Here is a 68,108-nt window from a genome sequence, read left to right on the forward strand (position 1 = left end):
GAGTGAGACACTGCGAGGGAGAGAGGGAGACAGCGCGAGTGAGAGAGGGAGACAGAGCGAGGGAGAGAGGGAGACATCGCGAGGGAGAGAGGGAGACAGCGCGAGGGAGAGAGGGAGACAGCGCGAGGGAGAGTGGGAGACAGCGTGAGTGAGAGAGGGAGACAGCGCGAGGGAGAGAGGGAGACAGCGCGAGGGTAAGGGGAGACAGCGCGAGGGAGAGAGGGAGACAGCGCGAGGGAGAGAGCGAGACAGCGCGAGGGAGAGAGGGAGTCAGCACGAGGGAGAGATGGAGATAGCGCGAGGGAGAGAGGGAGGCAGTGCGAGGGTGAGAGGGAGACAGCGAGAGGGTGAGAGGGAGACAGCACGATGTACAGTGGGAGACAGCGCGAGGGAAAGTGGGAGACTGTGCGAGGGAGAGTGGGAGAAAGCGCGAGGGAGAGAGGGAGGCAGCGCGAAGGAGAGAGTAAGGAAGCGCGAGCGAGAGATGGAGGCAGCGCGAGGGAGAGAGGGTGGCAGCACGAGGGAGTAAGGGAGACAGTGCGAGGGAGAGAGGGAGGCAGAGCGAGGGAGAGATGGAGACAGTGCGAGGGAGAGAGGGAGACAGCGCGAGGGAGAGAGGGAGATTGCGCGAGCGAGATAGGGAGACAGCGCGAGGGAGAGAGGGAGACAGCGCGAGGGATATAGTGAGACAGCGCGAGGGAGAGAGGGAGACATCGCGAGGGAGAGAGGGAGACAGCACGAGGGAGAGAGGGAGACAGCGCGAGGGAGAGAGGGAGACAGCGCGATGGAGAGAGGGAGACAGCTCGAGGGAGAGAGGGAGACAGCGTGAGGGAGAGAGGGTGACAGCGCACGGGAGAGAGGGAGACAGCGCGAGGGTGAGGGGTAGACAGCGCAAGGGAGAGAGGGAGACAGCGCGAGGGCGAGAGGGAGACAGCGCGAGGGAGAGAGGGAGACAGCGCGAGGAAGAGAGGGAGAGAGCGAGGGAGAGAGGGAGACAGCGCGAGGGAGAGAGGGAGACAGCGCGAGGGAGAGAGGGAGACAGTGCGAGGGAGAGAGGGAGACAGAGCGAGGGAGAGAGGGAGACAGTGCGAGGGAGAGAGGGAGACAGCGCGAGGGAGAGAGGGAGACAGCGCGAGGGATATAGGGAGACAGCATGAGGGAGAGAGGGTGACAGCGCGCGGGAGAGAGGGAGACAGCGCGAGGGAGAGAGGGAGACAGCGCGAGGGATATAGGGACAAATCGCGAGGGAGAGAGGGAGACACTGCGAGGGAGAGAGGGAGACAGCGCGAGTGAGAGAGGGAGACAGAGCGAGGGAGAGAGGGAGACATCGCGAGGGAGAGAGGGAGACAGTGCGAGGGAGAGAGGGAGACAGCACGAGGGAGAGTGGGAGACAGCGTGAGTGAGAGAGGGAGACAGCGCGAGGGAGAGAGGGAGACAGCGCGAGGGTAAGGGGAGACAGCGCGAGGGAGAGAGGGAGACAGCGTGAGGGAGAGAGCGAGACAGCGCGAGGGAGAGAGGGAGTCAGCGCGAGGGAGAGATGGAGATAGCGCGAGGGAGAGAGGGAGGCAGTGCGAGGGTGAGAGGGAGACCGCGAGAGGGTGAGAGGGAGACAGCACCATGTACAGTGGGAGACAGCGCGAGGGAATGTGGGAGACTGTGCGAGGGAGAGTGGGAGAAAGCGCGAGGGAGAGAGGGAGGCAGCGCGAAGGAGAGAGTAAGGAAGCGCGAGCGAGAGATGGAGGCAGCGCGAGGGAGAGAGGGTGGCAGCACGAGGGAGTAAGGGAGACAGTGCGAGGGAGAGGGGGAGGCAGAGCGAGGGAGAGATGGAGACAGTGCGAGGGAGAGAGGGAGACAGCGCGAGGGAGAGAGGGAGATTGCGCGAGGGAGATAGGGAGACAGCGCGAGGGAGAGAGGGAGACAGCGCGAGGGATATAGTGAGACAGCGTGAGGGAGAGAGGGAGACATCGCGAGGGAGAGAGGGAGACAGCACGAGGGAGAGAGGGAGACAGCACGAGGGAGAGAGGGAGACAGCGCGATGGAGAGAGGGAGACAGCGCGAGGGAGAGAGGGAGACAGCGTGAGGGAGAGAGGGTGACAGCGTGCGGGAGAGAGGGAGACAGCGCGAGGGTGAGGGGTAGACAGCGCGAGGGAGAGAGGGAGACAGCGTGAGGGCGAGAGGGAGACAGCGCGAGGGAGAGAGGGAGACAGCGCCAGGAAGAGAGGGAGAGAGCGAGGGAGAGAGGGAGACAGCGCGAGGGAGAGAGGGAGACAGCGCGAGGGAGAGAGGGAGACAGTGCGAGGGAGAGAGGGAGACAGAGCGAGGGAGAGAGGGAGACAGTGCGAGGGAGAGAGGGAGACAGCGCGAGGGAGAGAGGGAGACAGCGCGAGGGAGAGAGGGAGACTGCGCGAGGGAGATAGGGAGACAGCGCGAGGGAGAGAGGGAGACAGCGCGAGGGATATAGGGAGACAGCGCGAGGGAGAGAGGGAGACAGTTCGAGGGAGAGAGGGAGACAGCGCGAGGGAGAGAGGAAGGAAGCGCGAGGGAGAGAGGAAGGCAGCGCGAGGGAGAGAGGGTGGCAGCATGAGGGAATAAGGGAGACAGTGCGAGGGAGAGAGGGAGGCAGAGCGAGGGAGAGAGGGAGACAGTGCGAGATAGAGAGGGAGACAGCGCGAGGGAGAGAGGGAGACAGCGCGAGGGAGAGAGGGAGACTGCGTGTGGGAAATAGGGAGACAGCGCGAGGCAGAGAGGGAGACAGCGCGAGGGATATAGGGAGACAGCGCGAGGGAGAGAGGGAGACAGCGCGAGGGAGCGAGGGAGACAGAGCGAGGGAGAGAGGGAGACAGCGCGAGGGAGAGAGGGAGACAGCGCGAGGGAGAGAGGGAGACAGCGCGAGGGAGAGAGGGAGACATCGCGAGGGAGAGAGGGAGACAGCGCGAGGGAGAGAGGGAGACAGCGCGAGGGAGAGAGGGAGACAGCGCGATGGAGAGAGGGAGACAGCGTGAGGGAGAGAGGGAGACAGCATGAGGAACAATGGGAGACAGCGCGAGGGAAAGTGGGAGACTGTGCGAGGGAGAGTGGGAGAAAGCGCGAGGGAGAGAGGGTGGCAGCGCGAGGGAGAGAGGAAGGAAGCGCGAGGGAGAGAGGAAGGCAGCGCGAGGGAGAGAGGGTGGCAGCACGAGGGAGTAAGGGAGACAGTGCGAGGGAGAGAGGGAGGCAGAGTGAGGGAGAGAGGGAGACAGTGCGAGGGAGAGAGGGAGACAGCGCGAGGGAGAGAGGGAGACAGCGCGAGGGAGAGAGGGAGACAGCGCGAGGGATATAGGGAGACAGCGCGAGGGAGAGAGGGAGACAGTGCGAGGGAGAGAGGGAGACAGCGCGAGGGAGAGAGTAAGGTAGCGCGAGGGAGAGAGGAAGGCAGCGCGAGTCAGTGAGGGTGGCAGCACGAGGGAGTAAGGGAGACAGTGCGAGGGAGAGAGGGAGGCAGAGCGAGGGAGAGAGGGAGACAGTGCGAGGGAGAGAGGGAGAAAGCGCGAGGGAGAGAGGGAGACAGCGTGAGGGAGAGAGGGAGACTGCGCGAGGGAGATAGGGAGACAGCGCGAGGCAGAGAGGGAGACAGCGCGAGGGATATAGGGAGACAGCGCGAGGGAGAGAGGGAGACAGTGCGAGGGAGAGAGGGAGACAGCGCGAGGGAGAGAGGGAGACAGAGCGAGGGAGAGAGGGAGACAGCGCGAGGGAGAGAGGGAGACAGCGCGATGGAGAGAGGGAGACAGCGCAAGGGAGAGAGGGAGACAGCATGAGAGAGAGAGGGAGACAGCGCGCGGGAGAGAGGGAGACACCGCGAGGGAGAGAGGGAGACAGCGCGAGGGAGAGAGGGAGACAGCGCGAGGGCGAGAGGGAGACAGCACCAGAGACAGTGGGAGACAGCGCGAGGGAAAGTGCGAGACTGTGCGAGTGAGAGTGGGAGAAAGCTCGAGGGAGAGAGGGAGGCAGCGCGAAGTAGAGAGGAAGGAAGCGCGAGGGAGAGAGGGAGGCAGCGCGAGGGAGAGAGGGTGGCAGCAAGAGGCAGTAAGGGAGACAGTGCGAGAGAGAGAGGGAGGCAAAGCGAGGGAGAGAGGGAGACAGTGCAAGGGAGAGAGGGAGACAGCGCGAGGGAGAGAGGGAGACAGCGCGAGGGAGAGAGGGAGACAGCGCGAGGGAGAGAGGGAGACACTGCAAGGGAGAGAGGGAGACAGCGTGAGGTAGAGAGGGAGACAGCGCGAGGGAGAGAGGGAGACTGCGCGAGGGAGATAGGGAGACAGCACGAGGGAGAGAGGGAGACATCGCGAGGGAGAGAGGGAGACAGCGCGAGGGAGAGAGGGAGACAGCGCGAGGGAGAGAGGGAGACAGCGCGAAGGAGTGAGTAAGGAAGCGCGAGGGAGAGATGGAGGCAGCGCGAGGGAGAGAGGGTGGCAGCACGAGGGAGTAAGGGAGACAGTGCGAGGGAGAGAGGGAGGCAGAGCGAGGGAGAGATGGAGACAGTGCGAGGGAGAGAGGGAGACAGCGCGAGGGAGAGAGGGAGATTGCGCGATTGAGATAGGGAGACAGCGCGAGGGAGAGAGGGAGACAGCGCGAGGGATATAGGTAGACAGCGCGAGGGAGAGAGGGAGACATCGCGAGGGAGAGAGGGAGACAGCACGAGGGAGAGAGGGAGACAGCGCGAGGGAGAGAGGGAGACAGCGCGATGGAGAGAGGGAGACAGCGCGAGGGAGAGAGGGAGACAGCGTGAGGGAGAGAGGGTGACAGCGCGCGGGAGAGAGGGAGACAGCGCGAGGGAGAGAGGGAGACAGCGCGAGGGATATAGGGACAAATCGCGAGGGAGAGAGGGAGACAGTGCGAGGGAGAGAGGGAGACAGCGCGAGTGAGAGAGGGAGACAGAGCGAGGGAGAGAGGGAGACATCGCGAGGGAGAGAGGGAGACAGCACGAGGGAGAGAGGGAGACAGCGCGAGGGAGAGTGGGAGACAGCGTGAGTGAGAGAGGGAGACAGCGCGAGGGAGAGAGGGAGACAGCGCGAGGCTAAGGGGAGACAGCGCGAGGGAGAGAGGGAGACAGCGCGAGGGAGAGATGGAGATAGCGCGAGGGAGAGAGGGAGGCAGTGCGAGGGTGAGAGGGAGACAGCGTGAGGGTGAGAGGGAGACAGCACGATGTACAGTGGGAGACAGCGCGAGGGAAAGTGGGAGACTGTGCGAGGGAGAGTGGGAGAAAGCGCGAGGGAGAGAGGGAGGCTGCGCGAAGGAGAGAGTAAGGAAGCGCGAGCGAGAGATGGAGGCAGCGCGAGGGAGAGAGGGTGGCAGCACGAGGGAGTAAGGGAGACAGTGCGGGGGAGAGAGGAAGGCAGAGCGAGGGAGAGATGGAGACAGTGCGAGGGAGAGAGGGAGACAGCGCGAGGGAGAGAGGGAGATTGCTTGAGGGAGATAGGGAGACAGCGCGAGGGAGAGAGGGAGACAGCGCGAGGGATATAGTGAGACAGCGCGAGGGAGAGAGGGAGACATCGCGAGGGAGAGAGGGAGACAGCACGAGGGAGAGAGGGAGACAGCGCGAGGGAGCGAGGGAGACAGCGCGATGGAGAGAGGGAGACAGCGCGAGGGAGAGAGGGTGACAGCGTGAGGGAGAGAGGGTGACAGCGCGCGGGAGAGAGGGAGACAGCGCGAGGGTGAGGGGTAGACAGCGCGAGGGAGAGAGGGAGACAGCGCGAGGGCGAGAGGGAGACAGCGCGAGGGAGAGAGGGAGACAGCGCGAGGAAGAGAGGGAGAGAGCGAGGGAGAGAGGGAGACAGCGCGAGGGAGAGAGGGAGACAGCGCGAGGGAGAGAGGGAGACAGTGCGAGGGAGAGAGGGAGACAGAGCGAGGGAGAGAGGGAGACAGTGCGAGGGAGAGAGGGAGACAGCGCGAGGGAGAGAGGGAGACAGCGCGAGGGAGAGAGGGAGACTGCGCGAGGGAGATAGGGAGACAGCGCGAGGGAGAGAGGGAGACAGCGCGAGGGATATAGGGAGACAGCGCGAGTGAGAGAGGGAGACAGTGCGAGGGAGACAGCGCGAAGGAGAGAGGGAGACAGCGCGAGGGAGAGAGGGAGACTGCGTGAGGGAAATAGGGAGACAGCGCGAGGCAGAGAGGGAGACAGCGCGAGGGATATAGGGAGGCAGCGCGAGGGAGAGAGGGAGACATTGCGAGGGAGAGAGGGAGACAGCGCGAGGGAGCGAGGGAGACAGAGCGAGGGAGAGAGGGAGACAGCGCGAGGGAGAGAGGGAGACAGCGCGAGGGAGAGAGGGAGACAGCGCGAGGGAGAGAGGGAGACATCGCGAGGGAGAGAGGGAGACAGCGCGAGGGAGAGAGGGAGACAGCGCGAGGGAGAGAGGGAGACAGCGCGATGGAGAGAGGGAGACAGCGCGAGGGAGAGAGGGAGACAGCATGAGGAAGAGAGGGAGACAGCGCGCGGGAGAGAGGGAGACAGCGCGAGGGAGAGAGGGAGACAGCACGAGGGAGAGAGGGTGACAGCGCGAGGGCGAGAGGGAGACAGCACAAGGGACAGTGGGAGAGAGCGCGAGGGAAAGTGGGAGACTGTGCGAGGGAGAGAGGGAGAAAGCGCGAGGAAGAGAGGGAGGCAGCGCGAAGGAGAGAGGAAGGAAGCACGATTGAGAGAGGGAGGCAGCGCGAGGGAGAGAGGGTGGCAGCACGAGGCTGTAAGGGAGACAGTGCGAGGGAGAGAGGGAGACAGCGCGCGGGAGAGAGGGAGACAGCGCGAGGGAGAGAGGGAGACAGCGCGAGGGAGAGAGGGAGACTGCGCGAGGGAGATAGGGAGACAGCGCGAGAGAGAGAGGGAGACAGCGCGAGGGATATAGGGACAAATCGCGAGGGAGAGAGGGAGACAGTGCGAGGGAGAGAGGGAGACAGCGCGAGTGAGAGAGGGAGACAGAGCGAGGGAGAGAGGGAGACATCGCGAGGGAGAGAGGGAGACAGCACGAGGGAGAGAGGGAGACAGCGCGAGGGAGAGTGGGAGACAGCGTGAGTGAGAGAGGGAGACAGCGCGAGGGAGAGAGGGAGACAGCGCGAGGCTAAGGGGAGACAGCGCGAGGGAGAGAGGGAGACAGCGCGATGGAGAGAGCGAGACAGCGCGAGGGAGAGAGGGAGACAGCGCGAGGGAGAGATGGAGATAGCGCGAGGGAGAGAGGGAGGCAGTGCGAGGGTGAGAGGGAGACAGCGTGAGGGTGAGAGGGAGACAGCACGATGTACAGTGGGAGACAGCGCGAGGGAAAGTGGGAGACTGTGCGAGGAAGAGTGGGAGAAAGCGCGAGGGAGAGAGGGAGGCAGCGCGAAGGAGAGAGTAAGGAAGCGCGAGCGAGAGATGGAGGCAGCGCGAGGGAGAGAGGGTGGCAGCACGAGGGAGTAAGGGAGACAGTGCGGGGGAGAGAGGAAGGCAGAGCGAGGGAGAGATGGAGACAGTGCGAGGGAGAGAGGGAGACAGCGCGCGGGAGAGAGGGAGATTGCTTGAGGGAGATAGGGAGACAGCGCGAGGGAGAGAGGGAGACAGCGCGAGGGATATAGTGAGACAGCGCGAGGGAGAGAGGGAGACATCGCGAGGGAGAGAGGGAGACAGCACGAGGGAGAGAGGGAGACAGCGCGAGGGAGCGAGGGAGACAGCGCGATGGAGAGAGGGAGACAGCGCGAGGGAGAGAGGGTGACAGCGTGAGGGAGAGAGGGTGACAGCGCGCGGGAGAGAGGGAGACAGCGCGAGGGTGAGGGGTAGACAGCGCGAGGGAGAGAGGGAGACAGCGCGAGGGCGAGAGGGAGACAGCGCGAGGGAGAGAGGGAGACAGCGCGAGGAAGAGAGGGAGAGAGCGAGGGAGAGAGGGAGACAGCGCGAGGGAGAGAGGGAGACAGCGCGAGGGAGAGAGGGAGACAGTGCGAGGGAGAGAGGGAGACAGAGCGAGGGAGAGAGGGAGACAGTGCGAGGGAGAGAGGGAGACAGCGCGAGGGAGAGAGGGAGACAGCGCGAGGGAGAGAGGGAGACTGCGCGAGGGAGATAGGGAGACAGCGCGAGGGAGAGAGGGAGACAGCGCGAGGGATATAGGGAGACAGCGCGAGTGAGAGAGGGAGACAGTGCGAGGGAGACAGCGCGAGGGAGAGAGGAAGGAAGCGCGAGGGAGAGAGGAAGGCAGCGCGAGGGAGAGAGGGTGGCAGCACGAGGGAGTAAGGGAGACAGTGCGAGGGAGAGAGGGAGGCAGAGCGAGGGAGAGAGGGAGACAGTGCGAGATAGAGAGGGAGACAGCGCGAAGGAGAGAGGGAGACAGCGCGAGGGAGAGAGGGAGACTGCGTGAGGGAAATAGGGAGACAGCGCGAGGCAGAGAGGGAGACAGCGCGAGGGATATAGGGAGACAGCGCGAGGGAGAGAGGGAGACAGTGCGAGGGAGAGAGGGAGACAGCGCGAGGGAGCGAGGGAGACAGAGCGAGGGAGAGAGGGAGACAGCGCGAGGGAGAGAGGGAGACAGCACGAGGGAGAGAGGGAGACAGCGCGAGGGAGAGAGGGAGACATCGCGAGGGAGAGAGGGAGACAGCGCGAGGGAGAGAGTGAGACAGCGCGAGGGAGAGAGGGAGACAGCGCGATGGAGAGAGGGAGACAGCGCGAGGGAGAGAGGGAGACAGCATGAGGAAGAGAGGGAGACAGCGCGCGGGAGAGAGGGAGACAGCGCGAGGGAGAGAGGGAGACAGCACGAGGGAGAGAGGGTGACAGCGCGAGGGCGAGAGGGAGACAGCACAAGGGACAGTGGGAGACAGCGCGAGGGAAAGTGGGAGACTGTGCGAGGGAGAGAGGGAGAAAGCGCGAGGAAGAGAGGGAGGCAGCGCGAAGGAGAGAGGAAGGAAGCGCGATTGAGAGAGGGAGGCAGCGCGAGGGAGAGAGGGTGGCAGCACGAGGCTGTAAGGGAGACAGTGCGAGAGAGAGAGGAAGACAGCGCGAGGGAGAGAGGGAGACAGCGCGAGGGAGAGAGGGAGACAGCGCGAGGGAGAGAGGGAGACACTGCGAGGGAGAGAGGGAGACAGCGCGAGGGAGAGAGGGAGACAGCGCGAGGGAGAGAGGGAGACTGCGCGAGGGAGATAGGGAGACAGGGCGAGGGAGAGAGGGAGACAGCGCGAGGGATATAGGGACAAATCGCGAGGGAGAGAGGGAGACAGTGCGAGGGAGAGAGGGAGACAGCGCGAGGGAGAGAGGGAGACAGAGCGAGAGAGAGAGGGAGACATCGCGAGGGAGAGAGGGAGACAGCGCGAGGGAGAGAGGGAGACAGCGCGAGGGAGAGTGGGAGACAGAGCGATGGAGAGAGGGAGACAGCACGAGGGAGAGAGGGAGACAGCGCGAGGGAGAGAGGGACACATCGCGAGGGAGAGAGGGAGACAGCGCGAGGGAGAGAGGTAGACAGCGCGAGGGAGAGAGGGAGACAGCGCGATGGAGAGAGGGAGACAGCGCGAGGGAGAGAGGGAGACAGCGTGAGGGCGAGAGGGAGACAGCGCGCGGGAGAGAGGGAGACAGCGTGAGTGAGAGAGGGAGACAGTGCGAGGGAGAGAGGGAGACAGTGCGAGGGTGAGGGGGAGACAGCGCGAGGGAGAGAGGGAGACAGCGCGAGGGAGAGAGGGAGACAGCGCGAGGGAGAGAGGGAGACAGCGCGAGGGAGAGATGGAGTCAGCACGAGGGAGAGAGGGAGACAGCGCGAGGGCGAGAGGGAGACAGCACAAGGGACAGTGGGAGACAGCGCGAGGGAAAGTGGGAGACTGTGCGAGGGAGAGTGGGAGAAAGCACGAGGAAGAGAGGGAGGCAGCGCGAAGGAGAGAGGAAGGAAGCGCGATTGAGAGAGGGAGGCAGCGCGAGGGAGAGAGGGTGGCAGCACGAGGCTGTAAGGGAGACAGTGCGAGAGAGAGAGGAAGACAGCGCGAGGGAGAGAGGGAGACAGCGCGAGGGAGAGAGGGAGACAGCGCGAGGGAGAGAGGGAGACACTGCGAGGGAGAGAGGTAGACAGCGCGAGGGAGAGAGGGAGACAGCACGAGGGAGAGAGGGAGACTGCGCGAGGGAGATAGGGAGACAGCGCGAGGGAGAGAGGGAGACAGCGCGAGGGATATAGGGACAAATCGCGAGGGAGAGAGGGAGACAGTGCGAGGGAGAGAGGGAGACAGCGCGAGGGAGAGAGGGAGACAGAGCGAGAGAGAGAGGGAGACATCGCGAGGGAGAGAGGGAGACAGCGCGAGGGAGAGAGGGAGACAGCGCGAGGGAGAGTGGGAGACAGAGCGATGAAGAGAGGGAGACAGCACGAGGGAGAGAGGGAGACAGCGCGAGGGAGAGAGGGACACATCGTGAGGGAGAGAGGGAGACAGCGCGAGGGAGAGAGGTAGACAGCGCGAGGGAGAGAGGGAGACAGCGCGTTGGAGAGAGGGAGACAGCGCGAGGGAGAGAGGGAGACAGCGTGAGGGCGAGAGGGAGACAGCGCGCGGGAGAGAGGGAGACAGCGTGAGTGAGAGAGGGAGACAGCGCGAGGGAGAGAGGGAGACAGCGCGAGGGTGAGGGGGAGACAGCGCGAGGGAGAGAGGGAGACAGCGCGAGGGAGAGAGGGAGACAGCGCGAGGGAGAGAGGGAGACAGCACGAGGGAGAGATGGAGATAGCGCGAGGGAGAGAGGGAGGTAGCGCAAGGGAGAGAGGGAGACAGCGCGAGGGTGAGAGGGAGACAGCACGATGTACAGTGGGAGACAGCGCGAGGGAAAGTGGGAGACTGTGCGAGGGAGAGTGGGAGAAAGCACGAGGGAGAGAGTGAGGCAGCGCGAGGGAGAGAGTGTGGCAGCACGAGGGAGTAAGGGAGACAGTGTGAGGGAGAGAGGGAGGCAGAGCGAGGGAGAGATGGAGACAGTGCGAGGGAGAGACGGAGATTGCGCGAGGGAGATAGGGAGACAGCGCGAGGGAGAGAGGGAGACAGCGCGAGGGATATATGGAGACAGCGCGAGGGAGAGAGGGAGACATCGCGTGGGAGAGAGGGAGACAGCGCTAGGGAGAGAGGGAGACAGCACGAGGGAGAGAGGGAGACAGCGCGATGGAGAGAGGGAGGCAGCGCGAGGGATAGAGGGAGACAGCGTGAGGGAGACAGGGTGACAGCGCGCGGGAGAGAGGGAGACAGCGCGAGGGTGAGGGGTAGACAGCGCGAGGGAGAGAGAGAGACAGCGCGAGGGCGAGAGGGAGACAGCGCGAGGGAGAGAGGGAGACAGCGCGAGGAAGAGAGGGAGAGAGCGAGGGAGAGAGGGAGACAGCGCGAGGGAGAGAGGGAGACAGTGCGAGGGAGAGAGGGAGACAGCGCGAGGGAGAGATGGAGACAGCGCGAGGGAGAGAGGGAGGCAGCCCGAGGGAGAGAGTGAGCCAGCGGCAGGGAGAGATTGAGGCAGCGCGAGGGAGAGAGGGAGGCAGCACCAGGGAGTGTGGGAGGCTGCACGAGGGAGATAGTGAGGCAGCACGAGGGAGCTAGTGAGGCAGCACGAGGGAGAGAGCCAGACAGCGCAATGGAGAGAGCCAGAAAGCACGAGGGAGGGAGCAAGAAGTGCGAGGGAGAGAGGTAGACAGCGCGAGGGAGAGAGGGAGGAAGCGCGAGGGAGGCAGCGCTAGGGTGAGAGGGAGGCAGCGCGAGGGAGAGAGGAAGGCAGCGCGAGGGAGAGAGGGAGGCAGCGCGAGGATGAGAGGGAGGCAGCGCGAGGGAGATAGGGAGGCAGCGCGAGGGAGAGAGGGAGGCAGAGCGAGGGAGAGAGGGAGACAGTGCGAGGGAGAGGGGGAGACAGCGCGAGGGAGCGAGGGAGACAGCGCGAGAGAGAGAGGGAGACAGCGCGAGGGAGAGAGGGAGACACTGCGAGGGAGAGAGGGAGACAGCGCGAGGGAGAGAGGGAGACAGCACGAGGGGGAGATGGAGACTGCGCGAGGGAGATAGGGAGACAGCACGAGGGAGAGAGGGAGACAGCGCGAGGGATATAGGGAGACAGCGCGAGGGAGAGAGGGAGACAGTGCGAGGGAGAGAGGGAGACAGCGCGAGGGAGAGAGGGAGACAGCGCGATGGAGAGAGGGAGACAGCGCGAGGGAGAGAGGGAGACAGCGTGAGGGCGAGAGGGAGACAGTGCGCGGGAGAGAGGGAGACAGCGTGAGTGAGAGAGGGAGACAGCGCGAGGGAGAGAGGGAGACAGCGCGAGGGTGAGGGGGAGACAGCGCGAGGGAGAGAGGGAGACAGCGCGAGGGAGAGAGGGAGACAGCGCGAGGGAGAGAGGGAGACAGCGCGAGGGAGAGATGGAGATAGCGCGAGGGAGAGAGGGAGGCAGCGCAAGGGTGAGAGGGAGACAGCGCGAGGGTGAGAGGGAGACAGCACGATGTACAGTGGGAGACAGCGCGAGGGAAAGTGGGAGACTGTGCGAGGGAGAGTGGGAGAAAGCACGAGGAGAGAGTGAGGCAGCGCGAAGGAGAGAGGAAGGAAGCGCGAGGGAGAGATGGAGGCAGCGCGAGGGAGAGAGTGTGGCAGCACGAGGGAGTAAGGGAGACAGTGTGAGGGAGAGAGGGAGGCAGAGCGAGGGTGAGATGGAGACAGTGCGAGGGAGAGAGGGAGACAGCGCGAGGGAGAGAGGGAGATTGCGCGAGGGAGATAGGGAGACAGCGCGAGGGAGAGAGGGAGACAGCGCGAGGGATATAGGGAGACAGCGCGAGGGAGAGAGGGAGACATCGCGTGGGAGAGAGGGAGACAGAGCGAGGGAGAGAGGGAGACAGCACGAGGGAGAGAGGGAGACAGCGCGAGGGAGAGAGAGAGACAGCGCGAGGGCGAGAGGGAGACAGCGCGAGGGAGAGAGGGAGACAGCGCGAGGAAGAGAGGGAGAGAGCGAGGGAGAGAGGGAGACAGCGCGAGGGAGAGAGGGAGACAGTGCGAGGGAGAGAGGGAGACAGCGCGAGGGAGAGATGGAGACAGCGCGAGGGAGAGAGGGAGGCAGCCCAAGGGAGAGAGTGAGCCAGCGGCAGGGAGAGATTGAGGCAGCGCGAGGGAGAGAGGGAGGCAGCACGAGGGAGTGTGGGAGGCTGCACGAGGGAGATAGTGAGGCAGCACGAGGGAGCTAGTGAGGCAGCACGAGGGAGAGAGCCAGACAGCGCAATGGAGAGAGCCAGAAAGCACGAGGGAGGGAGCAAGAAGTGCGAGGGAGAGAGGGAGACAGCGCGAGGGAGAGAGGGAGGAAGCGCGAGGGAGGCAGCGCTAGGGTGAGAGGGAGGCAGCGCGAGGGAGAGAGGAAGGCAGCGCGAGGGAGAGAGGGAGGCAGCGCGAGGATGAGAGGGAGGCAGCGCGAGGGAGATAGGGAGGCAGCGCGAGGGAGAGAGGGAGGCAGAGTGAGGGAGAGAGGGAGACAGCGCGAGGGAGAGAGGGAGACAGCGCGAGAGAGAGAGGGAGACAGCGCGAGGGAGAGAGGGAGACACTGCGAGGGAGAGAGGGAGACAGCGCGAGGGAGAGAGGGAGACAGCACGAGGGGGAGATGGAGACTGCGCGAGGGAGATAGGGAGACAGCACGAGGGAGAGAGGGAGACAGCGCGAGGGATATAGGGAGACAGCGCGAGGGAGAGAGGGAGACAGTGCGAGGGAGAGAGGGAGACAGCGCGAGGGAGAGAGGGAGACAGAGCGAGGGAGAGAGGGAGACAGCGCGAGGGAGAGAGGGAGACAGCGCGAGGGTGAGAGGGAGACAGTGCGAGGGAGAGAGCCAGACAGCGCAATGGAGAGAGCCAGAAAGCACGAGGGAGGGAGCAAGACAGCGCGAGGGAGAGAGGGAGACAGCGCGAGGGAGAGAGGGAGGCAGCGTGAGGGAGGCAGCACTAGGGTGAGAGGGAGGCAGCGCGAGGGAGAGAGGAAGGCAGCGCGAGGGAGAGAGGGAGGCAGCGCGAGGATGAGAGGGAGGCAGCGCGAGGGAGATAGAGAGGCAGCTTGAGGCAGAGAGGGAGGCATCACGAGGGAGAGAGCGTGAGGGAGAGAGGGAGACAGCACGAGGGGGTGAGGGTGGCAGCGCAAGGGTGAGATGGTGGCAGCGCGATGGAGAGAGGGAGGCAGCGTGAGGGAGAGAGGGAGGCAGCGCGAGGGTGAGAGGGAGACAGCACGAGGGAGAGTGGGAGACAACGCGAGGGAAAGTGGGAGACTGTGCGATGGAGAATGGGAGAAAGCGCGAGGGAGAGAGGGAGGCAGCGCGAAGGAGAGAGGAAGGAAGCGCGAGGGATAGAGGGAGGCAGCGCGAGGGAGAGAGGGAGACTGCGCGAGGGAGATAGGGAGACAGCGCGAGGGAGAGAGGGAGACAGCGCGAGGGATATAGGGAGACAGCGCGAGGGAGAGAGGGAGACAGTGCGAGGGAGAGAGGGAGACAGCGCGAGGGAGAGAGGGAGACAGAGTGAGGGAGAGAGGGAGACATCGCGATGGAGAGAGGGAGACAGCGCGAGGGAGAGAGGGAGACTGCGCGAGGGAAATAGGGATACAGCGCGAGGCAGAGAGGGAGACAGCGCGAGGGATATAGGGAGACAGCGCGAGGGAGAGAGGGAGACAATGCGAGGGAGAGAGGGAGACAGTGCGAGGGAGCGAGGGAGACAGAGCGAGGGAGAGAGGGAGACAGCGCGAGGGAGAGAGGGAGACAGCGCGAGGGAGAGAGGGAGACAGCGCGAGGGAGAGAGGGAGACATCGCGAGGGAGAGAGGGAGACAGCGCGAGGGAGAGAGGGAGACAGCGCGATGGAGAGAGGGAGACAGCGCGAGGGGGAGAGGGAGACAGCATGAGGAAGAGAGGGAGACAGCGCGCGGGAGAGAGGGAGACAGCGCGAGGGCGAGAGGGAGACAGCACAAGGGACAGTGGGAGACAGCGCGAGGGAAAGTGGGAGACTGTGCGAGGGAGAGTGGGAGAAAGCGCGAGGGAGAGAGGGAGGCAGCGTGAAGGAGAGAGGAAGGAAGCGCGATTGAGAGAGGGAGGCAGCGCGAGGGAGAGAGGGTGGCAGCACGAGGCTGTAAGGGAGACAGTGCGAGAGAGAGAGGGAGACAGCGCGAGGGAGAGAGGGAGACAGCGCGAGGGAGAGAGGGAGACAGCGCGAGGGAGAGAGGAGACAGCGCGAGGGAGAGAGGGAGATTGCGCGAGGGAGATAGGGAGACAGCGCGAGGGAGAGAGGGAGACAGCGCGAGGGATATAGTGAGACAGCGCGAGGGAGAGAGGGAGACATCGCGAGGGAGAGAGGGAGACAGCACGAGGGAGAGAGGGAGACAGCGCGAGGGAGAGAGGGAGACCGCGCGATGGAGAGAGGGAGACAGCGCGAGGGAGAGAGGGAGACAGCGTGAAGGAGAGAGGGTGACAGCGCGCGGGAGAGAGGGAGACAGCGCGAGGGTGAGGGGTAGACAGCGCGAGGGAGAGAGGGAGACAGCGCGAGGGCGAGAGGGAGACAGCGCGAGGGAGAGAGGGAGACAGCGCGAGGAAGAGAGGGAGAGAGCGAGGGAGAGAGGGAGACAGCGCGAGGGAGAGAGGGAGACAGCGCGAGGGAGAGAGGGAGACAGTGCGAGGGAGGGAGGGAGACAGAGCGAGGGAGAGAGGGAGACAGTGCGAGGGAGAGAGGGAGACAGCACGAGGGAGAGAGGGAGACAGCGCGAGGGAGAGAGGGAGACTGCGCGAGGGAGATAGGGAGACAGCGCGAGGGAGAGAGGGAGACAGCGCGAGGGATATAGGGAGACAGCGCGAGGGAGAGAGGGAGACAGTGCGAGGGAGAGAGGGAGTTAGCGCGAGGGAGAGAGGAAGGAAGCGCGAGGGAGAGAGGAAGGCAGCGCGAGTGAGAGTGGGTGGCAGCACGAGGGAGTAAGGGAGACAGTGCGAGGGAGAGAGGGAGGCAGAGCGAGGGAGAGAGGGAGACAGTGCGAGATAGAGAGGGAGACAGCGCGAGGGTGAGAGGGAGACAGCGCGAGGGCGAGAGGGAGACTGCGTGAGGGAAATAGGGAGACAGCGCGAGGCAGAGAGGGAGACAGCGCGAGGGATATAGGGAGACAGCGCGAGGGAGAGAGGGAGACGGTGCGAGGGAGAGAGGGAGACAGCGCGAGGGAGCGAGGGAGACAGAGCGAGGGAGAGAGGGAGACAGCGCGAGGGAGAGAGGGAGACAGCGCGAGGGAGAGAGGCAGACAGCGCGAGGGAGAGAGGGAGACATCGCGAGGGAGATAGGGAGACAGCGCGAGGGAGAGAGGGAGACAGCGCGAGGGAGAGAGGGAGACAGCGCGATGGAGAGAGGGAGACAGCGCGAGGGAGAGAGGGAGACAGCATGAGGAAGAGAGGGAGACAGCGCGCGGGAGAGAGGGAGACAGCGCGAGGGAGAGAGGGAGACAGCACGAGGGAGAGAGGGAGACAGCGCGAGGGCGAGAGGGAGACAGCACAAGGGACAGTGGGAGACAGCGCGAGGGAAAGTGGGAGACTGTGCGAGGGAGAGTGGGAGAAAGCGCGAGGGAGAGAGGGAGGCAGCGCGAAGGAGAGAGGAAGGAAGCGCGATTGAGAGAGGGAGACAGCATGAGAGAGGGAGCGAGACAGCACGAGGGTGAGAGCCAGACAGTGTGAGGGAGAGAGCCAGACAACGTGAGGGAGAGAGCCCGACAGCGCGAGGGAGAGAGCCAGACAGCGCGAGGGAGAGAGCCAGACAGCGCGATGGAGAGAGCCAGACAGCGCGAGGGAGAGAGCCAGACAGCGCGAGGGAGTGAGAGAGACAGCGCGAGGGAGAGAGAGAGACAGCACGTTGGAGAGAGGGAGACAGCGCGAGGGAGAGAGGGAGACAGCGCGAGGCAGTGAGGGAGACAGCGTGAGGGAGAGAGGGAGACAGCGCGAGGAAGAGAGGGAGACAACACGAGGGACAGAGGGAGACAGCGCGAGGGAGAGAGGGTGACAGCGCGAGGGAGAGAGGGAGACAGCGCGAGGGAGAGAGGGAGACTGCGCGAGGGAGATAGGGAGACAGCGCGAGGGAGAGAGGGAGACAGCGCGAGGGATGTAGGGAGACAGCGCGAGTGAGAGAGGGAGACAGTGCGAGGGAGACAGCGCGAGGGAGAGAGGAAGGAAGCGCGAGGGAGAGAGGAAGGCAGCGCGAGGGAGAGAGGGTGGCAGCACGAGGAAGTAAGGGAGACAGTGCGAGGGAGTGAGGGAGGCAGAGCGAGGGAGAGAGGGAGACAGTGCGAGATAGAGAGGGAGACAGCGCGAGGGAGAGAGGGAGACAGCGCGAGGGAGAGAGGGAGACTTCGTGAGGGAAATAGGGAGACAGCGCGAGGCAGAGAGGGAGAAAGCGCGAGGGATATAGGGAGACAGCGCGAGGGAGAGAGGGAGACAGTGCGAGGGAGAGAGGGAGACAGCGCGAGGGAGCGAGGGAGACAGAGCGAGGGAGAGAGGGAGACAGCGCGAGGGAGAGAGGGAGACAGCACGAGGGAGAGAGGGAGACAGCGCGAGGGAGAGAGGGAGACATCGCGAGGGAGAGAGGGAGACAGCGCGAGGGAGAGAGGGAGACAGCGCGAGGGAGAGAGGGAGACAGCGCGATGGAGAGAGGGAGACAGCGCGAGGGAGAGAGGGAGACAGCATGAGGAAGAGAGGGAGACAGCGCGCGGGAGAGAGGGAGACAGCGCGAGGGAGAGAGGGAGACAGCACGAGGGTGAGAGGGAGACAGCGCGAGGGCAAGAGGGAGACAGCACAAGGGACAGTGGGAGACAGCGCGAGGGAAAGTGGGAGACTGTGCGAGGGAGAGTGGGAGAAAGCGCGAGGAAGAGAGGGAGGCAGCGCGAAGGAGAGAGGAAGGAAGCGCGATTGAGAGAGGGAGGCAGCGCGAGGGAGAGAGGGTGGCAGCACGAGGCTGTAAGGGAGACAGTGCGAGAGAGAGAGGAAGACAGCGCGAGGGAGAGAGGGAGACAGCGCGAGGGAGAGAGGGAGACAGCGCGAGGGAGAGAGGGAGACACTGCGAGGGAGAGAGGGAGACAGCGCGAGGGAGAGAGGGAGACAGCGCGAGGGAGAGAGGGAGACTGCGCGAGGGAGATAGGGAGACAGCGCGAGGGAGAGAGGGAGACAGCGCGAGGGATATAGGGACAAATCGCGAGGGAGAGAGGGAGACAGTGCGAGGGAGAGAGGGAGACAGTGCGAGGGAGAGAGGGAGACAGAGCGAGAGAGAGGGAGACATCGCGAGGGAGAGAGGGAGACAGCGCGAGGGAGAGAGGGAGACAGCGCGAGGGAGAGTGGGAGACAGAGCGATGGAGAGAGGGAGACAGCACGAGGGAGAGAGGGAGACAGCGCGAGGGAGAGAGGGACACATCGCGAGGGAGAGAGGGAGACAGCGCGAGGGAGAGAGGTAGACAGCGCGAGGGAGAGAGGGAGACAGCGCGATGGAGAGAGGGAGACAGCGCGAGGGAGAGAGGGAGACAGCGTGAGGGCGAGAGGGAGACAGCGCGCGGGAGAGAGGGAGACAGCGCGAGGGAGAGAGGGAGACAGCGCGAGGGAGAGAGGGAGACAGCGCGAGGGTGAGGGGAAGACAGCGCGAGGGAGAGAGGGAGACAGCGCGAGCGAGAGAGGGAGACAGCGCGAGGGAGAGAGGGAGACAGCGCGAGGGAGAGATGGAGATAGCGCGAGGGAGAGAGGGAGGCAGCGCAAGGGTGAGAGGGAGACAGCGCGAGGGTGAGAGGGAGACAGCACGATGTACAGTGGGAGACAGCGCGAGGAAGAGAGGGAGAGAGCGAGGGAGAGAGGGAGACAGCGCGAGGGAGAGAGGGAGACAGCGCGAGGGAGAGAGGGAGACAGCGCGAGGGAGAGATGGAGACAGCGCGAGGGAGAGAGGGAGGCAGCCCGAGGGAGAGAGTGAGCCAGCGGCAGGGAGAGATTGAGGCAGCGCGAGGGAGAGAGGGAGGCAGCACGAGGAGTGTGGGAGGCTGCACGAGGGAGATAGTGAGGCAGCACGAGGGAGCTAGTGAGGCAGCACGAGGGAGAGAGCCAGACAGCGCAATGGAGAGAGCCAGAAAGCACGAGGGAGGGAGCAAGAAGTGCGAGGGAGAGAGGGAGACAGCGCGAGGGAGAGAGGGAGGCAGCGCGAGGGAGGCAGCGCTAGGGTGAGAGGGAGGCAGCGCGAGGGAGAGAGGAAGGCAGCGCGAGGGAGAGAGGGAGGCAGCGCGAGGATGAGAGGGAGGCAGCGCGAGGGAGATAGGGAGGCAGCGCGAGGGAGAGAGGGAGGCAGAGCGAGGGAGAGAGGGAGACAGTGCGAGGGAGAGGGGGAGACAGCGCGAGGGAGCGAGGGAGACAGCGCGAGAGAGAGAGGGAGACAGCGCGAGGGAGAGAGGGAGACACTGCGAGGGAGAGAGGGAGACAGCGCGAGGGTGAGAGGGAGACAATGCGAGGGAGAGAGGAAGACAGTGCGAGGGAGCGAGGGAGACAGAGCGAGGGGGTGAGGGTCGCAGCGCAAGGGTGAGATGGTGGCAGCGCGATGGAGAGAGGGAGGCAGCGTGAGGGAGAGAGGGAGGCAGCGCAAGGGTGAGAGGGAGACAGCACGAGGGTGAGGGGTAGACAGCGCGAGGGAGAGAGGGAGACAGCGGGAGGGCGAGAGGGAGACAGCACGAGGTAGAGTGGGAGACAGCGCGAGGGAAAGTGGGAGACTGTGCGATGGAGAATGGGAGAAAGCGCGAGGGAGAGAGGGAGGCAGCGCGAGGGAGATAGGGAGACAGCGCGAGGGAGAGAGGGAGACAGCGCGAGGGATATAGTGTGACAGCGCGAGGGAGAGAGGGAGACAGTGCGAGGGAGAGAGGGAGACAGAGTGAGGGAGAGAGGGAGACATCGCGATGGAGAGAGGGAGACAGCGCGAGGGAGAGAAAGAGACAGCGCGAGGGAGAGAGGGAGACTGCGTGAGGGAAATAGGGAGACAGCGCGAGGCAGAGAGGGAGACAGCGCGAGGGATATAGGGAGACAGCGCGAGGGAGAGAGGGAGACAATGCGAGGGAGAGAGGAAGACAGTGCGAGGGAGCGAGGGAGACAGAGCGAGGGAGAGAGGGAGACAGCGCGAGGGAGAGAGGGAGACAGCGCGAGGGAGAGAGGGAGACAGCGCGAGGGAGAGAGGGAGACAGCGCGAGGGAGAGAGGGAGACTGCGCGAGGGAAATAGGGAGACAGCGCGAGGCAGAGAGGGAGACAGCGCGAGGGATATAGGGAGACAGCGCGAGGGAGAGAGGGAGACAATGCGAGGGAGAGAGGGAGACAGTGCGAGGGAGCGAGGGAGACAGAGCGAGGGAGAGAGGGAGACAGCGCGAGGGAGAGAGGGAGACAGCGCGAGGGAGAGAGGGAGACAGCGCGAGGGAGAGAGGGAGACATCGCGAGGGAGAGAGGGAGACAGCGCGAGGGAGAGAGGGAGACAGCGCGATGGAGAGAGGGAGACTGCGCGAGGGGGAGAGGGAGACAGCATGAGGAAGAGAGGGAGACAGCGCGCGGGATAGAGGGAGACAGCGCGAGGGCGAGAGGGAGACAGCACAAGGGACAGTGGGAGACAGCGCGAGGGAAAGTGGGAGACTGTGCGAGGGAGAGTGGGAGAAAGCGCGAGGGAGAGAGTGAGGCAGCGTGAAGGAGAGAGGAAGGAAGCGCGATTGAGAGAGGGAGGCAGCGCGAGGGAGAGAGGGTGGCAGCACGAGGCTGTAAGGGAGACAGTGCGAGAGAGAGAGGGAGACAGCGCGAGGGAGAGAGGGAGACAGCGCGAGGGAGAGAGGGAGACAGCGCGAGGGAGAGAGGAGACAGCGCGAGGGAGAGAGGGAGATTGCGCGAGGGAGATAGGGAGACAGCGCGAGGGAGAGAGGGAGACAGCGCGAGGGATATAGTGAGACAGCGCGAGGGAGAGAGGGAGACATCGCGAGGGAGAGAGGGAGATAGTGCGAGGGAGAGAGGGAGACAGAGCGAGAGAGAGGGAGACATCGCGAGGGAGAGAGGGAGACAGCGCGAGGGAGAGAGGGAGACAGCGCGAGGGAGAGTGGGAGACAGAGCGATGGAGAGAGGGAGACAGCACGAGGGAGAGAGGGAGACAGCGCGAGGGAGAGAGGGACACATCGCGAGGGAGAGAGGGAGACAGCGCGAGGGAGAGAGGTAGACAGCGCGAGGGAGAGAGGGAGACAGCGCGATGGAGAGAGGGAGACAGCGCGAGGGAGAGAGGGAGACAGCGTGAGGGCGAGAGGGAGACAGCGCGCGGGAGAGAGGGAGACAGCGCGAGGGAGAGAGGGAGACAGCGCGAGGGAGAGAGGGAGACAGCGCGAGGGAGAGAGGGAGACATCGCGAGGGAGAGAGGGAGACAGCGCGAGGGAGAGAGGGAGACAGCGCGAGGGAGAGATGGAGATAGCGCGAGGGAGAGAGGGAGGCAGCGCAAGGGTGAGAGGGAGACAGCGCGAGGGTGAGAGGGAGACAGCACGATGTACAGTGGGAGACAGCGCGAGGAAGAGAGGGAGAGAGCGAGCGAGAGAGGGAGACAGCGCGAGGGAGAGAGGGAGACAGCGCGAGGGAGAGAGGGAGACAGCGTGAGGGAGAGATGGAGACAGCGCGAGGGAGAGAGGGAGGCAGCCCGAGGGAGAGAGTGAGCCAGCGGCAGGGAGAGATTGAGGCAGCGCGAGGGAGAGAGGGAGGCAGCACGAGGGAGTGTGGGAGGCTGCACGAGGGAGATAGTGAGGCAGCACGAGGGATCTAGTGAGGCAGCACGAGGGAGAGAGCCAGACAGCGCAATGGAGAGAGCCAGAAAGCACGAGGGAGGGAGCAAGAAGTGCGAGGGAGAGAGGGAGACAGCGCGAGGGAGAGAGGGAGGCAGCGCGAGGGAGGCAGCGCTAGGGTGAGAGGGAGGCAGCGCGAGGGAGAGAGGAAGGCAGCGCGAGGGAGAGAGGGAGGCAGCGCGAGGATGAGAGGGAGGCAGCGCGAGGGAGATAGGGAGGCAGCGCGAGGGAGAGAGGGAGGCAGAGCGAGGGAGAGAGGGAGACAGTGCGAGGGAGAGGGGGAGACAGCGCGAGGGAGCGAGGGAGACAGCGCGAGAGAGAGAGGGAGACAGCGCGAGGGAGAGAGGGAGACACTGCGAGGGAGAGAGGGAGACAGCGCGAGGGTGAGAGGGAGACAATGCGAGGGAGAGAGGAAGACAGTGCGAGGGAGCGAGGGAGACAGAGCGAGGGGGTGAGGGTCGCAGCGCAAGGGTGAGATGGTGGCAGCGCGATGGAGAGAGGGAGGCAGCGTGAGGGAGAGAGGGAGGCAGCGCGAGGGTGAGAGGGAGACAGCACGAGGGTGAGGGGTAGACAGCGCGAGGGAGAGAGGGAGACAGCGGGAGGGCGAGAGGGAGACAGCACGAGGTAGAGTGGGAGACAGCGCGAGGGAAAGTGGGAGACTGTGCGATGGAGAATGGGAGAAAGCGCGAGGGAGAGAGGGAGGCAGCGCGAGGGAGATAGGGAGACAGCGCGAGGGAGAGAGGGAGACAGCGCGAGGGATATAGTGTGACAGCGCGAGGGAGAGAGGGAGACAGTGCGAGGGAGAGAGGGAGACAGAGTGAGGGAGAGAGGGAGACATCGCGATGGAGAGAGGGAGACAGCGCGAGGGAGAGAGGGAGACAGCGCGAGGGAGAGAGGGAGACTGCGTGAGGGAAATAGGGAGACAGCGCGAGGCAGAGAGGGAGACAGCGCGAGGGATATAGGGAGACAGCGCGAGGGAGAGAGGGAGACAATGCGAGGGAGAGAGGAAGACAGTGCGAGGGAGCGAGGGAGACAGAGCGAGGGAGAGAGGGAGACAGCGCGAGGGAGAGAGGGAGACAGCGCGAGGGAGAGAGGGAGACAGCGCGAGGGAGAGAGGGAGACAGCGCGAGGGAGAGAGGGAGACTGCGCGAGGGAAATAGGGAGACAGCGCGAGGCAGAGAGGGAGACAGCGCGAGGGATATAGGGAGACAGCGCGAGGGAGAGAGGGAGACAATGCGAGGGAGAGAGGGAGACAGTGCGAGGGAGCGAGGGAGACAGAGCGAGGGAGAGAGGGAGACAGCGCGAGGGAGAGAGGGAGACAGCGCGAGGGAGAGAGGGAGACAGCGCGAGGGAGAGAGGGAGACATCGCGAGGGAGAGAGGGAGACAGCGCGAGGGAGAGAGGGAGACAGCGCGATGGAGAGAGGGAGACTGCGCGAGGGGGAGAGGGAGACAGCATGAGGAAGAGAGGGAGACAGCGCGCGGGATAGAGGGAGACAGCGCGAGGGCGAGAGGGAGACAGCACAAGGGACAGTGGGAGACAGCGCGAGGGAAAGTGGGAGACTGTGCGAGGGAGAGTGGGAGAAAGCGCGAGGGAGAGAGGGAGGCAGCGTGAAGGAGAGAGGAAGGAAGCGCGATTGAGAGAGGGAGGCAGCGCGAGGGAGAGAGGGTGGCAGCACGAGGCTGTAAGGGAGACAGTGCGAGAGAGAGAGGGAGACAGCGCGAGGGAGAGAGGGAGACAGCGCGAGGGAGAGAGGGAGACAGCGCGAGGGAGAGAGGAGACAGCGCGAGGGAGAGAGGGAGATTGCGCGAGGGAGATAGGGAGACAGCGCGAGGGAGAGAGGGAGACAGCGCGAGGGATATAGTGAGACAGCGCGAGGGAGAGAGGGAGACATCGCGAGGGAGAGAGGGAGACAGCACGAGGGAGAGAGGGAGACAGCGCGAGGGAGAGAGGGAGACAGCGCGAGGGAGAGAGGGAGACAGCGTGAAGGAGAGAGGGTGACAGCGCGCGGGAGAGAGGGAGACAGCGCGAGGGTGAGGGGTAGACAGCGCGAGGGAGAGAGGGAGACAGCGCGAGGGCGAGAGGGAGACAGCGCGAGGGAGAGAGGGAGACAGCGCGAGGGAGAGAGGGAGACAGCGCGATGGAGAGAGGGAGACTGCGCGAGGGGGAGAGGGAGACAGCATGAGGAAGAGAGGGAGACAGCGCGCGGGATAGAGGGAGACAGCGCGAGGGCGAGAGGGAGACAGCACAAGGGACAGTGGGAGACAGCGCGAGGGAAAGTGGGAGACTGTGCGAGGGAGAGTGGGAGAAAGCGCGAGGGAGAGAGTGAGGCAGCGTGAAGGAGAGAGGAAGGAAGCGCGATTGAGAGAGGGAGGCAGCGCGAGGGAGAGAGGGTGGCAGCACGAGGCTGTAAGGGAGACAGTGCGAGAGAGAGAGGGAGACAGCGCGAGGGAGAGAGGGAGACAGCGCGAGGGAGAGAGGGAGACAGCGCGAGGGAGAGAGGAGACAGCGCGAGGGAGAGAGGGAGATTGCGCGAGGGAGATAGGGAGACAGCGCGAGGGAGAGAGGGAGACAGCGCGAGGGATATAGTGAGACAGCGCGAGGGAGAGAGGGAGACATCGCGAGGGAGAGAGGGAGACAGTGCGAGGGAGAGAGGGAGACAGAGCGAGAGAGAGGGAGACATCGCGAGGGAGAGAGGGAGACAGCGCGAGGGAGAGAGGGAGACAGCGCGAGGGAGAGTGGGAGACAGAGCGATGGAGAGAGGGAGACAGCACGAGGGAGAGAGGGAGACAGCGCGAGGGAGAGAGGGACACATCGCGAGGGAGAGAGGGAGACAGCGCGAGGGAGAGAGGTAGACAGCGCGAGGGAGAGAGGGAGACAGCGCGATGGAGAGAGGGAGACAGCGCGAGGGAGAGAGGGAGACAGCGTGAGGGCGAGAGGGAGACAGCGCGCGGGAGAGAGGGAGACAGCGCGAGGGAGAGAGGGAGACAGCGCGAGGGAGAGAGGGAGACAGCGCGAGGGAGAGAGGGAGACATCGCGAGGGAGAGAGGGAGACAGCGCGAGGGAGAGAGGGAGACAGCGCGAGGGAGAGATGGAGATAGCGCGAGGGAGAGAGGGAGGCAGCGCAAGGGTGAGAGGGAGACAGCGCGAGGGTGAGAGGGAGACAGCACGATGTACAGTGGGAGACAGCGCGAGGAAGAGAGGGAGAGAGCGAGCGAGAGAGGGAGACAGCGCGAGGGAGAGAGGGAGACAGCGCGAGGGAGAGAGGGAGACAGCGTGAGGGAGAGATGGAGACAGCGCGAGGGAGAGAGGGAGGCAGCCCGAGGGAGAGAGTGAGCCAGCGGCAGGGAGAGATTGAGGCAGCGCGAGGGAGAGAGGGAGGCAGCACGAGGGAGTGTGGGAGGCTGCACGAGGGAGATAGTGAGGCAGCACGAGGGATCTAGTGAGGCAGCACGAGGGAGAGAGCCAGACAGCGCAATGGAGAGAGCCAGAAAGCACGAGGGAGGGAGCAAGAAGTGCGAGGGAGAGAGGGAGACAGCGCGAGGGAGAGAGGGAGGCAGCGCGAGGGAGGCAGCGCTAGGGTGAGAGGGAGGCAGCGCGAGGGAGAGAGGAAGGCAGCGCGAGGGAGAGAGGGAGGCAGCGCGAGGATGAGAGGGAGGCAGCGCGAGGGAGAGAGGGAGGCAGCGCGAGGGAGAGAGGGAGGCAGAGCGAGGGAGAGAGGGAGACAGTGCGAGGGAGAGGGGGAGACAGCGCGAGGGAGCGAGGGAGACAGCGCGAGAGAGAGAGGGAGACAGCGCGAGGGAGAGAGGGAGACACTGCGAGGGAGAGAGGGAGACAGCGCGAGGGTGAGAGGGAGACAATGCGAGGGAGAGAGGAAGACAGTGCGAGGGAGCGAGGGAGACAGAGCGAGGGGGTGAGGGTGGCAGCGCAAGGGTGAGATGGTGGCAGCGCGATGGAGAGAGGGAGGCAGCGTGAGGGAGAGAGGGAGGCAGCGCGAGGGTGAGAGGGAGACAGCACGAGGGTGAGGGGTAGACAGCGCGAGGGAGAGAGGGAGACAGCGGGAGGGCGAGAGGGAGACAGCACGAGGTAGAGTGGGAGACAGCGCGAGGGAAAGTGGGAGACTGTGCGATGGAGAATGGGAGAAAGCGCGAGGGAGAGAGGGAGGCAGCGCGAGAGAGATAGGGAGACAGCGCGAGGGAGAGAGGGAGACAGCGCGAGGGATATAGTGTGACAGCGCGAGGGAGAGAGGGAGACAGTGCGAGGGAGAGAGGGAGACAGAGTGAGGGAGAGAGGGAGACATCGCGATGGAGAGAGGGAGACAGCGCGAGGGAGAGAGGGAGACAGCGCGAGGGAGAGAGGGAGACTGCGTGAGGGAAATAGGGAGACAGCGCGAGGCAGAGAGGGAGACAGCGCGAGGGATATAGGGAGACAGCGCGAGGGAGAGAGGGAGACAATGCGAGGGAGAGAGGAAGACAGTGCGAGGGAGCGAGGGAGACAGAGCGAGGGAGAGAGGGAGACAGCGCGAGGGAGAGAGGGAGACAGCGCGAGGGAGAGAGGGAGACAGCGCGAGGGAGAGAGGGAGACAGCGCGAGGGAGAGAGGGAGACTGCGCGAGGGAAATAGGGAGACAGCGCGAGGCAGAGAGGGAGACAGCGCGAGGGATATAGGGAGACAGCGCGAGGGAGAGAGGGAGACAATGCGAGGGAGAGAGGGAGACAGTGCGAGGGAGCGAGGGAGACAGAGCGAGGGAGAGAGGGAGACAGCGCGAGGGAGAGAGGGAGACAGCGCGAGGGAGAGAGGGAGACAGCGCGAGGGAGAGAGGGAGACATCGCGAGGGAGAGAGGGAGACAGCGCGAGGGAGAGAGGGAGACAGCGCGATGGAGAGAGGGAGACTGCGCGAGGGGGAGAGGGAGACAGCATGAGGAAGAGAGGGAGACAGCGCGCGGGATAGAGGGAGACAGCGCGAGGGCGAGAGGGAGACAGCACAAGGGACAGTGGGAGACAGCGCGAGGGAAAGTGGGAGACTGTGCGAGGGAGAGTGGGAGAAAGCGCGAGGGAGAGAGGGAGGCAGCGTGAAGGAGAGAGGAAGGAAGCGCGATTGAGAGAGGGAGGCAGCGCGAGGGAGAGAGGGTGGCAGCACGAGGCTGTAAGGGAGACAGTGCGAGAGAGAGAGGGAGACAGCGCGAGGGAGAGAGGGAGACAGCGCGAGGGAGAGAGGGAGACAGCGCGAGGGAGAGAGGAGACAGCGCGAGGGAGAGAGGGAGATTGCGCGAGGGAGATAGGGAGACAGCGCGAGGGAGAGAGGGAGACAGCGCGAGGGATATAGTGAGACAGCGCGAGGGAGAGAGGGAGACATCGCGAGGGAGAGAGGGAGACAGCACGAGGGAGAGAGGGAGACAGCGCGAGGGAGAGAGGGAGACAGCGCGATGGAGAGAGGGAGACAGCGCGAGGGAGAGAGGGAGACAGCGTGAAGGAGAGAGGGTGACAGCGCGCGGGAGAGAGGGAGACAGCGCGAGGGTGAGGGGTAGACAGCGCGAGGGAGAGAGGGAGACAGCGCGAGGGCGAGAGGGAGACAGCGCGAGGGAGAGAGGGAGACAGCGCGAGGAAGAGAGGGAGAGAGCGAGGGAGAGAGGGAGACAGCGCGAGGGAGAGAGGGAGACAGCGCGAGGGAGAGAGGGAGACAGTGCGAGGGAGGGAGGGAGACAGAGCGAGGGAGAGAGGGAGACAGTGCGAGGGAGAGAGGGAGACAGCACAAGGGAGAGAGGGAGACAGCGCGAGGGAGAGAGGGAGACTGCGCGAGGGAGATAGGGAGACAGCGCGAGGGAGAGAGGGAGACAGCGCGAGGGATATAGGGAGACAGCGCGAGGGAGAGAGGGAGACAGTGCGAGGGAGAGAGGGAGTTAGCGCGAGGGAGAGAGGAAGGAAGCGCGAGGGAGAGAGGAAGGCAGCGCGAGGGAGCGTGGGTGGCAGCACGAGGGAGTAAGGGAGACAGTGCGAGGGAGAGAGGGAGGCAGAGCGAGGGAGAGAGGGAGACTGCGTGAGGGAAATAGGGAGACAGCGCGAGGCAGAGAGGGAGACAGCGCGAGGGATATAGGGAGACAGCGCGAGGGAGAGAGGGAGACGCTGCGAGGGAGAGAGGGAGACAGCGCGAGGGAGCGAGGGAGACAGAGCGAGGGAGAGAGGGAGACAGCGCGAGGGAGAGAGGGAGACAGCGCGAGGGAGGGAGGGAGACAGCGCGAGGGAGGGAGGGAGACATCGCGAGGGAGAGAGGGAGACAGCGCGAGGGAGAGAGGGAGACAGCGCGAGGGAGAGAGGGAGACAGCGCGATGGAGAGAGGGAGACAGCGCGAGGGAGAGAGGGAGACAGCATGAGGAAGAGAGGGAGACAGCGCGCGGGAGAGAGGGAGACAGCACGAGGGAGAGAGGGAGACAGCGCGAGGGCGAGAGGGAGACAGCACAAGGGACAGTGGGAGACAGCGCGAGGGAAAGTGGGAGACTGTGCGAGGGAGAGTGGGAGAAAGCGCGAGGGAGAGAGGGAGGCAGCGCGAAGGAGAGAGGAAGGGAGCGCGATTGAGAGAGGGAGGCAGCGTGAGGGAGAGAGGGTGGCAGCACGAGGCTGTAAGGGAGACAGTGCGAGAGAGAGAGGGAGACAGCGCGAGGGAGAGAGGGAGACAGCGTGAGGGAGGGAGGGAGACAGCGCGAGGGAGGGAGGGAGACATCGCAAGGGAGAGAGGGAGACAGCGTGAGGGAGAGAGGGAGACAGCGCGAGGGAGAGAGGGAGACAGCGCGATGGAGAGAGGGAGACAGCGCGAGGGAGAGAGGGAGACAGCATGAGGAAGAGAGGGAGACAGCGCGCGGGAGAGAGGGAGACAGCACGAGGGAGAGAGGGAGACAGCGCGAGGGCGAGAGGGAGACAGCACAAGGGACAGTGGGAGACAGCGCGAGGGAAAGTGGGAGACTGTGCGAGGGAGAGTGGGAGAAAGCGCGAGGGAGAGAGGGAGGCAGCGCGAAGGAGAGAGGAAGGGAGCGCGATTGAGAGAGGGAGGCAGCGCGAGGGAGAGAGGGTGGCAGCACGAGGCTGTAAGGGAGACAGTGCGAGAGAGAGAGGGAGACAGCGCGAGGGAGAGAGGTAGACAGCGTGAGGGAGAGAGGGAGACAGCGCGAGGGAGAGAGGGAGACACTGCGAGGGAGAGAGGGAGACAGCGCGAGGGAGAGAGGGAGACAGCGCGAGGGAGAGAGGGAGACTGCGCGAGGGAGATAGGGAGACAGCGCGAGGGAGAGAGGGAGACAGCGCGAGGGATATAGGGACAAATCGCGAGGGAGGGAGGGAGACAGTGCGAGGGAGAGAGGGAGACAGCGCGAGGGAGAGAGGGAGACACTGCGAGGGAGAGAGGGAGACAGCGCGAGGGAGAGAGGGAGACAGCACGAGGGAGAGAGGGAGACTGCGGGAGGGAGATAGGGAGACAGCGCTAGGGAGAGAGGGAGACAGCGCGAGGGATATAGGGACAAATCGCGAGGGAGAGAGGGAGACAGTGCGGGGGAGAGAGGGAGACAGCGCGAGGGAGAGAGGGAGACAGCGCGAGGGAGAGTGGGAGACAGAGCGATGGAGAGAGGGAGACAGCACGAGGGAGAGAGGGAGACAGCGCGAGGGAGAGAGGGACACATCGCGAGGGAGAGAGGGAGACAGCGCGAGGGAGAGAGGTAGACAGCACAAGGGAGAGAGGGAGACAGCGCGATGGAGAGAGGGAGACAGCGCGAAAGAGAGAGGGAGACAGCGTGAGGGAGAGAGGGAGACAGCTCGTGGGAGAGAGGGAGACAGCGTGAGTGAGAGAGGGAGACAGCACGAGGGAGAGAGGGAGACAGCGCGAGGGTGAGGGGGAGTTAGCACGAGGGAGAGAGGGAGACAGCGCGAGGGAGAGAGGGAGACAGCGCGAGGGAGAGAGGGAGACAGCGCGAGGGAGAGATGGAGATAGCGCGAGGGAGAGAGGGAGGCAGCGCAAGGGTGAGAGGGAGACAGCGCGAGGGTGAGAGGGAGACAGCACGATGTACAGTGGGAGACAGCGCGAGGGAAAGTGGGAGACTTTGCGAGGGAGAGTGGGACAAAGCGTGAGGGAGAGAGGGAGGCAGCGCGAAGGAGAGAGGAAGGAAGCACGAGGGAGAGATTGAAGCAGCGCGAGGGAGAGAGGGTGGCAGCATGAGGGAGTAAGGGAGACAGTGTGAGGGAGAGAGGGAGGCAGAGCGAGGGAGAGATGGAGACAGTGCGAGGGAGAGAGGGAGACAGCGCGAGGGAGAGAGGGAGATTGCGCGAGGGAGATAGGGAGACAGCGCGAGGGAGAGAGGGAGACAGCGCGAGGGATATAGGGAGACAGCGCGAGGGAGAGAGGGAGACATCGCGTGGGAGAGAGGGAGACAGCGCGAGGGAGAGAGTGAGACAGCACAAGGGAGAGAGCGAGACAGCGCGATGGAGAGAGGGAGACAGCGCGAGTGAGAGAGGGAGACAGCGTGAGGGAGAGAGTGTGACAGCGCGCGGGAGAGAGGGAGACAGCGGGAGGGTGAGGGGTAGACAGCGCGAGGGAGAGAGAGAGACAGCGCGAGGGCGAGAGGGAGACAGCGCGAGGGAGAGAGGGAGACAGCGCGAGGAAGAGAGGGAGAGAGCGAGGGAGAGAGGGAGACAGCGCGAGGGAGAGAGGGAGACAGCGTGAGGGAGAGAGGGAGACAGCGCGAGGGAGAGATGGAGACAGCGCGGGGGAGAGAGGGAGGCAGCCCGAGGGAGAGAGTGAGCCAGCGGCAGGGAGAGATTGAGGCAGCGCGAGGGAGAGGGGGAGGCAGCACGAGGGAATGTGGGAGGCTGCACGAGGGAGATAGTGAGGCAGCACGAGGGAGCTAGTGAGGCAGCACGAGGGAGAGAGCCAGAAAGCGCAATGGAGAGAGCCAGAAAGCACGAGGGAGGGAGCAAGAAGTGCGAGGGAGAGAGGGAGACAGCGCGAGGGAGAGAGGGAGGCAGCGCGAGGGAGGCAGCGCTAGGGTGAGAGGGAGGCAGCGCGAGGGAGAGAGGAAGGCAGTGCGAGGGAGAGAGGGAGGCAGCGCGAGGATGAGAGGGAGGCAGCGCGAGGGAGATAGGGAGGCAGCGCGAGGGAGAGAGGGAGGCAGAGCGAGGGAGAGAGGGAGACAGTGCGAGGGAGAGGGGGAGACAGCGCGAGGGAGCGAGGGAGACAGCGCGAGAGAGAGAGGGAGACAGCGCGAGGGAGAGAGGGAGACACTGCGAGGGAGAGAGGGAGACAGCGCGAGGGAAGAGGGAGACAGCGCGAGGGAGAGAGGGAGACTGCGAGAGGGAGATAGGGAGACAGCGCGAGGGAGAGAGGGAGACAGCGTGAAGGAGAGAGGGTGACAGTGCGCGGGAGAGAGGGAGACAGCGCGAGGGTGAGGGTTAGACAGCGCGAGGGGGAGAGGGAGACAGTGCGAGGGCGAGAGGGAGACAGCACGAGGGAGAGAGGGAGACAGCGCGAGGAAGAGAGGGAGAGAGCGAGGGAGAGAGGGAGACAGCGCGAGGGAGAGAGGGAGACAGCGCGAGGGAGAGAGGGAGACAGTGCGAGGGAGGGAGGGAGACAGAGCGAGGGAGAGAGGGAGACAGTGCGAGGGAGAGAGGGAGACAGTGCGAGGGAGAGAGGGAGACAGCGTGAGGGAGAGAGGGAGACTGCGCGAGGGAGATAGGGAGACAGCGCGAGGGAGAGAGGGAGACAGCGCGAGGGAGATAGGGAGACAGCGCGAGGGAGAGAGGGAGACAGCGCGAGGGAGAGAGGGAGACTGCGCGAGGGAGATAGGGAGACAGCGCGAGGGAGAGAGGGAGACTGCGCGAGGGAGATAGGGAGACAGCGCGAGGGAGAGAGGGAGACAGCGCGAGGGATATAGGGACAAATCGCGAGGGAGGGAGGGAGACAGTGCGAGGGAGAGAGGGAGACAGCGCGAGGGAGAGAGGGAGACACTGCGAGGGAGAGAGGGAGACAGCGCGAGGGAGAGAGGGAGACAGCGCGAGGGAGAGAGGGAGACTGCGGGAGGGAGATAGGGAGACAGCGCTAGGGAGAGAGGGAGACAGCGCGAGGGATATAGGGACAAATCGCGAGGGAGAGAGGGAGACAGTGCGATGGAGAGAGGGAGACAGCGCGAGGGAGAGAGGGAGACAGCGCGAGGGAGAGTGGGAGACAGAGCGATGGAGAGAGGGAGACAGCACGAGGGAGAGAGGGAGACAGCGCGAGGGAGAGAGGGACACATCGCGAGGGAGAGAGGGAGACAGCGCGAGGGAGAGAGGTAGACAGCACGAGGGAGAGAGGGAGACAGCGCGATGGAGAGAGGGAGACAGCGCGAAAGAGAGAGGGAGACAGCGTGAGGGAGAGAGGGAGACAGCTCGTGGGAGAGAGGGAGACAGCGTGAGTGAGAGAGGGAGACAGCACGAGGGAGAGAGGGAGACAGCGCGAGGGTGAGGGGGAGTTAGCACGAGGGAGAGAGGGAGACAGCGCGAGGGAGAGAGGGAGACAGCGCGAGGGAGAGAGGGAGACAGCGCGAGGGAGAGATGGAGATAGCGCGAGGGAGAGAGGGAGGCAGCGCAAGGGTGAGAGGGAGACAGCGCGAGGGTGAGAGGGAGACAGCACGATGTACAGTGGGAGAGAGCGCGAGGGAAAGTGGGAGACTTTGCGAGGGAGAGTGGGACAAAGCGTGAGGGAGAGAGGGAGGCAGCGCGAAGGAGAGAGGAAGGAAGCACGAGGGAGAGATTGAAGCAGCGCGAGGGAGAGAGGGTGGCAGCATGAGGGAGTAAGGGAGACAGTGTGAGGGAGAGAGGGAGGCAGAGCGAGGGAGAGATGGAGACAGTGCGAGGGAGAGAGGGAGACAGCGCGAGGGAGAGAGGGAGATTGCGCGAGGGAGATAGGGAGACAGCGCGAGGGAGAGAGGGAGACAGCGCGAGGGATATAGGGAGACAGCGCGAGGGAGAGAGGGAGACATCGCGTGGGAGAGAGGGAGACAGCGCGAGGGAGAGAGTGAGACAGCACAAGGGAGAGAGCGAGACAGCGCGATGGAGAGAGGGAGACAGCGCGAGTGAGAGAGGGAGACAGCGTGAGGGAGAGAGTGTGACAGCGCGAGGGAGAGAGGGAGACAGCGCGAGGGTGAGGGGTAGACAGCGCGAGGGAGAGAGAGAGACAGCGCGAGGGCGAGAGGGAGACAGCGCGAGGGAGAGAGGGAGACAGCGCGAGGAAGAGAGGGAGAGAGCGAGGGAGAGAGGGAGACAGCGCGAGGGAGAGAGGGAGACAGCGTGAGGGAGAGAGGGAGACAGCGCGAGGGAGAGATGGAGACAGCGCGGGGGAGAGAGGGAGGCAGCCCGAGGGAGAGAGTGAGCCAGCGGCAGGGAGAGATTGAGGCAGCGCGAGGGAGAGAGGGAGGCAGCACGAGGGAATGTGGGAGGCTGCACGAGGGAGATAGTGAGGCAGCACGAGGGAGCTAGTGAGGCAGCACGAGGGAGAGAGCCAGAAAGCGCAATGGAGAGAGCCAGAAAGCACGAGGGAGGGAGCAAGAAGTGCGAGGGAGAGAGGGAGACAGCGCGAGGGAGAGAGGGAGGCAGCGCGAGGGAGGCAGCGCTAGGGTGAGAGGGAGGCAGCGCGAGGGAGAGAGGAAGGCAGTGCGAGGGAGAGAGGGAGGCAGCGCGAGGATGAGAGGGAGGCAGCGCGAGGGAGATAGGGAGGCAGCGCGAGGGAGAGAGGGAGGCAGAGCGAGGGAGAGAGGTAGACAGTGCGAGGGAGAGGGGGAGACAGCGCGAGGGAGCGAGGGAGACAGCGCGAGAGAGAGAGGGAGACAGCGCGAGGGAGAGAGGGAGACACTGCGAGGGAGAGAGGGAGACAGCGCGAGGGAAGAGGGAGACAGCGCGAGGGAGAGAGGGAGACTGCGCGAGGGAGATAGGGAGACAGCGCGAGGGAGAGAGGGAGACAGCGTGAAGGAGAGAGGGTGACAGTGCGCGGGAGAGAGGGAGACAGCGCGAGGGTGAGGGGTAGACAGCGCGAGGGGGAGAGGGAGACAGTGCGAGGGCGAGAGGGAGACAGCGCGAGGGAGAGAGGGAGACAGCGCGAGGAAGAGAGGGAGAGAGCGAGGGAGAGAGGGAGACAGCGCGAGGGAGAGAGGGAGACAGCGCGAGGGAGAGAGGGAGACAGTGCGAGGGAGGGAGGGAGACAGAGCGAGGGAGAGAGGGAGACAGTGCGAGGGAGTGAGGGAGACAGTGCGAGGGAGAGAGGGAGACAGCGCGAGGGAGAGAGGGAGACTGCGCGAGGGAGATAGGGAGACAGCGCGAGGGAGAGAGGGAGACAGCGCGAGGGATATAGGGAGACAGCGCGAGGGAGAGAGGGAGACAGTGCGAGGGAGAGAGGGAGACAGCGCGAGGGAGAGAGGAAGGAAGCGCGAGGGAGAGAGGAAGGCAGCGCGAGGGAGAGTGGGTGGCAGCACGAGGGAGTAAGGGAGACAGCGCGAGGGAGAGAGGGAGACAGCACGAGGGAGAGAGGGAGACAGCGCGAGGGCGAGAGGGAGACAGCACAAGGGACAGTGGGAGACAGCGCGAGGGAAAGTGGGAGACTGTGCGAGGGAGAGTGGGAGAAAGCGCGAGGGAGAGAGGGAGGCAGCGCGAAGGAGAGAGGAAGGAAGCGCGATTGAGAGAGGGAGGCAGCGCGAGGGAGATAGGGAGACAGCGCGAGGGAGAGAGGGAGACAGCGCGAGGGATATAGGGACAAATCGCGAGGGAGAGAAGGAGACAGTGCGAGGGAGAGAGGGAGACAGCGCGAGGGAGAGAGGGAGACACTGCGAGGGAGAGAGGGAGACAGCGCGAGGGAGAGAGGGAGACAGCGCGAGGGAGAGAGGGAGACTGCGGGAGGGAGATAGGGAGGCAGCGCGAGGGAGAGAGGGAGACAGCGCGAGGGATATAGGGACAAATCGCGAGGGAGAGAGGGAGACAGTGCGAGGGAGAGAGGGAGACAGCGCGAGGGAGAGAGGGAGACAGCGCGAGGGAGAGTGGGAGACAGAGCGATGGAGAGAGGGAGACAGCACGAGGGAGAGAGGGAGACAGCGCGAGGGAGAGAGGGAGACAGCGCGAGGGAGAGAGGGAGACAGCGCGAGGGAGAGATGGAGATAGCGCGAGGGAGAGAGGGAGGCAGCGCAAGGGTGAGAGGGAGACAGCGCGAGGTTGAGAGGGAGACAGCACGATGTACAGTGGGAGACAGCGCGAGGGAAAGTGGGAGACTGTGCGAGGGAGAGTGGGACAAAGCGTGAGGGAGAGAGGGAGGCAGCGCGAAGGAGAGAGGAAGGAAGCGCGAGGGAGAGATTGAAGCAGCGCGAGGGAGAGAGGGTGGCAGCACGAGGGAGTAAGGGAGACAGTGTGAGGGAGAGAGGGAGGCAGAGCGAGGGAGAGATGGAGACAGTGCGAGGGAGAGAGGGAGACAGCGCGAGGGAGAGAGGGAGATTGCGCGAGGGAGATAGGGAGACAGCGCGAGGGAGAGAGGGAGACAGCGCGAGGGATATAGGGAGACAGCGCGAGGGAGAGAGGGAGACATCGCGTGGGAGAGAGGGAGACAGCGCGAGGGAGAGAGTGAGACAGCACGAGGGAGAGAGGGAGACAGCGCGATGGAGAGAGGGAGACAGCGCGAGTGAGAGAGGGTTACAGCGCGAGGGTGAGGGGTAGACAGCGCGAGGGAGAGAGAGAGACAGCGCGAGGGCGAGAGGGAGACAGCGCGAGGGAGAGAGGGAGACAGCGCGAGGAAGAGAGGGAGAGAGCGAGGTAGAGAGGGAGACAGCGCGAGGGAGAGAGGGAGACAGCGTGAGGGAGAGAGGGAGACAGCGCGAGGGAGAGATGGAGACAGCGCGGGGGAGTGAGGGAGGCAGCCCGAGGGAGAGAGTGAGCCAGCGGCAGGGAGAGATTGAGGCAGCGCGAGGGAGAGAGGGAGGCAGCACGAGGGAGTGTGGGAGGCTGCACGAGGGAGATAGTGAGGCAGCACGAGGGAGCTAGTGAGGCACCACGAGGGAGAGAGCCAGAAAGCGCAATGGAGAGAGCCAGAAAGCACGAGGGAGTGAGCAAGAAGTGCGGGGGAGAGAGGGAGACAGCGCGAGGGAGAGAGGGAGGCAGCGCGAGGGAGGCAGCGCTAGGGTGAGAGGGAGGCAGCGCGAGGGAGAGAGGAAGGCAGTGCGAGGGAGAGAGGGAGGCAGCGCGAGGATGAGAGGGAGGCAGCGCGAGGGAGATAGGGAGGCAGCGCGAGGGAGAGAGGGAGGCAGAGCGAGGGAGAGAAGGAGACAGTGCGAGGGAGAGGGGGAGACAGCGCGAGGGAGCGAGGGAGACAGCGCGAGAGAGAGAGGGAGAGAGCGAGGGAGAGAGGGAGACAGCGCGAGGGAGAGAGGGAGACAGCGCGAGGGAGGGTGGGAGACAGAGCGAGGGAGAGAGGGAGACAGTGCGAGGGAGAGAGGGAGACAGTGCGAGGGAGAGAGGGAGACAGCGCGAGGGAGAGAGGGAGACTGCGCGAGGGAGATATGGAGACAGCGCGAGCGAGAGAGGGAGACAGCGCGAGGGATATAGGGAGACAGCGCGAGGGAGAGAGGGAGACAGTGCGAGGGAGAGAGGGAGACAGCGCGAGGGAGAGAGGAAGGAAGCGCGAGGGAGAGAGGAAGGCAGCGCGAGGGAGAGTGGGTGGCAGCACGAGGGAGTAAGGGAGACAGTGCGAGGGAGAGAGGGAGGCAGAGCGAGGGAGAGAGGGAGACAGTGCGAGATAGAGAGGGAGACAGCGCGAGGGAGAGAGGGAGACAGCGCGAGGGAGAGAGGGAGACTGCGTGAGGGAAATAGGGAGACAGCGCGAGGGAGAGAGGGAGACAGCGCGAGGAATATAGGGAGACAGCGCGAGGGAGAGAGGGAGACAGTGCGAGGGAGAGAGGGAGACAGCGCGAGGGAGCGAGGGAGACAGAGCGAGGGAGAGAGGGAGACAGCGCGAGGGAGAGAGGGAGACAGCGCGAGGGAGAGAGGGAGACAGCGCCAGGGGGAGAGGGAGACATCGCGAGGGAGAGAGGGAGACAGCGCGAGGGAGAGAGGGAGACATCGCGAGGGAGAGAGGGAGACAGCGCGATGGAGAGAGGGAGACAGCGCGAGGGAGAGAGGGAGACAGCATGAGGAAGAGAGGGAGACAGCGCGCGGGAGAGAGGGAGACAGCGCGAGGGAGAGAGGGAGACAGCACGAGGGAGAGAGGGAGACAGCGCGAGGGCGAGAGGGAGACAGCACAAGGGACAGTGGGAGACAGCGCGAGGGAAAGTGGGAGACTGTGCGAGGGAGAGTGGGAGAAAGCGCGAGGGAGAGAGGGAGGCAGCGCGAAGGAGAGAGGAAGGAAGCGCGATTGAGAGAGGGAGGCAGCGCGAGGGAGAGAGGGAGACAGCGTGAGGGAGAGAGGGAGACAGCGCGAGGGATATAGGGACAAATCGCGAGGGAGAGAGGGAGACAGTGCAAGGGAGAGAGGGAGACAGCGCGAGGGAGAGAGGGAGACACTGCGAGGGAGAGAGGGAGACAGCACGAGGGAGAGAGGGAGACAGCGCGAGGGAGAGAGGGAGACTGCGGGAGGGAGATAGGGAGACAGCGCGAGGGAGAGAGGGAGACAGCGCGAGGGATATAGGGACAAATCGCGAGGGAGAGAGGGAGACAGTGCGAGGGAGAGAGGGAGACAGCGCGAGGGAGAGAGGGAGACAGCGCGAGGGAGAGTGGGAGACAGAGCGATGGAGAGAGGGAGACAGCACGAGGGAGAGAGGGAGACAGCGCGAGGGAGAGAGGGACACATCGTGAGGGAGAGAGGGAGACAGCGCGAGGGAGAGAGGTAGACAGCACGAGGGAGAGAGGGAGACAGCGCGATGGAGAGAGGGAGACAGCGCGAGGGAGAGAGGGAGACAGCGTGAGGGAGAGAGGGAGACAGCGTGAGTGAGAGAGGGAGACAGCGCGAGGGAGAGAGGGAGACAGCGCGAGGGTGAGGGGGAGACAGCGCGAGGGAGAGAGGGAGACAGCGCGAGGGAGAGAGGGAGACAGCGCGAGGGAGAGAGGGAGACAGCGCGAGGGAGAGATGGAGATAGCGCGAGGGAGAGAGGGAGGCAGCGCAAGGGTGAGAGGGAGACAGCGCGAGGTTGAGAGGGAGACAGCACGATGTACAGTGGGAGACAGCGCGAGGGAAAGTGGGAGACGGTGCGAGGGAGATTGGGACAAAGCGTGAGGGAGAGAGGGAGGCAGCGCGAAGGAGAGAGGAAGGAAGCGCGAGGGAGAGATTGAAGCAGCGCGAGGGAGAGAGGGTGGCAGCACGAGGGAGTAAGGGAGACAGTGTGAGGGAGAGAGGGAGGCAGAGCGAGGGAGAGATGGAGACAGTGCGAGGGAGAGAGGGAGACAGCGCGAGGGAGAGAGGGAGATTGCGCGAGGGAGATAGGGAGACAGCGCGAGGGAGAGAGGGAGACAGCGCGATGGATATAGGGAGACAGCGCGAGGGAGAGAGGGTGACATCGCGTGGGAGAGAGGGAGACAGCGCGAGGGAGAGAGTGAGACAGCACGAGGGAGAGAGGGAGACAGCGCGATGGAGAGAGGGAGACAGCGCGAGTGAGAGAGGGAGACAGCGTGAGGGAGAGAGTGTGACAGCGCGCGGGAGAGAGGGAGACAGCGCGAGGGTGAGGGGTAGACAGCGCGAGGGAGAGAGAGAGACAGCGCGAGGGCGAGAGGGAGACAGCGCGAGGGAGAGAGGGAGACAGCGCGAGGAAGAGAGGGAGAGAGCGAGGGAGAGAGGGAGACAGCGCGAGGGAGAGAGGGAGACAGCATGAGGGAGAGAGGGAGACAGCGCGAGGGAGAGATGGAGACAGCGCGGGGGAGAGAGGGAGGCAGCCCGAGGGAGAGAGTGAGCCAGCGGCAGGGAGAGATTGAGGCAGCGCGAGGGAGAGAGGGAGGCAGCACGAGGGAGTGTGGGAGGCTGCACGAGGGAGATAGTGAGGCAGCACGAGGGAGCTAGTGAGGCAGCACGAGGGAGAGAGCCAGAAAGCGCAATGGAGAGAGTCAGAAAGCACGAGGGAGGGAGCAAGAAGTGCGAGGGAGAGAGGGAGACAGCGCGAGGGAGAGAGGGAGGCAGCGCGAGGGAGGCAGCGCTAGGGTGAGAGGGAGGCAGCGCGAGGGAGAGAGGAAGGCAGCGCGAGGGAGAGAGGGAGGCAGCACGAGGATGAGAGGGAGGCAGCGCGAGGGAGATAGGGAGGCAGCGCGAGGGAGAGAGGGAGGCAGAGCGAGGGAGAGAGGGAGACAGTGCGAGGGAGAGGGGGAGACAGCGCGAGGGAGTGAGGGAGACAGCGCGAGAGAGAGAGGGAGACAGCGCGAGGGAGAGAGGGAGACACTGCGAGGGAGAGAGGGAGACAGCGCGAGGGAAGAGGGAGACAGCGCGAGGGAGAGAGGGAGACTGCGTGAGGGAGATAGGGAGACAGCACGAGGGAGAGAGGGAGACAGCGCGAGGGATATAGGGAGACAGCGCGAGGGAGAGAGGGAGACAGTGCGAGGGAGAGAGGGAGACAGCGCGAGGGAGAGAGGGAGACAGAGCGAGGGAGAGAGGGAGACTGCATGAGGGAAATAGGGAGACAGCGCGAGGCAGAGAGGGAGACAGCGCGATGGAGAGAGGGAGACAGCACGAGGGAGAGAGGGAGACAGCGCGAGGGAGAGAGGTAGACAGTGCGAGGGAGAGAGCCAGACAGCGCAATGGAGAGAGCGTGAGGGAGAGAAGGAGACAGCGCGAGGGGGAGAGGGAGACAGCATGAGGGAGAGAGGGAGGCAGTGCGAGGGAGAGAGGGAGACAGCGCGAGGGAGAGAGGGAGACAGAGCGAGGGAGAGAGGGAGACATCGCGAGGGAGAGGGGGAGACAGCACGAGGGAGAGAGGGAGACAGCGCGAGGGAGAGAGGGAGACAGCGCGATGGAGAGAGGGAGACAGCACGAGGGAGAGAGGGAGACAGCGCGAGGGAGAGAGGTAGACAGTGCGAGGGAGAGAGCCAGACAGCGCAATGGAGAGAGCCAGAAAGCACGAGGGAGGGAGCAAGACAGCGCGAGGGAGAGAGGGAGACAGCGCGAGGGAGAGAGGGAGGCAGCGCGAGGGAGAGAGGGAGACAGCGCGAGGGAGAGAGGGAGACAGTGCGAGGGAGAGAGCGAGACAGCGCGAGGGAGAGAGGGAGACAGAGCGAGAGAGAGAGGGAGACATCGCGAGGGAAAGAGGGAGACAGCGCGAGGGAGAGAGGGAGACAGCGCGAGGGAGAGTGGGAGACAGAGCGATGGAGAGAGGGAGACAGCACGAGGGAGAGAGGGAGACAGCGCGAGGGAGAGAGGGAGACATCGCGAGGGAGAGAGGGAGACAGCGCGAGGGAGAGAGGTAGACAGCGCGAGGGAGAGAGGGAGACAGCGCGATGGAGAGAGGGAGACAGCGCGAGGGAGAGAGGGAGACAGCGTAAGGGAGAGAGGGAGACAGCGCACGGGAGAGAGGGAGACAGCGTGAGTGAGAGAGGGAGACAGCGCGAGGGAGAGAGGGAGACAGCGCGAGGGTGAGGGGGAGACAGCGCGAGGGAGAGAGGGAGACAGTGCGAGGGAGAGATGGAGACAGCGCGATGGAGAGAGGGAGACAGTGCGAGGGAGAGATGGAGATAGCGCGAGGGAGAGAGGGTGGCAGCGCGAGGGTGAGAGGGAGACAGCGCGAGGGTGAGCGGGAGACAGCACGATGTACAGTGGGAGACAGCGCGAGGGAAAGTGGGAGACTGTGCGAGGGAGAGTGGGAGAAAGCGCGAGGGAGAGAGGGAGGCAGCGCGAAGGAGAGAGGAAGGAAGCGCGAGGGAGAGATGGAGGCAGCGCGAGGGAGAGAGGGTGGCAGCACGAGGGAGTAAGGGAGACAGTGCGAGGGAGAGAGGGAGGCAGAGCGAGGGAGAGATGGAGACAGTGCGAGGGAGAGAGGGAGACAGCGCGAGGGAGAGAGGGAGATTGCGCGAGGGAGATAGGGAAACAGCGCGAGGGAGAGAGGGAGACAGCGCGAGGGATATAGGGAGACAGCGCGAGGGAGAGAGGGAGACATCGCGTGGGAGAGAGGGAGACAGCGCGAGGGAGAGAGGGAGACAGCGCGATGGAGAGAGGGAGACAGCGCGAGGGAGAGAGGGAGACAGCATGAGGGAAAGAGGGTGACAGCGCGCGGGAGAGAGGGAGACAGCACGAGGGTGAGGGGTAGACAGCGCGAGGGAGAGAGCGAGACAGCGCGAGGGAGAGATGGAGACAGCGCGAGGGAGAGAGGGAGGCAGCCCGAGGGAGAGAGGGAGCCAGCGGCAGGGAGAGATTGAGGCAGCGCGAGGGAGAGAGGGCGGCAGCACGAGGGAGTGTGGGAGGCTGCACGAGGGAGATAGTGAGGCAGCACGAGGGAGCTAGTGAGGCAGCACGAGGGAGAGAGCCAGACAGCGCAATGGAGAGAGCCAGAAAGGACGAGGGAGGGAGCAAGAAGTGCGAGGGAGAGAGGGAGACAGCGCGAGGGAGAGAGGGAGGCAGCGCGAGGGAGGCAGCGCTAGGGTGAGAGGGAGGCAGCGCGAGGGAGAGAGGAAGGCAGAGCGAGGGAGAGAGGGAGGCAGCGCGATCGAGAGAGGGAGACAGCGCGAGGGAGAGAGGGAGACAGCGTGAGGGAAAGAGGGTGACAGCGCGCGGGAGAGAGGGAGACAGCGCGAGGGTGAGGGGTAGACAGCGCGAGGGAGAGAGCGAGACAGCGCGAGGGAGAGATGAAGACAGCGCGAGGGAGAGAGGGAGGCAGCCCGAGGGAGAGAGGGAGCCAGCGGCAGGGAGAGATTGAGGCAGCGCGAGGGAGAGAGGGAGGCAGCACGAGGGAGTGTGGGAGGCTGCACGAGGGAGATAGTGAGGCAGCACGAGGGAGCTAGTGAGGCAGCACGAGGGAGAGAGCCAGACAGCGCAATGGAGAGAGCCAGAAAGCACGAGGGAGGGAGCAAGAAGTGCGAGGGAGAGAGGGAGACAGCGCGAGGGAGAGAGGGAGGCAGCGCGAGGGAGGCAGCGCTAGGGTGAGAGGGAGGCAGCGCGAGGGAGAGAGGAAGGCAGAGCGAGGGAGAGAGGGAGGCAGCGCGAGAGAGCGAGGGAGACAGCGCGAGAGAGAAGGGAGACAGCGCGAGGGAGAGAGGGCGACACTGCGAGGGAGAGAGGGAGACAGCGCGAGGGAGTGAGGGAGACAGCGCGAGGGAGAGAGGGAGACAGCGCGAGGGAGAGAGGGAGACAGCGCGAGGGAGAGAGGGAGACTTCGCGAGGGAGATAGGGAGACAGCACGAGGGAGAGAGGGAGACAACACGAGGGATATAGGGAGACAGCGCGAGGGAGAGAGGGAGACAGTGCGAGGGAGAGAGGGAGACAGCGCGAGGGAGAGAGCGAGACAGAGCGAGGGAGAGAGGGAGACATCGCGAGGGAGAGGGGGAGACAGCGCGAGGGAGAGAGGGAGACAGCGCGAGGGAGAGAGGGAGACAGCGCGATGGAGAGAGGGAGACAGCACGAGGGAGAGAGGGAGACAGCGCGAGGGAGAGAGGGAGACAGTGCGAGGGAGAGAGCCAGACAGCGCAATGGAGAGAGCCAGAAAGAACGAGGGAGGGAGCAAGACAGCGCGAGGGAGAGAGGGAGACAGCGCGAGGGAGAGAGGGAGGCAGCGCGAGGGAGGCAGCGCTAGGGTGAGAGGGAGGCAGCACGAGGGAGAGAGGAAGGCAGCGCGAGGGAGAGAGGGAGGCAGTACGAGGATGAGAGGGAGGCAGCACGAGGGCGATAGGGAGGCAGCGTGAGGCAGAGAGGGAGGCATCACGAGGGAGAGCGTGAGGGAGAGAGGGAGACAGCGCGAGGGGGTGAGGGTGGCAGCGCAAGGGTGAGATGGAGGCAGCACGATGGAGAGAGGGTGGCAGCGTGAGGGAGAGAGGGAGGCAGCGCGAGGGTGAGAGGGAGACAGCACGAGGGACAGTGGGAGACAGCGCGAGGGAAAGTGGGAGACTGTGCGATGGAGAATGGGAGAAAGCGCGAGGGAGAGAGGGAGGCAGCGCGAAGGAGAGAGGAAGGAAGCGCGAGGGAGAGAGGGAGGCAGCGCGAGGGAGAGAGGGAGACTGCGCGAGGGAGATAGGGAGACAGCGCGAGGGAGAGAAGGAGACAGCGTGAGGGATATAGGGAGACAGCGCGAGGGAGAGAGGGAGACAGTGCGAGGGAGAGAGGGAGACAGCGCGAGGGAGAGAGCGAGACAGAGTGAGGGAGAGAGGGAGACATCGCGATGGAGAAGGGAGACAGCGCGAGGGAGAGAGGGAGACAGCGCTAGGGAGAGAGGGAGACAGCGCGATGGAGAGAGGGAGACAGCACGAGGGAGAGAGGGAGACAGCGCGAGGGAGAGAGGGAGACATCGCGAGGGAGAGAGGGAGACAGCGCGAGGGAGAGAGAGAGACAGCGCGAGGGAGAGAGGGAGACAGCGCAATGGAGAGAGGGAGACAGCGCGAGGGAGAGAGGGAGACAGCGTGATGGAGAGAGGGAGACAGCGTGCGGGAGAGAGGGAGACAGCGTGAGGGAGAGAGGGAGACAGCGCGAGGGAGAGAGGGAGACAGCACGAAGGTGAGGGGTAGACAGCGCGAGGGAGAGAGGGAGACAGCGCGAGGGCGAGAGGGAGACATCGCGAGGGAGAGAGGGAGACAGCGCGAGAAGGAGAGCGAGACAGCGCGAGGGAGAGAGGGAGACAGCGCGAGGGAGAGAGGGAGACAGCGCGAGGGAGAGTGGGAGACAGCGCGAGAGAGAGATGGAGACAGCGCGAGGGAGAGAGGGAGGCAGCCCGAGGGAGACAGGGAGGCAGCGCCAGGGAGAGATGGAGGCAGCGCGAGGGAGAGCGGGAGGCAGCACGAGGGAGATGGGAGGCTGCACGAGGGAGATAGTGAGGCAGCACGAGGGAGCTAGTGAGGCAGCACGAGGGAGAGAGCCAGTCAGTGCAATGGATAGAGCCAGAAAGCACGAGGGAGGGAGCAAGACAGCGCGAGGGAGAGAGGGAGACAGCGTGAGGGAGAGAGGGAGGCAGCGCGAGGGAGGCAGCGCTAGGGTGAGAGGGAGGCAGCGCGAGGGAGAGAGGAAGGCAGCGCGAGGGAGAGAGGGAGGCAGCGCGAGGATGAGAGGGAGGCAGCGCGAGGGAGATAGGGAGGCAGCGTGAGGGAGAGAGGGCAGTAGCACGAGGGAGACAGCATGAGGGAGAGAGGGAGACAGCGCGAGGGGGTGAGGGTGGCAGCGCAAGGGTGAGATGGAGGCAGCGCGATGGAGAGAGGGAGGCAGCGTGAGGGAGAGAGGGAGGCAGCTTGATGGTGAGAGGGAGGCATTGCAAGGTAGAGAGGGAGGCAGCGCCAGGGAGAGAGGGAGGCAGCGCGATGGAGTGAGGGAGGCAGCGCGAGGGAGAGAGGGCAGCAGCGCGACGGAGAGAGGAAGGCAGAGCCACGGAGAGAGGGAGGCAGCGCGCGGGAGAGAGGGAAACAGCGTGAGGGAGAGAGGGAGACAGTGCGAGGGAGAGATGGAGATAGCGCGAGGGAGAGAGGGTGGCAGCGCGAGGGTGAGAGGGAGACAGCGCGAGGGTGAGAGGGAGACAGCACGATGTACAGTGGGAGACAGCGCGAGGGAAACTGGGAGACTGTGCGAGGGAGAGTGGGAGAAAGCGCGAGGGAGAGAGGGAGGCAGCGCGAAGGAGAGAGGAAGGAAGCGCGAGGGTGAGATGGAGGCAGCGCGAGGGAGAGAGGGTGGCAGCACGAGGGAGTAAGGGAGACAGTGCGAGGGAGAGAGGGAGGTAGAGCGAGGGAGAGATGGAGACAGTGCGAGGGAGAGAGGGAGACAGCGCGAGGGAGAGAGGGAGATTGCGCGAGGGAGATAGGGAAACAGCGCGAGGGAGAGAGGGAGACAGCGCGAGGGATATAGGGAGACAGCGCGAGGGAGAGAGGGAGACATCGCGTGGGAGAGAGGGAGACAGCGCGAGGGAGAGAGGGAGACAGCACGAGGGAGAGAGGGAGACAGCGCGATGGAGAGAGGGAGACAGCGCGAGGGAGAGAGGGAGACAGTGTGAGGGAAAGAGGGTGACAGCGTGCGGGAGAGAGGGAGACAGCGCGAGGGTGAGGGGTAGACAGCGCGAGGGAGAGAGCGAGACAGCACGAGGGAGAGATGGAGACAGCGCGAGGGAGAGAGGGAGGCAGCCCGAGGGAGAGAGGGAGCCAGCGGCAGGGAGAGATTGAGGCAGCGCGAGGGAGAGAGGGAGGCAGCACGAGGGAGTGTGGGAGGCTGCACGAGGGAGATAGTGAGGCAGCACGAGGGATCTAGTGAGGCAGCACGAGGGAGAGAGCCAGACAGCGCAATGGAGAGAGCCAGAAAGCACGAGGGAGGGAGCAAGAAGTGCGAGGGAGAGAGGGAGACAGCGCGAGGGAGAGAGGGAGGCAGCGCGAGGGAGGCAGCGCTAGGGTGAGAGGGAGGCAGCGCGAGGGAGAGAGGAAGGCAGAGCGAGGGAGAGAGGGAGGCAGCACGAGGGAGCGAGGGAGACAGCGCGAGAGAGAGAGGGAGACAGCGCGAGGGAGAGAGGGCGACACTGCGAGGGAGAGAGGGAGACATCGCGATGGAGAGAGGGAGACAGCGCGAGGGAGAGAGGGAGACAGCGCGAGGGAGAGAGGGAGACAGCGCGATGGAGAGAGGGAGACAGCACGAGGGAGAGAGGGAGACAGCGCGAGGGAGAGAGGGAGACATCGCGAGGGAGAGAGGGAGACAGCGCGAGGGAGAGAGAGAGACAGTGCGAGGGAGAGAGGGAGACAGCGCGATGGAGAGAGGGAGACAGCGCGAGGGAGAGAGGGAGACAGCGTGATGGAGAGAGGGAGACAGCGCGCGGGAGAGAGGGAGACAGCGTGAGGGAGAGAGGGAGACAGCGCGAGGGAGAGAGGGAGACAGCATGAAGGTGAGGGTTAGACAGCGCGAGGGAGAGAGGGAGACAGCGCGAGGGCGAGAGGGAGACAGCGCGAGGGAGAGAGGGAGACAGCGCGAGAAGGAGAGCGAGACAGCACGAGGGAGAGAGGGAGACAGCGCGAGGGAAAGAGGGAGACAGCGCGAGGGAGAGAGGGAGACAGCGCGAGAGAGAGATGGAGACAGCGCGAGGGAGAGAGGGAGGCAGCCCGAGGGAGACAGGGAGGCAGCGCCAGGGAGAGATGGAGGCAGCGCGAGGGAGAGCGGGAGGCAGCACGAGGGAGAGTGGGAGGCTGCACGAGGGAGATAGTGAGGCAGCACGAGGGAGCTAGTGAGGCAGCACGAGGGAGAGAGCCAGACAGTGCAATGGATAGAGCCAGAAAGCACGAGGGAGGGAGCAAGACAGCGCGAGGGAGAGAGGGAGACTGGGTGAGGGAGAGAGGGAGGCAGCGCGAGGAAGGCAGCGCTAGGGTGAGAGGGAGGCAGCGCGAGGGAGAGAGGAAGGCAGCGCGAGGGAGAGAGGGAGGCAGCGCGAGGATGAGAGGGAGGCAGCGCGAGGGAGATAGGGAGGCAGCGTGAGGGAGAGAGGGCGGCAGCACGAGGGAGACAGCATGTGGGAGAGAGGGAGACAGCGCGAGGGGGTGAGGGTGGCAGCGCAAGGGTGAGATGGAGGCAGCGCGATGGAGAGAGGGAGGCAGCGTGAGGGAGAGAGGGAGGCAGCGTGATGGTGAGAGGGAGGCATTGCAAGGTAGAGAGGGAGGCAGCGCCAGGGAGAGAGGGAGGCAGCGCGATGGAGTGAGGGAGGCAGCGCGAGGGAGAGAGGGCAGCAGCGCGACGGAGAGAGGAAGGCAGAGCCACGGAGAGAGGGAGGCAGCGCGCGGGAGAGAGGGAAACAGCGTGAGGGAGAGAGGGAGACAGTGCGAGGGAGAGATGGAGATAGCGCGAGGGAGAGAGGGTGGCAGCGCGAGGGTGAGAGGGAGACAGCGCGAGGGTGAGAGGGAGACAGCACGATGTACAGTGGGAGACAGCGCGAGGGAAAGTGGGAGACTGTGCGAGGGAGAGTGGGAGAAAGCGCGAGGGAGAGAGGGAGGCAGCGCGAAGGAGAGAGGAAGGAAGCGCGAGGGTGAGATGGAGGCAGCGCGAGGGAGAGAGGGTGGCAGCACGAGGGAGTAAGGGAGACAGTGCGAGGGAGAGAGGGAGGTAGAGCGAGGGAGAGATGGAGACAGTGCGAGGGAGAGAGGGAGACAGCGCGAGGGAGAGAGGGAGATTGCGCGAGGGAGATAGGGAAACAGCGCGAGGGAGAGAGGGAGACAGCGCGAGGGATATAGGGAGACAGCGCGAGGGAGAGAGGGAGACATCGCGTGGGAGAGAGGGAGACAGCGCGAGGGAGAGAGGGAGACAGCACGAGGGAGAGAGGGAGACAGCGCGATGGAGAGAGGGAGACAGCGCGAGGGAGAGAGGGAGACAGCGTGAGGGAAAGAGGGTGACAGCGCGCGGGAGAGAGGGAGACAGCGCGAGGGTGAGGGGTAGACAGCGTGAGGGAGAGAGCGAGACAGCACGAGGGAGAGATGGAGACAGCGCGAGGGAGAGAGGGAGGCAGCCCGAGGGAGAGAGGGAGCCAGCGGCAGGGAGAGATTGAGGCAGCGCGAGGGAGAGAGGGAGGCAGCACGAGGGAGTGTGGGAGGCTGCACGAGGGAGATAGTGAGGCAGCACGAGGGAGCTAGTGAGGCAGCACGAGGGAGAGAGCCAGACAGCGCAATGGAGAGAGCCAGAAAGCACGAGGGAGGGAGCAAGAAGTGCGAGGGAGAGAGGGAGACAGCGCGAGGGAGAGAGGGAGGCAGCGCGAGGGAGGCAGCGCTAGGGTGAGAGGGAGGCAGCGCGAGGGAGAGAGGAAGGCAGAGCGAGGGAGAGAGTGAGGCAGCACGAGGGAGCGAGGGAGACAGTGCGAGAGCGAGAGGGAGACAGCGCGAGGGAGAGAGGGCGACACTGCGAGGGAGAGAGGGAGACATCGCGATGGAGAGAGGGAGACAGCGCGAGGGAGAGAGGGAGACAGCGCGAGGGAGAGAGGGAGACAGCGCGATGGAGAGAGGGAGACAGCACGAGGGAGAGAGGGAGACAGCGCGAGGGAGAGAGGGAGACATCGCGAGGGAGAGAGGGAGACAGCGCGAGGGAGAGAGAGAGACAGCGTGAGGGAGAGAGGGAGACAGCGTGATGGAGAGAGGGAGACAGCGCGAGGGAGAGAGGGAGACAGCGTGATGGAGAGAGGGAGACAGCGCGCGGGAGAGAGGGAGACAGCGTGAGGGAGAGAGGGAGACAGCGCGAGGGAGAGAGGGAGACAGCACGAAGGTGAGGGGTAGACAGCGCGAGGGAGAGAGGGAGACAGCGCGAGGGCGAGAGGGAGACAGCGCGAGGGAGAGAGGGAGACAGCGCGAGAAGGAGAGCGAGACAGCGCGAGGGAGAGAGGGAGACAGCGCGAGGGAGAGAGGGAGACAGCGCGAGGGAGAGAGGGAGACAGCGCGAGAGAGAGATGGAGACAGCGCGAGGGAGAGAGGGAGGCAGCCCGAGGGAGACAGGGAGGCAGCGCCAGGGAGAGATGGAGGCAGCGCGAGGGAGAGCGGGAGGCAGCACGAGGGAGAGTGGGAGGCTGCACGAGGGAGATAGTGAGGCAGCACGAGGGAGCTAGTGAGGCAGCACGAGGGAGAGAGCCAGACAGTGCAATGGATAGAGCCAGAAAGCACGAGGGAGGGAGCAAGACAGCGCGAGGGAGAGAGGGAGACAGCGTGAGGGAGAGAGGGAGGCAGCGCGAGGGAGGCAGCGCTAGGGTGAGAGGGAGGCAGCGCGAGGGAGAGAGGAAGGCAGCGCGAGGGAGAGAGGGAGGCAGCGCGAGGATGAGAGGGAGGCAGCGCGAGGGAGATAGGGAGGCAGCGTGAGGGAGAGAGGGCGGCAGCACGAGGGAGACAGCATGTGGGAGAGAGGGAGACTGCGCGAGGGGGTGAGGGTGGCAGCGCAAGGGTGAGATGGAGGCAGCGCGATGGAGAGAGGGAGGCAGCGTGAGGGAGAGAGGGAGGCAGCGTGATGGTGAGAGGGAGGCATTGCAAGGTAGAGAGGGAGGCAGCGCCAGGGAGAGAGGGAGGCAGCGCGATGGAGTGAGGGAGGCAGCGCGAGGCGGAGAGGGAGACAGCACGAGGGAGAGAGGGAGGCAGCGTGAGGGAGAGAGGGAGGCAGTGTGAGGGAGAGAGGGAGGCAGCGCGACGGATAGAGGGATGCAGCAAAGGGAGAGAGGGCAGCAGCGCGACGGATAGAGGGAGGCATTGCGAGGGAGAGATGGGAGGCAGCGCGAGGGAGAGAGGGAGGCAGTGCGAGGCAGAGAGGGAGCCAGCGCGAGGGAGAGAGGGAGGCCGCTCGAAGGAGAGTGGGAACAAGTGAGAGGCAGAGAGGGAGGCAGCGCGATGGAGAGATGGAGGCAGCGCGAGGGAGAGAGGGAGGCAGCATGAGGGAGAGAGGGAGGCAGCGCGAGGGAGAGAGGGAGGCTGCGTGAGGGAGAGATGGAGGCAGCGCGATGGAGAGAGGGAGACAGCACGAGGGAGGGAGGGTGACAGCGCGAGGGAGAGTGGGAGACAGCGTGAGGGAGAGAGGGAGACAGCGCGAGGGAGAGAGGGAGACAGCGCGAGGGAGAGAGGGAGACAGCGCGTGGGAGAGATGTAGACAGCGCGAGGGTAGAGAGGGAGACAGCGTGAGGGAGAGAGGGAGACAGCGCGAGGGAGAGAGGGAGACAGCGCGAGGGAGAGAGGGAGACAGCGCGAGGGAGAAAGGGAGACAGCGCGAGGGAGAGAGGGAGACAACGCGAGGGAGAGAGAGGGAGACAGCGCGAGGGAGACAGCGCGAGGGAGAGAGGGAGACAGTGCGAGGGAGAGAGGGAGACAACGCGATGGAGAGAGGGAGACAGCGCGAGGGAGAAAGAGAGACAGCGCGAGGGAGAGAGGGAGACAGCGCAAGGGAGAGAGGGTGACAACGCGAGGGAGAGAGGGAGGCAGCGCGAGGGAGAGAGTGAGGCAGCGCGAGGGAGAGAGGGAGACACCGCGATGGAGAGAGCCAGACAGCGCGATGGAGAGAGCCAGACAGCGCGAGGGAAGGAGCCAGACAGTGCGATGGAGAGAGCCAAACAGCTCGAGGTAGAGAGCAAGACAGCGCGAGGGGGAGAGCCAGACAGCACGAGCGAGAGAGCCAGACAGCATGAGGGATGAGCCAGACAGCACGAGGGAGATAGGGAGACAGCGCGAAGAAGGGAGGGAGACAGCACAAGGGCGAGAGAGAGACAGCGCGAGGGAGAGACAGAGAGAGAGACAGCGCGAGAGAGGGAGAGAGAGAGACAGTGCGACGGAGAGAGAGAGAGACACAGTGCGAGGGAGGGAGAGAGAGAAACAGCACGAGGGAGGGAGAGAGAGAAACAGCGCGAGGGAGGGAGAGAGAGAAACAGCATGATGGGGAGAGAGAGCGCCCGAGGGAGAAAGGTAGAGACAGAGAGACAGCACGAGGGAGAGAGAGAGAGAGAGACAGGGCAAGGGAGAGAGTGAGAAAGCGCAAGGTTGAGAGAGAGACAGCGCAAGGGACAGAGAGAGACAGGGTAAGGGAGAGAGAGAGACAGGGCAAGGGAGAGAGAGCGACAGGGCAAGGGAGAGAGAGAGACAGGGCAAGGGAGAGAGAGAGACAGGGCAAGGGAGAGACAGAGACAGTGCAAGGGAGAGATAGAGACAACACAAGGGAGAGAGACAGCAAAAGGGAGAGAGAGAGACAGCGCAAGGGATAGAGAGACAGCGCAAGGGTGAGAGAGAGGCAGCGCAAGGGAGAGAGAGAGACAGCGCAAGGGAGAATGAGACACAGCACAAGGGAGAATGAGAGACAGCGCAAGGGACAATGAGAGACAGCACGAGGGAGAGAGGGAGACAGTGCGAGGGAGAGAGGGAGACAGCGCGAGGGAGAGAGGGAGACAGCGCGAGGGAGAGAGGGAGACAGCGCGAGTGAGAGAGCCAGGCAGCGCGATGGAGAGAGCCAGACAGCGCGATGGAGAGAGCCAGACAGCGCGATGGAGAGAGCCAGACAACGCGAGGAGAGAGCAAGACAGCGCGAGGGAGAGAGCCAGACAGCACGAGGGAGAGAGCCAGACAGAACGAGGGAGAGAGCCAGACAGCACGAGGGAGATAGGGAGACAGCGCGAAGGAGAGAGGAAGACAGCACAAGAGAGAGAAAGAGACAACGCGAGGGAGAGACAGAGAGAGAGACAGCGCGAGGGAGAGAGAGAGAGAGACTGCGCAAGGGAGAGAGAGAGAGAGACAGCACGAGGGAGAGAGGGGGACAGCGCGAGAGAGAGAGAGAGACAGCGCGAGGGAGACAGCGCGAGGGAGAGAGGGAGATAGCGCGAGGGAGAGCAGGAGGCAGCGTGAGGGAGAGAGGGAGGCAGTGTGAGGGAGAGAGGGAGACACCGCGATGGAGAGAGCCAGACAGCGCGATGGAGAGAGCCAGACAGCGCGAGGGAAGGAGCCAGACAGTGCGATGGAGAGAGCCAAACAGCTCGAGGTAGAGAGCAAGACAGCGCGAGGGGGAGAGCCAGACAGCACGAGCGAGAGAGCCAGACAGCATGAGGGATGAGCCAGACAGCACGAGGGAGATAGGGAGACAGCGCGAAGAAGGGAGGGAGACAGCACAAGGGCGAGAGAGAGACAGCGCGAGGGAGAGACAGAGAGAGAGACAGCGCGAGAGAGGGAGAGAGAGAGACAGTGCGACGGAGAGAGAGAGAGACACAGTGCGAGGGAGGGAGAGAGAGAAACAGCACGAGGGCAGGGAGAGAGAGAAACAGCGCGAGGGAGGGAGAGAGAGAAACAGCATGATGGGGAGAGAGAGCGCCCGAGGGAGAAAGGTAGAGACAGAGAGACAGCACGAGGGAGAGAGAGAGAGAGAGACAGGGCAAGGGAGAGAGTGAGAAAGCGCAAGGTTGAGAGAGAGACAGCGCAAGGGACAGAGAGAGACAGGGTAAGGGAGAGAGAGAGACAGGGCAAGGGAGAGAGAGCGACAGGGCAAGGGAGAGAGAGAGACAGGGCAAGGGAGAGAGAGAGACAGGGCAAGGGAGAGACAGAGACAGTGCAAGGGAGAGATAGAGACAACACAAGGGAGAGAGACAGCAAAAGGGAGAGAGAGAGACAGCGCAAGGGATAGAGAGACAGCGCAAGGGTGAGAGAGAGGCAGCGCAAGGGAGAGAGAGAGACAGCGCAAGGGAGAATGAGACACAGCACAAGGGAGAATGAGAGACAGCGCAAGGGACAATGAGAGACAGCACGAGGGAGAGAGGGAGACAGTGCGAGGGAGAGAGGGAGACAGCGCGAGGGAGAGAGGGAGACAGCGCGAGGGAGAGAGGGAGACAGCGCGAGTGAGAGAGCCAGGCAGCGCGATGGAGAGAGCCAGACAGCGCGATGGAGAGAGCCAGACAGCGCGATGGAGAGAGCCAGACAACGCGAGGAGAGAGCAAGACAGCGCGAGGGAGAGAGCCAGACAGCACGAGGGAGAGAGCCAGACAGAACGAGGGAGAGAGCCAGACAGCACGAGGGAGATAGGGAGACAGCGCGAAGGAGAGAGGAAGACAGCACAAGAGAGAGAAAGAGACAACGCGAGGGAGAGACAGAGAGAGAGACAGCGCGAGAGAGAGAGAGAGAGAGACCGCGCAAGGGAGAGAGAGAGAGAGACAGCACGAGGGAGAGAGGGGGACAGCGCGAGAGAGAGAGAGAGACAGCGCGAGGGAGACAGCGCGAGGGAGAGAGGGAGATAGCGCGAGGGAGAGCAGGAGGCAGCGTGAGGGAGAGAGGGAGGCAGTGTGAGGGAGAGAGGGAGGCAGCACGAGGGAGAGCAGGAGGCAGCGTGAGGGAGAGAGAGAGGCAGCGCGAGGGAGAGAGGGAGGCAGTGTGAGGGCGAGAGGGAGGCATCGCGAGGGAGACAGTGGGGCAGCACGATGGAGAGAGCGAGGAAGAGTGAGGGAGAGAGGAAGGCAGCGTGAGGGAGAGAGGGAGACAGCGCGCGGGAGAGAGGGAGACAGCGCGAGGGAGTGAGGGAGACAGCACGAGGGAGAGAGGGAGACAGCGTGATGGAGAGAGGGAGACAGCGCGAGCGAGAGAGGGAGACAGCGCGAGAGAGAGAGGGAGACAGCGCGAGGGAGAGAGGGAGACAGCGCGAGGGAGAGAGGGAGACAGCGCGAGTGAGAGAGGGTGAAATCGCGAGGTAGAGAGGGAGACAGCGCGAGGAAGAGAGGGAGACAGCGCGAGGGAGAGAGGGAGACAGCACGAGGGAGAGAGGGAGACAGCGCGAGGGAGAGAGGGAGACAGCGCGAGGGAGATAGGGACACAGAGCGAGGGAGAGAGGGACACAGCATGAGGGTGAGAGGGAGACAGCGCGAGAGAGAGAGCCAGACTGCACAATGGAGACAGCCAGACAGCGCGAGGGAGAGAGCCAGACACCGTGAGGGAGAGAGCAAGACAGCACGAGGGTAGAGAGGGAGACAGCGCGAGGGAGAGAGGGAGACAGCGCGAGGGAGAGAGGGAGACAGCGCGAGTGAGAGAGGGAGAAATCGCGAGGGAGAGAGGGAGACAGCGCGAGGAAGAGAGGGACACAGAGCGAGGGAGAGAGGGACACAGCGCGAGGGTGGGAGGGAGACAGCGCGAGAGAGAGAGCCAGACTGCACGATGGAGACAGCCAGACAGCACGAGGGAGAGAGCCAGACACCGTGAGGGCGAGAGCAAGACAGCGCGAGGGTGAGAGCCAGACAAAACGAGGGAGAGAGCCAGATAGCACGAGGGAGAGATCCAGACAGCACGAGGGAGATAGGGAGAGAGCGCGAAGGAGAGAGGGAGACAGCACAAGGGAGAGAGAGAGAAAGCGCGAGGGAGAGACAGAGAGAGAGACAGCGCGAGGGAGGGAGAGAGAGATACAGCGCGACGGAGAGAGAGAGAGACACAGCACGAGGGAGAGAGAGAGAGAAACAGCGCGAGGGAGGGAGAGAGAGAAACAGCGCGAGGGAGGGAGAGAGATAAACAGCGCGAGGGAGGGAGAGAGAGAAACAGCGCGAGGGAGGGAGAGAGAGAAACAGCGCCATGGAGGGAGAGATTGAAACAGCGTGATGGGGAGAGGGAGCGCCCGAGGGAGAAAGGTAGAGACAGAGAGACAGCGCGAGGGAGGGAGAGAGAGAGAGAAAGCGCAAGGGTGAGAGAGGGACAGCGCAAGCGAGAGAGAGAGACAGGGCAAGGGAGAGAGAGTGACAGGGCATGGGAGAGAGAGAGACAGGGTAAGTGAGAGACAGAGACAGTGCAAGGGAGAGAGAGAGGCAGCGCGAGGGAGAGAGGGAGACAGCGCGAGGGAGAGTGGGAGACAGCGCGAGGGAGAGAGGGAGACAGCGCGAGGGAGAGAGGGAGGCAGCGCGAGGGTGAGAGGGAGGCAGTGTGAGGGCGAGAGGGAGGCATCGCGAGGGAGACAGTGGGGCAGCGCGATGGAGAGAGCGAGGAAGAGTGAGGGAGAGAGGAAGGCAGCGTGAGGGAGAGAGGGAGACAGCGCGCGGGAGAGAGGGAAACAGCGCGAGGGAGAGAGGGAGACAGCGCGAGGGAGAGAGGGAGACAGTGCGAGGGAGTGAGGGAGACAGCACGAGGGAGAGAGGGAGACAGCGTGACGGAGAGAGGGAGACAGCGCGAGCGAGAGAGGGAGACAGCGCGAGAGAGAGAGGGAGACAGCGCGAGGGAGAGAGGGAGACAGAGCGAGGGAGAGAGGGAGACAGCGCGAGTGAGAGAGGGAGAAATCGCGAGGGAGAGAGGGAGACAGCGCGAGGAAGAGAGGGAGACAGCGCGAGGGAGAGAGGGAGACAGCACGAGGGAGAGAGGGAGACAGCGCGAGGGAGAGAGGGAGACAGCGCGAGGGAGATAGGGACACAGAGCGAGGGAGAGAGGGACACAGCGCGAGGGTGAGAGGGAGACAGCGCGAGAGAGAGAGCCAGACTGCACAATGGAGACAGCCAGACAGCGCGAGGGAGAGAGCCAGACACCGTGAGGGAGAGAGCAAGACAGCGCGAGGGTAGAGAGGGAGACAGCGCGAGGGAGAGAGGGAGGCAGCGCACGGGAGAGAGGGAGACAGCGCGAGGGAGATAGGGACACAGAGCGAGGGAGAGAGGGACACAGCGCGAGGGTGGGAGGGAGACAGCGCGAGAGAGAGAGCCAGACTGCACGATGGAGACAGCCAGACAGCGCGAGGGAGAGAAACAGACACCGTGAGGGAGAGAGCAAGACAGCGCGAGGGTGACAGCCAGACAAAACGAGGGAGAGAGCCAGATAGCACGAGGGAGAGATCCAGACAGCACGAGGGAGATAGGGAGAGAGCGCGAAGGAGAGAGGGAGACAGCACAAGGGAGAGAGAGAGAAAGCGCGAGGGAGAGACAGAGAGAGAGACAGCGCGAGGGAGGGAGAGAGAGATACAGCGCGACGGAGAGAGAGAGAGACACAGCACAAGGGAGAGAGAGAGAGAAACAGCGTGAGGGAGGGAGAGAGAGAAACAGCGCGAGGGAGGGAGAGAGATAAACAGCGCGAGGGAGGGAGAGAGAGAAACAGCGCCATGGAGGGAGAGAGAGAAACAGCGCAAGTGAGGGAGAGAGAGAAACAGCGCGAGGGAGGGAGAGATTGAAACAGCGTGATGGGGAGAGGGAGCGCCCGAGGGAGAAAGGTAGAGACAGAGAGACAGCGCGAGGGAGGGAGAGAGAGAGAGAAAGCGCAAGGCTGAGAGAGGGACAGAGCAAGGGAGAGCGAGAGACAGGGCAAGGGAGAGAGAGTGACAGGGCATGGGAGAGAGAGAGACAGGGTAAGGGAGAGACAGAGACAGTGCAAGGGAGAGAGAGAGGCAGCGCGAGGGAGAGAGGGAGACAGCGCGAGGGAGAGTGGGAGACAGCGCGAGGGAGAGAGGGAGACAGCGCGAGGGAGAAAGTGCGAGGGAGAGAGGGAGACAGCGCGAGGGAGAGAGGGAGACAGCGCGAGGGAGAGAGGGAGGCAGTGCGAGGGTGAGAGAGAGGCAGCATGATGGAGACAGGGAGGCAGTGCGAGGGAGAGAGGGAGGCAGTGTTAGGGCGAGAGGGAGGCATCGCGAGGGAGAGAGGGAGGCAGCACGATGGAGACAGGGAGGCTGCGTGAGGGAGAGAGGAAGGCAGCGCGAGGGAGAGAGGGAGACAGCGCGAGGGAGAGAGGGAGGGAGTGAAGGGAGAGAGGGCGGCAGCACATCGGAGAGAGGCAGGCAGCGCGAGGGTGAGAGGGAGCCAGCGTGAGGGAGAGAGGGAGGAAGCGCGAGGGAGAGTGGGGGGCCGCGCGAGGCAGAAAAGAAGGGAGCACGAGGGAGAGAGGGAGGCAGCACGAGGGAGACAGCGCGAGGGAGAGAGGGAGACAGCGCGAGGGGCTGAGGGAGGCAGCGCGAGGCGGAGAGGGAGGCAGCACGAGGGAGAGAGGGAGGCAGTGTGAGAGAGAGGGGGAGGCAGTGTGAGGGAGAGAGGGAGGCAGCGCAAGGGATAGAGGGATGCAGCGAAGGGAGAGAGGGCGGCAGCGCGACGGAGAGAGGGAGGCAGTGCGAGGGAGAGATGGGAGGCAGCGCGAGGGAGAGAGGGAGGCTGTGCAAGGCAGAGAGGGAGCCAGCGCGATGGAGAGAGGGAGACAGCATGAGGGAGAGAGGGAGACAGCGCGAGGGAGAGAGGGAGACAGCGCGAGCAAGAGAGGGAGACAGCGGGAGGGAGAGAGGGAGAAAGCGCAAGGGAGTGAGGGAGACAGCGCGAGGGAGAGAGGGAGACAGCGCGAGGGAGAGAGGGAGACAGCGCGAGGGAGAGAGGGAGGGAGTGAAGGGAGAGAGGGCGGCAGCGCGACGGAGAGAGGCAGGCAGCGCGAGGGAGAGAGGGAGGCAGCGCGAGGGAGAGAGGGTGGCCGCGCGAGGCAGAAAGGAAGGGAGCGCGAGGGAGAGAGGGAGGCAGCGCGAGGGAGACAGCGCGAGGGAGAGAGGGAGACAGCGTGAGGGGTGAAGGAGGCAGCGCGAGGCGGAGAGGGAGGCAGCGCGAGGGAGAGAGGGAGGCAGCGTGAGGGAGAGAGGGAGGCAGTGTGAGGGAGAGAGGGAGGCAGCGCGACGGATAGAGGGATGCAGCAAAGGGAGAGAGGGCAGCAGCGCGACGGATAGAGGGAGGCATTGCGAGGGAGAGATGGGAGGCAGCGCGAGGGAGAGAGGGAGGCAGTGCGAGGCAGAGAGGGAGCCAGCGCGAGGGAGAGAGGGAGGCCGCTCGAAGGAGAGTGGGAACAAGTGAGAGGCAGAGAGGGAGGCAGCGCGATGGAGAGATGGAGGCAGCGTGAGGGAGAGAGGGAGGCAGCATGAGGGAGAGAGGGAGGCAGCGCGAGGGAGAGAGGGCGGCTGCGCGAGGGAGAGATGGAGGCAGCGCGAGGCAGAGAGGGAGGCAGCGCGAGGGAGAGAAGGATTCAGCGCGATGGAGAGAGGGAGACAGCACGAGGGAGGGAGGGAGACAGCGCGAGGGAGAGTGGGAGACAGCGTGAGGGAGAGAGGGAGACAGCGCAAGGGAGAGAGGGAGACAGCGCGAGGGAGAGAGGGAGACAGCGCGTGGGAGAGATGTAGACAGCGCGAGGGTAGAGAGGGAGACAGCGTGAGGGAGAGAGGGAGACAGCGCGAGGGAGAGAGGGAGACAGCGCGAGGGAGAGAGGGAGACAGCGCGAGGGAGAAAGGGAGAGAGCGCGAGGGAGAGAGGGAGACATCGCGAGGGAGAGAGAGGGAGACAGCGCGAGGGAGACAGCGCGAGGGAGAGAGGGAGACAGTGCGAGGGAGAGAGGGAGACAACGCGATGGAGAGAGGGAGACAGCGCGAGGGAGAAAGAGAGACAGCGCGAGGGAGAGAGGGAGACAGCGCAAGGGAGAGAGGGTGACAACGCGAGGGAGAGAGGGAGGCAGCGCGAGGGAGAGAGTGAGGCAGCGCGAGGGAGAGAGGGAGACACCGCGATGGAGAGAGCCAGACAGCGCGATGGAGAGAGCCAGACAGCGCGAGGGAAGGAGCCAGACAGTGCGATGGAGAGAGCCAAACAGCTCGAGGTAGAGAGCAAGACAGCGCGAGGGGGAGAGCCAGACAGCACGAGCGAGAGAGCCAGACAGCATGAGGGATGAGCCAGACAGCACGAGGGAGAGAGGGAGACAGCGCGAGGGAGAGAGGGAGGCAGCGCACGGGAGAGAGGGAGACAGCGTGAGGGAGATAGGGACACAGAGCGAGGGAGAGAGGGACACAGCGCGAGGGTGGGAGGGAGACAGCGCGAGAGAGAGAGCCAGACTGCACGATGGAGACAGCCAGACAGCACGAGGGAGAGAGCCAGACACCGTGAGGGCGAGAGCAAGACAGCGCGAGGGTGAGAGCCAGACAAAACGAGGGAGAGAGCCAGATAGCACGAGGGAGAGATCCAGACAGCACGAGGGAGATAGGGAGAGAGCGCGAAGGAGAGAGGGATACAGCACAAGGGAGAGAGAGAGAAAGCGCGAGGGAGAGACAGAGAGAGAGACAGCGCGAGGGAGGGAGAGAGAGATACAGCGCGACGGAGAGAGAGAGAGACACAGCATGAGGGAGAGAGAGAGAGAAACAGCGCGAGGGAGGGAGAGAGAGAAACAGCGCGAGGGAGGGAGAGAGATAAACAGCGCGAGGGAGGGAGAGAGAGAAACAGCGCGAGGGTGGGAGAGAGAGAAACAGCGCCATGGAGGGAGAGAGAGAAACAGCGCAAGTGAGGGAGAGAGAGAAACAGCGCGAGGGAGGGAGAGATTGAAACAGCGTGATGGGGAGAGGGAGCGCCCGAGGGAGAAAGGTAGAGACAGAGAGACAGCGCGAGGGAGGGAGAGAGAGAGAGAAAGCGCAAGGGTGAGAGAGGGACAGCGCAAGCGAGAGAGAGAGACAGGGCAAGGGAGAGAGAGTGACAGGGCATGGGAGAGACAGAGACAGTGCAAGGGAGAGAGAGAGGCAGCGCGAGGGAGAGAGGGAGACAGCGCGAGGGAGAGTGGGAGACAGCGCGAGGGAGAGAGGGAGACAGCGCGAGGGAGAGAGGGAGGCAGCGCGAGGGTGAGAGGGAGGCAGTGTGAGGGCGAGAGGGAGGCATCGCGAGGGAGACAGTGGGGCAGCGCGATGGAGAGAGCGAGGAAGAGTGAGGGAGAGAGGAAGGCAGCGTGAGGGAGAGAGGGAGACAGCGCGCGGGAGAGAGGGAAACAGCGCGAGGGAGAGAGGGAGACAGCGCGAGGGAGAGAGGGAGACAGTGCGAGGGAGTGAGGGAGACAGCACGAGGGAGAGAGGGAGACAGCGTGACGGAGAGAGGGAGACAGCGCGAGCGAGAGAGGGAGACAGCGCGAGAGAGAGAGGGAGACAGCGCGAGGGAGAGAGGGAGACAGTGCGAGGGAGAGAGGGAGACAGCGCGAGTGAGAGAGGGAGAAATCGCGAGGTAGAGAGGGAGACAGCGCGAGGAAGAGAGGGAGACAGCGCGAGGGAGAGAGGGAGACAGCACGAGGGAGAGAGGGAGACAGCGCGAGGGAGAGAGGGAGACAGCGCGAGGGAGATAGGGACACAGAGCGAGGGAGAGAGGGACACAGCGCGAGGGTGAGAGGGAGACAGCGCGAGAGAGAGAGCCAGACTGCACAATGGAGACAGCCAGACAGAGCGAGGGAGAGAGCCAGACACCGTGAGGGAGAGAGCAAGACAGCGCGAGGGTAGAGAGGGAGACAGCGTGAGGGAGAGTGGGAGACAGCGCGAGGGAGAGAGGGAGACAGCGCGAGGGAGAGAGGGAGACAGCGCGAGTGAGAGAGGGAGAAATCGCGAGGGAGCGAGGGAGACAGCGCGAGGAAGAGAGGGAGACAGCGCGAGGGAGAGAGGGAGGCAGCGCACGGGAGAGAGGGAGACAGCGCGAGGGAGATAGGGACACAGAGCGAGGGAGAGAGGGACACAGCGCGAGGGTGGGAGGGAGACAGCGCGAGAGAGAGAGCCAGACTGCACGATGGAGACAGCCAGACAGCGCGAGGGAGAGAAACAGACACCGTGAGGGAGAGAGCAAGACAGCGCGAGGGTGACAGCCAGACAAAACGAGGGAGAGAGCCAGATAGCACGAGGGAGAGATCCAGACAGCACGAGGGAGATAGGGAGAGAGCGCGAAGGAGAGAGGGAGACAGCACAAGGGAGAGAGAGAGAAAGCGCGAGGGAGAGACAGAGAGAGAGACAGCGCGAGGGAGGGAGAGAGAGATACAGCGCGACGGAGAGAGAGAGAGACACAGCACAAGGGAGAGAGAGAGAGAAACAGCGTGAGGGAGGGAGAGAGAGAAACAGCGCGAGGGAGGGAGAGAGATAAACAGCGCGAGGGAGGGAGAGAGAGAAACAGCGCCATGGAGGGAGAGAGAGAAACAGCGCAAGTGAGGGAGAGAGAGAAACAGCGCGAGGGAGGGAGAGATTGAAACAGCGTGATGGGGAGAGGGAGCGCCCGAGGGAGAAAGGTAGAGACAGAGAGACAGCGCGAGGGAGGGAGAGAGAGAGAGAAAGCGCAAGGCTGAGAGAGGGACAGAGCAAGGGAGAGCGAGAGACAGGGCAAGGGAGAGAGAGTGACAGGGCATGGGAGAGAGAGAGACAGGGTAAGGGAGAGACAGAGACAGTGCAAGGGAGAGAGAGAGGCAGCGCGAGGGAGAGAGGGAGACAGCGCGAGGGAGAGTGGGAGACAGCGCGAGGGAGAGAGGGAGACAGCGCAAGGCAGACAGTGCGAGGGAGAGAGGGAGACAGCGCGAGGGAGAGAGGGAGACAGCGCGAGGGAGAGAGGGAGGCAGTGCGAGGGTGAGAGAGAGGCAGCATGATGGAGACAGGGAGGCAGTGCGAGGGAGAGAGGGAGGCAGTGTTAGGGCGAGAGGGAGGCATCGCGAGGGAGAGAGGGAGGCAGCACGATGGAGACAGGGAGGCAGCGTGAGGGAGAGAGGAAGGCAGCGCGAGGGAGAGAGGGAGACAGCGCGAGGGAGAGAGGGAGGGAGTGAAGGGAGAGAGGGCGGCAGCACATCGGAGAGAGGCAGGCAGCGCGAGGGTGAGAGGGAGCCAGCGTGAGGGAGAGAGGGAGGAAGCGCGAGGGAGAGTGGGGGGCAGCGCGAGGCAGAAAAGAAGGGAGCACGAGGGAGAGAGGGAGGCAGCGCGAGGGAGACAGCGCGAGGGAGAGAGGGAGACAGCGCGAGGGGCTGAGGGAGGCAGCGCGAGGCGGAGAGGGAGGCAGCACGAGGGAGAGAGGGAGGCAGTGTGAGAGAGAGGGGGAGGCAGTGTGAGGGAGAGAGGGAGGCAGCGCAAGGGATAGAGGGATGCAGCGAAGGGAGAGAGGGCGGCAGCGCGACGGAGAGAGGGAGGCAGTGCGAGGGAGAGATGGGAGGCAGCGCGAGGGAGAGAGGGAGGCTGTGCGAGGCAGAGAGGGAGCCAGCGCGATGGAGAGAGGGAGACAGCATGAGGGAGAGAGGGAGACAGCGCGAGGGAGAGAGGGAGACAGCGCGAGCAAGAGAGGGAGACAGCGGGAGGGAGAGAGGGAGAAAGCGCAAGGGAGTGAGGGAGACAGCGCGAGGGAGAGAGGGAGACAGCGCGAGGGAGAGAGGGAGACAGCGCGAGGGAGAGAGGGAGACAGCGCGAGGGAGATAGGGACACAGAGTGAGGTAGAGAGGGACACTGCGCGAGGGAGAGAGGGAGACAGCGCGAGGGAGAGAGGGAGACAGCGCGAGTGAGAGAGGGAGAAATCGCGAGGGAGAGAGGGAGACAGCGCGAGGAAGAGAGGGACACAGCGCGAGGGTGAGAGGGAGACAGCGTGAGAGAGAGAGCCAGACTGCACGATGGAGACAGCCAGACAGCGCGAGGGAGATAGCCAGACACCGTGAGGGAGAGAGCAAGACAGCGTGAGGGTGAGAGCCAGACAAAACGAGGGAGAGAGCCAGATAGCATGAGGGAGAGAGGCAGACAGCACGAGGGAGATAGGGAAACAGCGCGAAGGAGAGAGGGAGACAGCACAAGGGAGAGAGAGATACAGCACGAGGGAGAGAGAGAAACAGTGCGAGGGAGGGAGAGAGAGAAACAGCGCGAGTGAGGGAGAGAGAGAAACAGCGCGAGGGAGGGAGAGAGAGAAACAGCGCGAGGGAGGGAGAGAGAGATACAGCACGAGGGAGAGAGAGAAACAGTGCGAGGGAGGGAGAGAGAGAAACAGCGCGAGTGAGGGAGAGAGAGAAACAGCGCGTGGGAGGGAGAGAGAGAAACAGTGCGAGGGAGGGAGAGAGAGAAACAGCGCCATGGAGGGAGAGAGAGAAACAGCGCAAGGGAGGGAGAGATTGAAACAGCGTGATGGGGAGAGAGAGCACCCGAGGGAGAAAGGTAGAGACAGAGAGACAGCGCGAGGGAGGGAGAGAGAGAGAGAAAGCGCAAGGGAGAGAGTGAGAAAGCGCAAGGGTGAGACAGCGACAGAGCAAGGGAGAGAGAGAGACAGGGCAAGGGAGAGAGAGTGACAGGGCATGGGAGAGAGAGAGACAGGGTAAGGGAGAGACAGAGACAGTGCAAGGGAGAGAGAGAGGCAGCGTGAGGGAGAGAGGGAGACAGCGCGAGGGAGAGTGGGAGACAGCGCGAGGGAGAGAGGGAGACAGCGTGAGGGAGAGAGGGAGTCAGCACGAGGGAGAGAGGGAGACAGCGCGAGGGAGAGAGGGAGTCAGCACGAGGGAGAGAGGGAGACAGCGCGAGGGAGAGAGGGAGTCAGCACGAGGGAGAGAGGGAGACAGCACGAGGGAGAGAGAGAGACAGCGTGAGGGAGAGAGGGAGACAGCGTGAGGGAGAGAGGGAGAGAGCGCGAGGGAGAGAGGGAGACAGCACGAGGGAGAGAGAGAGACAGCGTGAGGGAGAGAGGGAGACAGCGCGAGGGAGAGAGGGAGACAGCGCGAGGGAGAGAAAGAGACAGCGCGAGGGAGATAGGGAGACAGCGCGAGGGAGAGAGGGAGACAGTGCGAGGGAGAGAGGGAGACAGCGCGATTGAGTGTGGGAGACAGCGTGAGGGAGAGAGGGAGACAGCGCAAGGGAGAGAGGGATACAGCGCGAGGGAGAGAGGGAGACAGCGCGAGGGAGAGAGGGAGACAACGCGAGGGAGAGAGGGAGACAGCGCGAGGGAGAGAGGGAGACAGCGCGAGGGAGAGAGGGAGACAGCGCGAAGGAGAGAGGGAGACAGCACAAGAGAGAGAGAGAGACAACGCGAGGGAGAGACAGAGAGAGAGACAGTGCGAGGGAGAGAGAGAGAGAGACCGCGCAAGGGAGAGAGAGAGAGAGACAGCACGAGGGAGAGAGAGGTACAGCGCGAGAGAGAGAGAGAGACAGCGCGAGGGAGAGAGGGAGACAGCGCGAGGGAGAGCGGGAGGCAGCGCGAGGGAGAGAGAGAGGCAGCACGAGGGAGAGAGGGAGGCAGTGAGAGGGAGAGAGGGAGGCAGTGTGAGGGCGAGAGGGAGGCATCGCGAGGGAGAGTGGGAGGCAGCGTGAGGAAGAGAGGAAGGCATCGTGAGGGAGAGAGGGAGGCAGCGCGAGGGAGAGAGGGAGGGAGTGAAGGGAAAGAGGGCGGCAGCGCGACGGAGAGAGGCAGGCAGCGCGAGGGAGAGAGGGAGCCAGCGCGAGGGAGAGAGGGAGGCAGCGCGAGGGAGAGAGGGTGGCTGTGCGAGGCAGAAAGGAAGGGAGCGCGAAGGAGAGAGGGAGGCAGCGCGAGGGAGACAGCGCGAGGGAGAGAGGGAGACAGCGTGAGGGAGAGAGGGAGGCAGCGCGCGGGAGAGAGGGAGCCAGCGCGAGGGAGAGAGGGAGGCAGCGCGAGGGAGAGAGGGTGGCCGTGCGAGGCAGAAAGGAAGGGAGCGCGAAGGAGAGAGGGAGGCAGCGCGAGGGAGACAGCGCGAGGGAGAGAGGGAGACAGTGTGAGGGAGAGAGGGAGGCAGCGCGCGGGAGAGAGGGAGACAGCGCGAGGGAGATAGGGATACAGAGCGAGGGAGAGAGGGACACAGCGCGAGGGTGGGAGGGAGACAGCGCGAGAGAGAGAGCCAGACTGCACGATGGAGACAGCCAGACAGCGCAAGGGAGAGAGCCAGACACCGTGAGGGAGAGAGCAAGACAGCGCGAGGGAGAGAGGGAGACAGCGCGAGGGAGAGAGGGAGTCAGCACGAGGGAGAGAGGGAGACAGCACGAGGGAGAGAGAGAGACAGCGTGAGGGAGAGAGGGAGACAGCGTGAGGGAGAGAGGGAGACAGCGCGAGGGAGAGAGAGAGACAGCGCGAGGGAGAGAGGGAGACAGCGCGAGGGAGAGTGGGAGACAGCGCGAGGGAGAGAGGGAGACAGCGCGAGGGAGACAGTGCGAGGGAAAGAGGGAGAGAGCGCGAGGGAGAGAGGGAGACAGCGCCAGGGAGAGAGGGAGACAGCGCAAGGGAGAGAGGGAGACAGCGCGAGGGAGAGAGGGAGACAGCGCGAGGGATAGAGGGAGACAGCACGTGGGAGAGAGGGAGACAACACGAGGGAGAGAGAGAGACACCGTGAGGGAGAGAGGGAGACAGCGCGAGGGAGAGAGGGAGACAGCGCGAGGGAGAGAGGGAGATAGTGCGAGGGAGAGAGCCAGACAGTGCGAGGGAGATAGGGAGACAGCGCGAGTGAGAGAGACAGGCAGCGCGATGGAGAGAGCCAGACAGCGCGAGGGAGAGAGCCAGACAGCGCGATGGAGAGAGCCAGACAGCGCGAGGGAGAGAGCAAGATGGCGCGAGGGAGAGAGCCAGACAGCACGAGGGAGAGAGGCAGACAGCGCGAGGGAGATAGCCAGACAGCACGAGGGAGATATGGAGACAGCGCGAAGGAGAGAGGGAGACAGCACAAGAGAGAGAGAGAGACAACGCGAGGGAGAGACAGAGAGAGAGACAGTGCGAGGGAGAGAGAGAGAGAGACCGCGCAAGGGAGAGAGAGAGAGAGACAGCACGAGGGAGAGAGAGGTACAGCGCGAGAGAGAGAGAGAGACAGCGCGAGGGAGAGAGGGAGACAGTGTGAGGGAGAGCGGGAGGCAGCGCGAGGGAGAGAGAGAGGCAGCACGAGGGAGAGAGGGAGGCAGTGCGAGGGAGAGAGGGAGGCAGTGTGAGGGCGAGAGGGAGGCATCGCGAGGGAGAGTGGGAGGCAGCGTGAGGAAGAGAGGAAGGCATCGTGAGGGAGAGAGGGAGGCAGCGCGAGGGAGAGAGGGAGGGAGTGAAGGGAGAGAGGGCGGCAGCGCGACGGAGAGAGGCAGGCAGCGCGAGGGAGAGAGGGAGGCAGCGCGAGGGAGACAGCGCGAGGGAGAGAGGGAGACAGCGTGAGGGGGTGAAGGAGGCAGCGCGAGGCGGAGAGGGAGGCAGCGCGAGGGAGAGAGGGAGGCAGTGTGAGGGAGAGAGGGAGGCAGTGTGAGGGAGAGAGGGAGGCAGCGCGACAGATAGAGGGATGCAGCAAAGGGAGAGAGGGCAGCAGCGCGACGGAGAGAGGGAGGCAGTGCGAGGGAGAGATGGGAGGCAGCGCGAGGGAGAGAGGGAGGCAGTGCGAGGCAGAGAGGGAGCCAGCGCGAGGGATAGAGGGAGGCCGCTCGAAGGAGAGTGGGAACAAGTGAGAGGCAGAGAGGGAGGCAGCGCGAGGGAGAGATGGAGGCAGCGCGAGGGAGAGAGGGAGGCAGCGTGAGGGAGAGAGGGAGGCAGCGCGAGGGAGAGAGGGAGGCTGCGCGAGGGAGAGATGGAGGCAGCGCGAGGCAGAGAGGGAGGCAGCGCGAGGGAGAGAAGGATTCAGCGCGATGGAGAGAGGGAGACAGCACGAGGGAGGGAGGGAGACAGCGCGAGGGAGAGTGGGAGACAGCGTGAGGGAGAGAGGGAGACAGCGCGAGGGAGAGAGGGAGACAGCGCGAGGGAGAGAGGGAGACAGCGCGTGGTAGAGATGTAGACAGCGCGAGGGTAGAGAGGGAGACAGCGTGAGGGAGAGAGGGAGACAGCGCGAGGGAGAGAGGGAGACAGCGCGAGGGAGAGAGGGAGACAGCGTGAGGGAGAAAGGGAGACAGCGCGAGGGAGAGAGGGAGACATCGCGAGGGAGAGAGAGGGAGACAGTGCGAGGGAGACAGCGCGAGGGAGAGAGGGAGACAGCGCGAGGGAGAGAGGGAGACAGCGCGAGGGAGAGAGCCAGACAGCGCGATGGAGAGAGGGAGACAGCGCGAGGGAAACAGCATGAGGGAGAGAGGAAGACAGCGCGAGGGAGAGAGGGAGACAGCGCGTGGGAGAGAGGGAGACAGCGCGAGGGAGAGAGGGAGACAGCGCGAGGGAGAGAGGGAGACAGCACGAGGGAGAGAGCCAGACAGCACGAGGGAGAGAGGGAGACAGCGCGAGGGAGAGAGTTAGACAGCATGAGAGAGGGAGCGAGACGGCACGAGGGTGAGAGCCAGACAGTGTGAGGGAGAGAGCCAGACAGCGTGAGGGAGAGAGCCAGACAGCGCGAGGGAGAGAGCCAGACAGCGCGAGGGAGACAGCCAGACAGCACGAGAGAGATAGAGAGACAGCGCGAAGGAGAGATGGAGACAGAGCGAGTGAGAGATGGAGACAGAGCGAGGGAGAAAGGGAGACAGCTCGAGGGAGAGAGCCAGACAGCGCGATGGAGAGAGTGAGACAGCGTGATGGAGAGAGCCAGACAGCGCGAGGGAGAGAGCAAGACAGCGCGAGGAAGAGAGCAAGACAGCGCGAGGGAGAGAGCAAGACAGCGCGAGGGAGAGAGCAAGACAGCGCGAGGGAGAGAGCCAGACAGCACGAGGGAGAGAGCCAGACAGCACGAGGGAGACAGCCAGACAGCACGAGAGAGATAGAGAGACAGCGCGAAGGAGAGATGGAGACAGGGCGAGGTAATGTGGGAGACAGGGCGAGGGAGTGAGGGAGACAGCGCGAGGGAGAGAGGGAAACAGCGTGAGCGAGAGAGGGAAACAGCGCGAGGGAGAGAGGGAAACAGCGCGAGGGAGAGATATATACAGCACGAAGGAGAGAGAGATAGAGACAGCGTTAGGGTGGGAGAGAGAGAAACAGCGCGAGGGAGGGAGAGAGAGAAACAGCGCGAGGGAGGGAGAGAGAGAAGCAGCGCGAGGGTGAGAGGGAAACAGCGCGTGGGAGAAAGGGAGACAGCGCGAGGGAGAGAGGGAGACAGCGCGAGGGAGAGAGGGAGACATTGCGAGGGAGAAAGGGAGACAGCTCGAGGGAGAGAGCCAGACAGCGCGATGGAGAGAGTGAGACAGCGCGAGGGGATCAGCGCGAGGGAAAGAGGGAGACAGCGCGAGGGAGAGTGGCAGACAGCGCGAGGGAGAGAGGGAGACAGCGCGAGGGAGAGAGGGAGACAGCGCGATGGTGAGAGGGAGACAGCGCGAGGGAGAGAGGGAGACAGCGTGAGGGAGAGAGGGAGACAGCGCAAGGGAGAGAGGGAGACAGCGCGAGGGAGAGAGGCAGACAGCGCGAGGGAGAGAGGGAGACAGCGCGAGGGAGAGAGGGAGACAGCAAAAGGGAGTGAGGGAGACAGCGAGACGGAGATAGCCAGACAGCGCGAGGGAGAGAGCCAGACAGCGCGAGGGAGAGAGCCAGTCAGCGCGAGAGAGAGAGCCAGACAGCGCAAGGGGGAGAGCCAGACAACCCGAGGGAGCGAGCCAGACAGCGCGATTGAGAGAGGCAGACAGCGCGATGGAGAGAGCCAGACAGCGCGAGGGAGAGAGGGAAACAGCGCGTGGGAGAAAGGGAGACAGCGTGAGGGAGAGAGGGAGACAGCGCGAGGGAGAGAGGGAGACAGCTCGAGGGAGAGAGCCAGACAGCGCGATTTAGAGAGTGAGATAGCGCGAGGGGATCAGCGCGAGGGAGAGAGGGAGACAGCGCGAGGGAGAGTGGGAGACAGCGCGAGGGAGAGAGGGAGACAGCGCGAGGGAGAGAGGGAGACAGCGCGAGGGTTAGAGGGAGACAGCGTGAGGGAGAGAGGGAGACAGCGCGAGGGAGAGAGGGAGACAGCGCGAGGGATAGAGGGAGACAGCGCAAGGGAGAGAGGGAGACAGCGCAAGGGAGAGAGGGAGACAGCGCGAGGGGAACAGCGCGAGGGAGAGAGGGAGACAGCGCGAGGGAGAGAGGGTGACAGCGCGAGGGAGAGAGCCAGACAGCACGAGGGAGATAGCAGACAGCGCAAGGGAGAGAGCCAGAGAGCGCGAGGGAGAGAGCCAGACGGCGTGAGGGAGAGAGCCAGACAGCGCGAGGGAGAGAGGGAGACAG

This window comes from Carcharodon carcharias, chromosome 1 (assembly GCF_017639515.1).
Source record: "Carcharodon carcharias isolate sCarCar2 chromosome 1, sCarCar2.pri, whole genome shotgun sequence".
NCBI lineage: Eukaryota > Metazoa > Chordata > Chondrichthyes > Lamniformes > Lamnidae > Carcharodon > Carcharodon carcharias.